The following is a 72089-nucleotide window of genomic DNA, read 5'->3' as shown; positions in this document are numbered from 1 at the left end:
TGAGTTGAATTTTTTTTCTACAAATTATTTCGGTTTGTCCGATATGACATTAATTCTAAACTGTTTGATTGGCGTTTGTTGGACTAGCATCGCGAACGTTGTCAAATGTTGAAACAGAAAACGGTTTGGTGATCCGTTCTGATGGCAGAACCACCAGCAAGTTGAGGTCCTCGATCAGACAGCACGCTCACCAACCTTTGCCTTTGGAAAAAAATAATTTGAACGCTGCCATAAGTGTTACGAAAATTTTATAAAATAAACAACTAAATGGTTGGAAAATCAAAATTATTGAGTTTGATTTTCAAAATTAATTTTCGCTGGTGGCTGTTGAAAGAGGCATGTTTGAAAAATGATACGTGTTACTTAGTTTTTCTCCAGTTAACAGTAGCGGTTCTTCCCGGGCTCGTATATTGAACGACAGGCAAGGGTAGCCCGGGTTTATTTGTATTCAGGTTCAGTGTTTATTTTTATTCTTTCCAACTCTGGATTATATCTCCGATTGAAATCAAAATCAAAAAACTTATAAATCTTATTTGTAGAAAAAATAAATTTGTGTTTATTATATTTGCATATTATCATATTTCCAATGCATTGTCGCAAGATTATTATATTTGCATTCACTAACTTTCTATATCACTGTGATAGAAACAAATTCAATTGATTCTATTTTATTTATTATGCGCCTTTTTGAAAAAGTTTCAATCAAGTTAATAGAACGCTCTCCTGCATAGATAATGTTATCTAAAAATGTTTGAATGATGTGTTACAGTGAGCTTGATAGCCCAAAATGATTATTATTCTCAAAAATGTTTCGCTTTTCGTTACCACGTTTCATAGCTGTTATGAAAAATTTTTTCCAATTAATTCTAGGTAATAATGATCATTTATTTTCAATGTACCTCAATAGATATTAATTTTTAACACATTTAGTCTTTGTAGAACTTGTTTGATCATCAACATGTAGATGTTTGTTCATCAAAGGATCTATGCTTTTTTTTATTATAAAACCTCAACCTGAGCATGTATTTTATTTGAATCAATTAAAAAGTTATGGATGCATTTACTATAAAAGATGTTTTAAAATTTTTCAATTTTTGGAAACAAATCGAATCAGTTTTGTTTTTCATCAGAGACTGGTTCTTGGGACTGTCGAGAGGGATTCAACGATTCAATTAATGATCACCAGACAACTTGAAACGCAACAGAGCGAAGTGGGACTGTGGAGATCGGGTTAACATTGAACCACTTGGCACATTCTTTACAACATTCTCGTTCAAGCATAAAACACTGCATCGCGTTCTCCTGAATAAAATAGCTTCCGATGTTTTTATAAACAAAACTTTAGACAAATTAATATTTTAATACTGAGACCATTTTAGAAATGTTGAAGAATAATTTTTTGGTAAAAAAAATGTACTTCAGAAGAGCACTGTTGGTAACAAAATGATTGCGGAGGTTGTTTGCGAAATGAACTTTATGCAAGCTAATTAATAAAACTAATCGTACAATGATTTGTAGATTTGTATAAAATCAAACAAGTTAGTCAAAGAAATTTGAAATTTTTCACTTGACTTGCAAATATGGTAACATACAAAATTGTCAATTTAATGCTTTGAAAAAGATTTCGTATTGTTGTGTAAATGTGCCAAGCCAATAATATACCGAATGAAATATATTTCTATACCCCAAGTATAAGATAGGTATCTTATCAAGTTGACAAGTAATTATAAAAAGTTACCTCTCCGTCACTTTGTCAGTCGGCACGGTGACGTTGTGTATGAAGCTGTTCCTAATCGCACTGATCGCCCAGATAATAACGACGTTTGTTATTAAAAACTTTCATGGAAATTACGAATATATTGCATATGTAACACTTGAAACATAATCGCGATAAATATAAAATAATCTATATACTCAAAATAATTTTATAAAACATTTTTATCTGAAAGGTTCTATTAAGTTGTGTTTTTAAACTTTGTTGTCCGCTGAAACACACAATTCATTTCTAGTCATTTATGTTCGTGTTATTTAGGATATTTTTATGGTCATTTAATTAAAAAATTATTTGAAATAAATAAGTTGATAATTTTTTTGTTCTTCTGTGGTCATTCGTTTTGTAGTTCGTTTCAATCAGTTAATAAAAATATTGATTTTTATTTCCTGATTTGAGGCAGATCAACTTTAAAATGGCTGAAATGTTTTTTTTAATTTTTCGTAACCAATGTAAATAAGTTTTTTTCTGTTGTTGGGGTTCAATGGTTTAAATGAATAATTTAATTTCATTCATTCATTCGTTTTCTCTCATTTCTTTCCAGAATTTATTGGAAATTTTTAAAAGTACCCATCTATAGATCTGCTAGTTTGGAGCAAATAAATCTACGTGAATGAATTAAAAAACAAACTCCCGAATTGCACATCCAATTAAAAATGTATATTTATTAAACATATATTTTTGTAAAGAACTGTTGTTCATCGCTTAGTCTGTCTTCATATTTGTTCTCCCAGATGTATTTTTCTTTGCACCGTCCGCTTCAACATTCACATATTCATTTCGTTTATTGCTGCGTTTGAATCTATCCATAACAAAATATTTAACCGTATTACTTTTTAGACTTCATGTCAAATTTCTCTATTTTTGTAAGTAATTAGTTCAAATGAAATGTTGGCAATAACTTACAAACATTTGTAAAAAAAGTGATTGCACATTATTAGAAAAATAAAATAACTGCAAAAAATACTTCCTGGCATGCCAAGCCGAACATAAAATACATTGCAGGCAGGCACGATGCATAGGAATTATTTCGAAAATCATAAAAAATAAAGGACGCGCATGTAGAGGGGCAGAAAAATAGTACATAAAGATGGGAATGACGAAGAGATAACACGAGGAATACCGATAAACAGACGTACAAAATTTTTTTTGAAGATGAACGTTCAAGTTATTGTATTTAAGATATTTTTACAGAAATTACAACTTGAAAGTTTAAAATGAAAAATGTAAGCAAATCTTTGCATTAGAGTAACCTAAGGACATTGAGTAGTGTCTTGTTTTTATGTTCACGTGTTGATAATATCGAAGGAATTAAAACAATATATCGCTGACATAATTGAACGGAGCTGATAACATTAATAATGAATGTTATCTGATCAGGCTAAACAAAAATCAGAAATTATTTTTAATATACAATATAATATAATTACAAATATACTTTATTGTAACACTATCAATTATTTTATAAATTGAAATAACATTTTAAAGTTATAAATAAAAGTCATGAAATGAAGGAATGTAAAAATGGATCTGACGATCAAAACCTTCATTAATACGAAGTTAATCCCAGGCAGCAACTAACATATATTTGTTTCGCTTCTCTGCATTTTATATGAATACAAAACAATTGTTGACTGCGTTTTTATTCACGCACAGTCTTCTCTACGCGTGCCAACGCATACACGAGCCTGTTTTGCTTTGAAGTTTTTTCCGTAAGCAACCCATGAAAATTTAGCTACAAATAGTTAGCACATATATTCTTCTACTCTTATATTTAATCTTTTATAAACTTATAAAAATCTTATGCATTCAAGTATCGAGTTTCTACATATCTTGATGAAAATAACTACACACACTGACACACACATCAGACAACCGGCAGATCTAGGGGGTCGGGAGCAGCGTTGCGAGCGGTATTTTTAATAAAAGTCAGTAAAACTTATTGTTTTATTAGAAAAGCACCATTCTATGTCAAAAATTCAAAAATGAAAGAAATATGGACGTGATAAGAAAAAACACACACTACCACAAATGATGCCCCTCGTGAGAATTTAAACATTTTTACCATAACGGCTTTGGCACCCTCGTCTAAGTGTCGTCTAGATCCGCCACTGCATCACACACACACACACACACACACACACACACACACACACACACACACACACACACACAGATATACATATATAAAAACATGTGCATATAAAAATATACATATATAGCACATGATGTACACCATCTCTCACTAGGAACAATGGTGGATTATTGTGAACACCCCACTCTTTCTAGACTAGACGCGTTTTGATCCTTCATGGGACTCATTATTAGCCTGGGTCAAAGCACCAACTTAAAGCATTTACAACCTCAGTGAATATATTGCAAACTGAGGTGTTCAAGTTAATGTGATTAATAAAAACCTGTCTCGATAGAAACGTACTTTGCCAAATAGATGAATTAGTGTGTTGAACCAACATTAAATTGAACCTCACTTGTCGTAAAATTGTTTCTGCATATGGTCTCCTTGATTCTTTAGCAAATTTAAATCGATTTTCTTGAACATGCCAGCACTTTTTTGTTTCTCTTCTACAAGTACGTGAGTGTGGTTATGGTAGCGAAAATTTGCTGCTGCAGCTACGGTCGTCAAAGATGTATTATTTCATTGTAAACATCTAACAGGTTCTAGGCTAAACGCGTTTTGTCTCATATGTGTTTTATCAATAGCCTAATTTAAAACAAACTTATTTATATTCACGGAAATGTTCTCAATGATTTGCAGGAATTTATGTATCTTGATAATGCGCCCAGTACTGACTGCTGTCTAGATCGTGAAAGTGAGCATCGCATTAAGGTGGCGTCGGCTGCATTTGGCAGACTGAGGAGTCGCGTCTTTTTAAATCCCAATGTTACCGTTATGATAAGATTGCTGTGCACAAAACTGTTTGCTTTCTGCACTGCTTTACGTTAATAAATCCTGGACTCCTTATCGTCGACACATCAAAGCCCTCGAGGCATTCCATGTTTGCTGTGTCTTCACAGCATTCTTGGAATAAGATGGTAGCACAAAATACCCCTTACAGATATGTTTAGGATGGAATATAGTACCCAGGCTGAATATCTCTTGTTACAACAACAGCTGCGCTAGATAGGTCATGTTATTCGTATGGCATCTGCCTCGTTGATTGTTATACAGCCAACCATCAAACGGCAGTCATTCAATCGGTCGGCCAAAGAAGCGATTCTTGGATCAAACGAAAAGCAGCGTACTTCAGAAATGTAACATCAACTCGGCTGGACTTGAAATGATAGCAAAAGATTGGTCAGCATGAAAGAGGATTTGTAAAGCTGCTTTATGTTGAAATGGACAAATGCCTCTTACAGCCGTCGACTTATACATCATGCAGCAACATCAAGAAAATTGAAACCAGCTGGTCCTCGATGCCCCCATTGTGCTAAACTAAGCACACCAGATTTTGGATTAAGAAGTCATCTACGATCTCTTTGAAGGCCGAATGTCACTTAATAGCAATGCAACGTCCTCGCTGTTTCGATGGACAACACAACAACATCATTGATTTTGAGTCTCTCAATTAAAAATCAACACAGCAATTACTTGGCGTTTATTGTTCTTTCTATAACATTTAAACTTTCATTCTTAGTTGCGCATTAAAATGTGTCTGGCGACAAAGTTGCCAGTCAGCGTGAAGTAATTTGAATTTAAGCAAAAAGCAGCTGTTGGTCAGTATTTTAAAATTTAAAAAATTGAACTCAAACAATAAAAAACAATGAAAAAAATTTTTTTGAAAATAAATTGAAGGTTTTGTTAGGCAATAATTATTTCTGAATACGTGTTTTTAAAATTTGTATGAAGTTGCTTTTAAAACGGTTTTCGATTATTGTACAGTTGAAAGGCGTTGTAATAAAATATGAAGTCGTTCGATAACAAATTTGAAAAAGTTTCCAAAGTGCAAACATGATTGTTGGTTGCTGGATGAACATTGTGACAGGTCTGTTCAATAGATTACAAATAAGTAACATTTTATTGAATTCAAAACGTATTAATTTGAATGTTTTCAAACATGTTATGTTTTCATTTTAATTTTACAGACACCAACATTTAACTGCACTGCACAATTTGAACTGCACAAACAATGAAAAACTTCAGGAAGTTATTCTAATACTTTTAAAAAAATAATTTTGTTTTTAATTTTGTATTTAAAACATAGGTTCATTTAAAATATTTTCTGTTAATTTATTACTTTAAATATTTAATAGAATAAAGTTTTAAACCTTGAAACGATGTAAGTGAAATTTTTTATAATGTATTTTGAGATTGTGATAAAGGATTTTTATATCTTGAAGGTCTTTGCTGGGTAGTCAGTTAATTTAAATCTTTTTTAAATAAACTGATACATAAAGGACCTTATTAGACGGGTTGCATTTCTATGTTTTTCAATAAATTATTCACTCTAACAAGATTTTCAAAAAAGATTTGACATTTCGCCTGGCGCGAGTATTTATATGCCCACGCATGCGAATGTGCAACATGCAATAAATAGGAACATTTTCGCGCACATACAAATAAAATTGTAAGGCGTCATGTAGTCCTTATATATTTTTTCTGGTGATAAATAATGTAGCGAGGTGACGATTCAATTATAAGGGTTCTTGAGCTACCTTCCCACAAATTTATACCTTCCTAACATCTAACCATAAATTTGATGATATGTTAACGAGATGCATGTTCAGTTATCATCGGCACTCTTCATCACCGAGAATATTTTATAAGCATAAAACATCTGTTGGTCGGAACATTTGATAAGAATGTGTTGAAAGTTCAAATTAATTCAAAGAGAAAAAGTCGTTTGTCAGTCACACAATGACATAAATAAATTAAATCAATTTTTCAAACTTTAATATATTTTCTCATTGAGCAATGTTTAATAATGAAAACATGTCATACGTCATACACATTAAAATTGTTGATGAAAATATTTTTTAGCAGTTCCGCTTAATTGTCACGTTGCCGTGTTTTTGTGTTCCTCAGTTGCAATGTTTATAGGGGGACGCCAACGAGCGGTTGCTGTCGAGGTGTTCCGTATGGCACGGCTGGCAGTTGTTTTATTTCTCCACCTTCTGTAGGCAGGCAGACAAATGCAGACAGCGTGCAGAGTTAAGGTAGGTGCGCAAAAACATTTTCATCGCTTGCAATGATCAACTTTCAAATTTACTTTCCAGTTAACAGTTGATGCTTTCAACTGCAAATAGCAGTCATATTCACCATTTAAGCTCATTGTTTTTTACTACGGTTGGTTTTTTTCTGTTGTTCCTACTGATGTCTGTTGTATACATTTTTTATTCAAAAAGTTTCATCACTTTTCATTTTTTTAAATGTTTCATAATTTTTTTCAACCCAGTGACGCTATTGTAATTTATAGAAAGTTGGTTGAGTGTTTTTATCAAGCAATTAATATTGAGAGCATCATGTTTGTCACAATATCTGTAAGGTTTTTGAGGAACAAATTTCGTAATAAGTAATTTAAAAAATTTGAGAAATTGCGAATAAAAACTTTTAATCATAAAATTCAATTAAATTTTATTTTTGTAGATATTTCAGGTCGTATCACATTTTATCAAGTTTTATATCAGTGCGAATAAAATGAATTTAGGCAAAGAAAGGTAGACTAGAAAAATATCATAGCAACCACACCAAAACAACGTGCAGGCAACAACGCAGAGACATAACTCTATATTGTTTGTTAGACGATGAGCTGATACACACCGAATGAAGTATAAAACAACAGCGTATTGTGCAAGTGCATGCACCATGAATAAGTTGGTGCAAAATATACGAAGGTTTAGCGCACGGATTAAAGTGACCAAAGCGCATTTGTTTTTATTTCTTACAAGATTTTATGCAACCCCGATGCGTAAATCAAGGAGGCTACGTGTGGTGATTAGTGCTTACCAGCGGAGCGTTAGACTGTTAGGTCCAATGATTTTGGCGCAAAATTATAAATTTTTGATGTAGATATCATCGTGATATCATCAGTTTGCCACAAAATGTGTTTTTTGTTGTTGTTGCTGTTGTTGTTGTTGGCGATGTTGTTGTTGTTGATATTGTTGTTGTTGATATTGTTGTTGATATTACTGTTGTTGTTGATGTAGTTGTTGTTGATGTAGTAGTTGTTGAGGTAGTTGATGTTGTTGTTGATGATGTGGTTGTTGTTGATGTGGTTGTTACTGTTGTTATTATTGTTGTTGTTGATATTAACATATTATCTATCTACAGAGACAACTGTTTCGCATTTTAACACTAATATAGAAGATTTGAATATGATGTGTAAAATAATATATTCATTCCGTTCAAACATTAATTTGATTTGAACGCTATAATTGTTGCTTAAAGCTGACAACAAATATTTATATTTTGCTGATCTTGATGTAAAACTTACATAGTTATATAATCCACGTGTTGAAATGTTAGTTACTCTGTGGTTGTTGTTTAATTTCATTCATGGGAAAGCATTTTAATCTGATAAAAAACAAAAAATGCTGGGTGTTGTAAGATACGGTTAAATATTTCAAAAGTTTTGATTGACATAAAAACTCATCCTAACATTCAAACTCATTTGACAGGAGTGCATCCACCCTGCTAACAACATTCGATGCCAACAGCCAAGAGGCGTGAGATGAATGGTGCTTAGAACAAATAAAGAACAAAATTAAATAATGAAATAAAGCGTGAACTGATAGTTTCTATTTTTTTTAACAAACGAGCATTAAATGCAACAAAGGGGTTCTTCCTGTTACCTAAAAATTTAATTCACGCGAAAATTTGTACATAAAATTTGAGCAAATTTTGTTATTATTAAAACAAAAATTTATTTTTATAACAACTTATCTACTGGAATAGGCAGTTTTGAATACTCCCTCACAACAAGCCTGTACACTACAGTGCACTACAGAACAACACAGCGTACACGCTGTAGGAAGACATACATGCATGCATGGCCAGCAAACAACTCCACTCCACATGTTCAGCGCGTCACGCACGCACTCACATTCGCCAATCCTGTTTTGCACAAAATGTATTTGCCAGCCAGCCCAGCGCCGTGGAATTGAGATGTATGATGATTCGTAAGTTTTGACAGCATGTGTTTGAATAGGTTCGCCACAGGATAAAAAAGAAATAATCGCCTCAAACATGATTTTCAATTTATTCCCTAAATAATTTTTTTTTAATATTTTGTTTTCATCAAGAAATTATAATAGCAAAAGCACGAAAAATACAGGTTCACCATTTTATTTAAAATGAAACATTGTTATTATCAATAATGTAACAATTTAATTTATTATGCTATTTGGCTGTGTGTATAAGATCGAGATGACTTGAAGCTTAATAAATCTTAATTGTTAACTGTCGTCTCGTTGGTTAGCCTGCCTGGCATGGTCATCAACGCTCGCTGGCCGGCCGTTGTCATCATCAGCAGCGTCATGAAATGTATCAATCACATCCATGCGTCATCCATCAACATTAGTGACCTAATCAGTTTCATTTATAAGACGTATCATCATCAGGATCTTCCTAATTATCATTACTATCTTTGCCATCGCTATTTCTAAAAATTCTGATGAGTTTGTTATCTTTGTAATTTTTGTTTATTATTAATCAACATCATTGCAATTATCGGTTTCCGTTCTTTTGTAACATAAGCTTCTGAAAATAATTCGATTGACCAATGTAACTAAATATCAAATTGTTAATTTCAAATTAATTCAAATTGTGATTCATAGTAGGGGGTGGCGGGGGCGAGCCTCCAGACACCCACAAACTATTGAAGTTAAGGGCATAAAAATGAAGGGTCTTGCAGCGCTGACGCTTCAAAAAATCGTGGAAACACGACGTTCGTGTTTCCACGATTTTTTGAATCGTGGAAACACGATTAGGTGAAAAACCCCAAACCTAAAAACCGAATTTTCCGATTACCAGTAGTTTTATTTTTCAATTTACAATAAAATATGTAGGCTGTAACGGTATTGCGAATTGTGATTAATTATTTTATGGCGAGTTTAGTGAAATTAAATTTAGAATGATTTGAAGGTCACCATTAAAAACGTTTTCAAGCCAGAAACTTCAACTGATTGTCTACCAAAAAACTTGTACTGTGGGAATAAAAAACAATTAAAAAACTATATATTTATAACCATGAAACAACTAATTGAAGGTGATTACATTGTAAACAGTCGATGATGAAACAACATTTTAGAAAGTAAAGAAAGCCCGTTGATGAAATGCTCTATGATCTGACAAAAAAAACATCGAGACAGCTGATGAAAAATTAAATAGTTCAAAAGATGTTTTCTTTTATTTTGTAGATTTGTTACGGCGTGAAAAGGCGTCAAAAATAAAAATAATCATGATCTATTGTAAAAAATTAGAATAAAAGAAAAAAAACATTTTTTCTTTCAAATTTATTGATGTCGTTATTAATTGCTTGATCAAATCTTTAGAAAAATAAGTATACACAAAAAACAACGCATTCCATAAACATGCAGGATTCATGGAGTGCATCGACATTCCTATCTACATTATGACATTCGTCCTAAATAAATACATGTTGATATATGTACATTGTACATATATCCTATATATACATCCTATATATACCATAAATATACTTCACGTATAAAGATATGTTCCTATGTTCATATTTTGAATGCGGTGGGTGATATTTTGAGTTAAAATAAATTTCTAAGAACATTTTTCACAGTAATACAGAGTGAGAGAGAGAGAGAGAGAGAGAGAGAGAGTATTAGTATGAATTCCTATCAAATTGTTAACGTTGACCAATTTGTAGCTTTTAACGAGAGAGAAGAAAGAAAGTGACGCCAACAAAAAAAATGAAGAAAATGACACTAATTAACCCAACTAACTTTTCCTTTGTTAACAAAGCTACATAAGCCAGAGTTGCACTGAAGATAGTTTGCAAACAATCGAAGTAGGCCTATGTAGACCAGAGACCATGAAAGAAGAAAATATTGATGATTTTGTGGTATAATAAAAAAATAATGTGAACGTAAATTAACTTAAGAATTTGTTAATTTCTTCATTGACCAAAGTTAAAAGAACTAGCAAAATATTATATCCATCGGCTTTACAATTTTGAAATCACTCCACCGCAAAATTTAGGATCCGCCACTAATGCACGATGAATTTGGATAATAATTCTAATTTTAATAGATTGAACAGTTTTCAGAGAATTCTAGTAAGAAAGATCGGTAAGATTGGTAAATGCTGACATTTAGTAGAATAGATAGAATTAATGGATTACTGTATAAAGGTCTCATTCCTATATATGCATATGTTTTTGTCTTATTGGCTTGCCATCGACTCCGATGTGGTCTAATTTTTTTTAATTTTAAACGTTGTTGCGGATTTCAGTTTGAGGCGTGTTTTCAAATTTTAATAAAATACCATTTTTTGCTTTTCCGTGAAAGAAGTGCAAATTTTATTATCGTCAAAAAATAAAAATGATTTTTTATTGATTAAAAATATCCAAAAAGCAATTTTTGAATAGATTTTTAATTGGGAGAATTAAAAAAACGCGGAATGCCTCCTAAAAAAGCAACTACACAGTTGCACAGCGTCATACAACACGTTTTTTCCCAATTGTTATTACAACATAACATTACAGAAAAAAATTTAATGAGCGCAGGTATACAACCCATAAGCCCAAATCCCCAAAAATTAGTTAATTAAATGAAAGCATAGGTTGTTCAAGTAATAATAAAAGTAATACACAGACACCCCATCACACGTCTCAAGCATATTCACATTCATACTCACATGCCAACCCAAATATCAATCAAACTGGATAATTTGCACGCCATTCGTACATCACCTCAAACTCAATAGTGAACTTGTCAAACAGAACTTTTAAATTGATTTACGGATTTTGCAACCACAATTTCCTGTGGTAAAGAATTCCATTTTTTTCCATTCCATACATATATCTGTTAACAAATGCATATTTACTCATGTTTGTTCTAACCATACTTCGTTCTAACTTTTCATCACGTCCTCTAGTTATCGAATCTGTACATGCTGTAGATTTGGATATGAATTAGTCTTTAAGTTATCATTCAAAATATTAAACAAAGTAATCAAATCTACTCTGATTCTACGAAACTTTAGTGTTTGATAAATTTAAAAATCTCAGCCTTTCCTTGTATTTCATACCACAACATTCATACAACAATTTAGTAACATTTTCTGAATTCCCTCAATTTTCCCAATCAAACCAATTTGCTACGGTGACCATACAGCAGAAGCATAATCTAATTTAGATCTGACCATAGATTTATATAAAGTCAAAAATAAAAATTTATTCAAACCAAAAAATTAGATTGAATTAAGCCTATGATTTGATAACATTTATTCACAATATTGTCTACGTGCTCATCAAATCTCATTTTATCATTATATGTAACCCCGAAATCCTTAATAGTTTCAACTTTATTTAACAAACATTTTCATATTTTATAACCAAGAAAAGAATCATTATTTTTACCTAAAGACATCCATACACATTTATCCGCATTTAAAACCACATCGTTCTCCCCACACCAACCAACCAAATTGACCAAAACTAACTGCTAAAATTCCCTATCAAACTCTGATTTCACACAGCTAAATATTTTTGCATCATCTGCAAAAAGAAATAACTTAACATCATTATTCTGGTTACATATATTAAATAAATCATATATATATATATATATATATATATATATATATATAAAATAAATGAAAACATAATAAAATTTACATAAACAATAATGTCAATTTTAATTCTTATTTTACTCCATCAAAAAGTGGAAAAACTATTAGCAAACGCCAAACAATTTTTTAATGAAAGCATGGAAATGAACGCTTACGTACAATTAAACGCAGATATACTACTAAACACAACAGACTCATTTGAGAACGATTATTGCAACACCTCCCACTTTATAAACAACTTTATGCAGAAGTGTGTGCCTCTTCATCTCTTCGCGGCATGACATGTTTCAACCTTTTGATGTTTCATTAATTTACTAGTCCGTGTTTACGCGTTCATTAAAACATCACAACAGTCTATACTGCGTTTTAATTTGTTAATGTGAACAACAGTAAGGAGGAAGAAACACCGCGTTCTAAGTTCGAAAAAAAGAAACCATTTTAAAATTTAAAATAAATCATTGTTTATATCTTTATGTAAGCCATTATTATTGCTTAAAATTTTATTGATGAAAATGTTTACATTCCGATGTCTTTTTTTGAATTCTGTTTCTAGCAAAATTTTCAATATCCCTAGCATTAGTGACATAATTATCGTTGCTGCTGAAGCCGTCATCATTATTAAGCTCAGAAATCGCGTGTTTTGCATTTTAGTGGAAGAGCACATTAGCATCAGTAATGAATGCATTTTTAGATGCCCAGGCATTAATCTTTCTACATATGAAGGGATTGTTCTTTTATATGCACTTAAATATATTTGTACTAAACACTATTTGGATATCACATTTATTAAAAATTTGGAGTCGTGCAACGAAGAAGAAGTTAGCTACACATTGACAGTAATTGGGCTGCTTCTTTGAAAATTTGCATTAAACTGCTTCGAACGTCAACAGCAATCTCTACGACACATCTTCAGATGTTAATTGCTTTGTTTATACGTCTGGGCAGATGCAAGTTGAGTTTTCGTCTTTTTTTTGCAAAAAATCAATCGGCTCGAGTGATTGTTGGAAAGTTGATGGAATAACAGATTAATAGATAGATGGATGGATGGATGATGGATGGATGGATGGATTGATGGATGGATGGATGGATGGATGGATGGATGGATGGATGGATGGATGGATGGATGGATGGATGGATGGATGGATGGATGGATGGATGGATGGATGGATGGATGGATGGATGGATGGATGGATGGATGGATGGATGGATGGATGGATGGATGGATGGATGGATGGATGGATGGATGGATGGATGGATGGATGGATGGATGGATGGATGGATGGATGGATGGATGGATGGATGGATGGATGGATGGATGGATGGATGGATGGATGGATGGATGGATGGATGGATGGATGGATGGATGGATGGATGGATGGATGGATGGATGGAAAGACTGATTAACTTTCTCACTTATCAGATTATTGCTAACATTACTGTTAGATTACTAATCATTTTACAACTGTGAAACGAATAACTCTACAAAAAATGCTGAAAAATCAAAAACACTCAAAAACGTTAAAAGCCATTTTTAAAAAATTCTGCTAATTAAACATTAGAATAAAAAAGATGGATGGGTCGGAAATAAAAAAATGGATGTTCACAAATTGTACATTATTGTTATTATCGTAGATACGTACACAACTTGTACACCATTATTATAGGAATGTTCACAATGTTGCGTGCATCACAGTATACGGTTGTAAAATGCGAGCAATGGTAACCGTACAAAGGAATTTATGTCCGCATCATTAGTCATCTCATTGCCTGAGCTTGACAAATCAGTTGTTTGCTTTTTTGGTGGCAGTATATTTATTTTTTTAACTCTTTCCTTATTGCGGCTCTGATCTTCTGAAACCAGGTCAAAAGAATGTGAAAATTAACTTGAAATTTTAAAAAATAATTAAAACGTTGTGATTTTAAAAATAGCTCTGACAAAATTAATACAACAAAGTTTATTTAAATATTTAAATTTACATAAATATTCGGTATTATAAAAAATGTATTATTTGGTTGTCAGAGGTTTTCTTTCACCTAATTTAAATGGACAGGACACGAATCAGTTTTGCTAGTGAAAAATGTTTTTCGACAGCTAAATTATTTTTCAGTGATATTAAATTTTAAATTTAAAAAAATTGTCGATTCTTGTCGGCAAATATTCATGAAATAATCAAACTCAGCTAACATCAGAGCCTGCAAGTCTAACAAATTAACTCCGTAATAAAAGGTGGATGTACAGACTATAATTGCTTGTTTTTGAAACGGAAGGGATAATCACTGACGTAAGAAAAATATTTCATGTAATGTTCTCAGTAGTTTGAACCAAAATTAAAATTTTCTTGGAAATCAAAAGAAGTCTTTTCAAAAAACAAAAATTATTAATGATATTAATATAATTATAATGTTAGTGTTATTATTATTGTTGTTTTTTTGTTATTGTTAATGTTATTAACATCATCATCACCAAAGTTGTTTCAAATATAATGACATTTCATCATTATTTTTAATATAGCCAGATGACTTAAATTATTTTATTCATCATCTTGTCATCATCATCTTATATTTTATAGCATAGTCACCATGCGCTCACTTCTTTAAATAATTTATTTACTACACCAATCTTAATTTTCCGCTACCAAAAAATTTTTTAAACCGTTTCCGGTCACGTGAATGATGACGTCAACATCCGGAGTTGTGGCTGTTTGCATTTTATAGGAACCGAAAACTAAATCTTCTTAAAGGAAACTAAAAAACCTCATGCTGGTGGCTCTGATGATGATGATGACGATGGTGATGATTGTGATGATAATGATGATGATGATGATGGTGATGATGAAGATGATATGTGAAGAATGATTTTTAATATGATGATATAATAATGAAAATGATGTTTGAAATGATGATAACGATAATTAAGACGACATAGCGTAGTAAAAAGAGATTCTGATCTTGTTGAAGGATATTACGACATTTCATGAAATTTTTTTTCTGATTCAATAGAAAGAAATTCGCTGATGATGTGGTAATAGTATCAAATTTACATAAATAGAAATTCTGTTCTACATAACATTTTTAGAATTGTATGAAAATGTTGTATATCATTTTATACTTGAATTAGCTGAAAAATACAAAAGTCGTAGTTTTTTTATGGTGATTTCGGCAATGAGGATTTGATGATGTTTTCTAGCTGTTAAAATGAGCAGATTTTGATGAAATTTAAATTATTTCTTACATTTTAATTATATAATAAATAAATAAAGGTTGTGAAGTCATAAATATTTAAGTTGTTTCATTGCAAACTGTTTTTTTTTCGATTGTGACCAACGCACAGATTCTGTAACTTTTCCTAAAGGTTTATCATTAAGTGATGAAGAGTTTGAAAAATGTTTGAAGGGTGGATGCATCACTGTTTGCGCTTCAACTTATAATTACCTCTTAAATTATTTTTTCAATGGCTAAAATTGATCAAATTTTTAATACTCGGCAGTATTAAAGTAGTTCCAAAACATATGAACGTAACAATTGCCTAATTATGTTAATAATTTGGTTTTTGATATTTGTCAGCATTATTGTTAACATTTAACATTCAGTTTTTCTGTTTAGATAAAAGTTATATTATTTCACGTGATAGTAATTTTGAAATTCAAACATGGAAGCTAGTTTATAAGTGTCATAGAAACCAATGCAATTATTTTGCAACACACAAAGACCAAATTAGAAGTGATTGAAAAACCCCTCAACTTAATTGTCTTTAAAAAGCTTCAAATTGTCAAAAAGTTTGCTTGTCTATTGTTTATATTTTATTTATCCTAAAAATCGATAAATTTAATATTTTTGTTTAATGTCATTACTGCCTAACTTATTCATTAATATTAAGTGTGATGTGATATTACATAGTAAATATAGTGCAAATTTTATGATGAATGTTAACGTTGTCGTTATTGTGCTTGTGCAAGGAGCTCTTTCAAATTTGCCTTCATTACAGACTTGTTTCTGTTCAGCCTGTTGTTTGCTGGCATTAGAGATTTGCCTATCACGCTCGTTGCTTTCTTCTTACTTACAATTATTGTTTCTACATTCAATATCCTCCTTTGCAAATCATGATCTCCTTCCTTCTATCTCTATTTATATTTGCTCTGATTGCAACTTGAGCGCTTGCTAGTGCGGTGCTGCTTTTTGTTCTGCTGTTTATGCCTATATCAAAATATTTCTCCCATTTGATATTTATTTAGCTGTCAGATTGTAGCATGTAAAATTTAATTAGTCTCAATAATCATTAATAGAGATTTGACATGTTTTAATGAAAAATATTTCAACGTTTGGTTTTCATTTTTTTATATCTATGTCAAATTGAACTTCATTCATTTAGTCAATAATTGATATATTGTAATCAGACCTGCACAACAAGTGTTGTTAAAATATTATTTCCAGCTTGAAAGCGTTAAAACCATAGTATACATCGAAAAGAGGCTTGTTTTCGATTAGTGAAGCAAATCAACAAAGTTTGTATACCAAACATTTTATTCACACTTTCTAAGCTAGCTAGCAAAATCTCGAAACGAAACCGAAACCGTAAACAGAAAAACCGAAATTTTGATTGGAATGAAATCCGGAAAAGAACTGAAAAAAAATTTGTTTAATTTAAAATAATTTCGGTTCAGTGCAATATTAAAATTTTTAAATTCTTTGTTGAATTTTCAATGTTTTACAGCATGTTCAATAGTTCTATTCTTTGTTTGCCACGTGCAAAATATTCTTGCTGCCTTCATTCCTATCGATTTTTATTGCACTTCAGTTGAAGAAAAGCCGTTTATAAAAAAATAACAAATAATAAACTTGAAATTATTTTTTTTGCCACATAATAAATTGCCTATCATATATTATTATTATTATTAATATTATTACTATTATTATTTTTATTATTACTACTACAATTATTAATTTATATCGCGTCCTATGCATAGCTTCAGGGACGCTTGGATAAAAAATGACTTTTGACGTTTCCGTAGACCTGGATAAACAAAAAGTTCTTTAATCGTTTCCTAAAAAGTTTGATGGTCGGTTATTAACAAATAATGGCAGGCAAACCATTCCATATGGAAGGAGAGCTGTACGCAAAACATTTGTTGACAACTGATGAATTGCTGACAGGTTGATGCAACTGAGTATATGAAGACGAACGAAATTGACGAGTTGAAGACCATAAAGAAAATAATTACAATAATTTAAACGTGATAGTACGAGACATCGAGCCAGAGAAGAGGTAAAATCTTCAGTGAGAAATTTACGAATATGTCAAAGCTAAGACATGACAATTAAAAGATAGAGAAGAGACAAAAGTTAAGCCTAAAAATTTTAAGTTTAGAGGTTGAGGAGAGAGAAGAATCAGCCAATAAAACGTCTGATGGGGGAACATTTGATAAGCTGTTGCGGAGTGCCAAGAAACATTACAGATTTGTGGTAATTTAGCCGAAGAAAGTTTGATAACTGCCAATCGTTTATGGCCATAGTACATGCATTAAAGTTGTCAAGCTGAGATATATGATTAGAGGTGGGAATTTTAGCTATTTTACATGTGTCGTCAGCGTATCGATGAAAAAAAAATCCAAAAATTTTAATGATATTAAAAATAGGAGAGGTATTAGTAGTGTAAAGAATGGGACAGACCCTTGGGAAGTTTCAGTTGATAAGGTGAAGCTAGAAAAAGAGTGGTAGCCAATTTTAATATATTGAGAACGATTAGAAAGATAAGAGTGAAACCAAGATAAAGCAGATTTCGTGATGCCATATTCTGCCTTAAATCTGTCAATAAGCATCTGATGATAAATGGTGTCAAAAGCTGCTGAAAAATCCAGGCTGACCACGACAGCACAATTTTGGCTTCCACATATGTTAGCAAGTTGGTCGTGAACATGAAGGAGAGCTGTTTCTGTAGAATAACATTTTCTGTAAGCGGATTGAAAAGAAGAGAAATTTGGAGAAACGAAAAAAATATATATTTGTTTAAAATTTGTCTTATTGATTAGAAGCACTTTTCCTCTTTTACTGCCATTATTATTCATATTATATGATTGTCATATATTTTCCTTGTGTTTTACACATGTACTGTCCGTGTTAATTTAAATAAATTGGACATCCTATATAAAAACTCATCGTCAGCCAGGATGATTCAATTGGCTCACATTTTACCATATTTTAAATTAAAATATGATAAAAACAATTTGCTTATTAATCATTCTTTTAAATGTTATCATCGTTTAATCAAATAAGAAGTGAACAAATTTTTTTGACACAAAAATGGCAGTTTTTGGATGTTACACATTGATAGTGTTGGTAGCATACGAGTGACGTTTGCTGTTGGCACCTGCATGTCTTCTCTTCGGTACATGAATGTATTGAATATTTCCTTGTGGGATTTATATCGTTGTATTTAAAATTGATTTGTAAAAGTTTTTTTTTAATTCAAAAATATTTTTAAAACATTTTTTTATATTATTCATAAAAACAACTGATAGTTTTTTTTATTAATTGCTATTTATTTGATATTTACCTACGTACAAAACTGTTACGCGCGGAAACCGAATTTTTTCGTTAGTCGAACCGGAACCGAAAACCGGAATAAAAAAAATAACCGTTCGAGACCCTGCTGGCTAGCATACTAATTTGAATAAATAAATAGATTTAGATCCTGATATATTTTTTATAAACCTATTATTGACATGTTTGTTCTAGTGGTTCAGAATGTTTGTGTTTAAAAAACTGCTACATTAAAGATGTTGCATGCATGGATATATATAATATGGATATGGCAAATGCGTTATATATAAATATAGGTTTTAACCGGTTGTTTAACGTTTGATTGTAAAAAATCAATAAAATGTCAATTACTACGAAGAAATGTTTAATGTTTACGCGTTTAATTCCATAGAACTAAGAAAAATTATTAGACAGGTAATAATTTTTATGCCATAAATTGTAAGTTACAACCATCTGAATTTGAATTTGAGCCAATCGAACACTCACTGGCGTCATCTGAATGTATGAATTTGAGTAAAGGCGTTGTGTACTCGTGCAGGCTGCTGTTTAACAAACAGTAACCGAGCTTGATGTTGTTGTAAAACTGCAGTGGCGTGAGTTACCGAATCCCGTTATATTAATTTAATTTTAGATGAAGATTAGCTGTACAGAACATTGAAATAAGTCAAATTTTTACGATTGAAATTTATGTCCCACAAGCAATAATCAAACTCACTAAGAATTGTTTTTATATCTTCCCAAACTATAACTTGTGATGAAAAACAATAAACACTTTTTGGTTTCAATGTCGATAATGTTGTACGAAAATCAGTTTGTACGATTGCTTTTGTTCAGTAAAAGAAAATAGATACAACCTAAGTTATTCATGGGAACATTTTTTTCTATAAAATGTAGAAATTGTTTCAGAGCGAGTAGTGCAATTAAGAAGTTTCCGAGCTAGTAAATTACATATATTATATTCATGAAAGAAGTTATAAGAAAAAGATATAATATTATCAAGAAAAAATTGTATAAAGACAATTTGTCGTAACGAATAAAAATAGACTGGGAATACAAATTGACAGATGAAAGCATTACCGATTAGATTTAAAACTGTTAGAAACGAAGTTGTATAAATTACATTTCATGCATTGTAGTTATGAAGAACTTTCGTTATAAAATATGTGATCTAAATTATTGGGATAAAAATTGATTAAAATACTTTGTAATTATAACAACCATTTGAAAACTGTTGAATTATGTGTAGACATTAAATGAAAAGAACATCAAACAGAAAGAACACAATAGGAAGAATGAAGAAAGTTAGGAAGGTGCTGTATCACGCGAGATACTCTTAAATATGTGGGCATAAAATAAGGTGAGGATCTTTATTATTGGGCACTGGTTGGTCTTTGATTCAATGAAAGCCGGCATGCAACGCTGTTGTTGATGTTCATTTTTGTATGCAGTTCTTGATGTTCCGCTTTGATGTGATGTTGCTGATGCTTCTCTTGATGTGATGTTGTTGATGTTTTTTTAATGAGGTGTTATTGATGTCTTAATGTTTTTCTTTGATTGTTGATAATGTTTTAACATTATTATTCCGTTATGTTTTTACTGATGTCTTATAGTTTTTTATTTGTTCTTGGTGTTTTGATGTTTCTTATGATATGTTGTTGATGTCTTCATATTATTTGATGTTGACGTCACGATCTTTATTTGTTGTGGGCATAGACATGTATGGCACATATTCTGTTAATAGAGATGCTATGCGTCATATAATAAGTTGCCTGGAAAAACCTTTGAAATGTTATCTAAGCGAATGGATTTTGGATGTGTAAAAATTCAGTTTTACGGAAATGAAATGCTTAGGTTTGGTTTTAATATAACGGTATTAACCAGTCTTCGTCACTCAAGTGACGAAGACTGGTTAATACCGTTATATCATTATTCATTAACAGTCAACTCAAATTTAAATTTACACTTGTTGTTTTTAATGTCTTGATGCTATGAAGTTGTTGATGTTTTGGTGTTATGTTGTTGTTAATAACTTGATGTTGTGTTGTACGTTATCGTATCAGTCAAATTTCATTTTCTGCTAGTCATTATATATATAAAATACTGTTATGTTGAATGCAAATTTTAAAATATATAAACTGACTCAAAATTCAACAACATAATTTCAAAAGAGATCATGAAAAGAAAAAGTATTCAGTCTAATGAAATATTTTAAAATTTAATAAATATGTGTGTTGGTAAGTTGTCAAATCGTCAACTAATTCAGCTAAAAATGTGTCACATAACATAATTACTTCAAAAGCTATATTACCCAATTTCCAAACTACTGAATTTTCAATATTTGACATTTTATCAAAATGATTGCAGATTTAATAATTTTTAAAATAATTATGTAGCAAAAGATATATTAATTAATGTGGGTTTTTGCAAGCAGTAAATGTAAATGAAATAGAAGTGAAAACAATGGTTTTGTTAAGGAGAATTTGGTACGGTTAATTACTAAGAAATATATAATGATTGAAAACGAAAAAGATGAATGAATTAATTGAGATGGATGGCTCCTTAAATTCCCTTTCTTTCCTAATTGTCTGAGAATATAATAATATTTCAAAGTGATGTTGTTGAGTTTCTATCATTTTTGTTCAGTTTTTTCTTGAAGTTTGTTGCTTTTAAGCTGCGTTTCATTCAAATTTTGCGTAAAATTATTTGTAATATATTCACAATAAATTAATAAATTAACAAAGACAACAATGATGTTTTGGGCAAAGAACTACCTTATTCTTGCTTTGATTCAATTTTTGAATTTTCTACAATTTTTTTACAGTCATTTTTAAATTTTTAAATTTTTTTAATATTTATTTAAAACTTCATCTAGTTTTTCTAATAAATCTAATTAAAAAAAAATCATAATCTCTCATCTCATGTAATTAATTTTATCAAACTTTTATATATTTTTTATTGGTAGAGCTAAGCATTTATTTTTCATCATTTATAACGTATCTCAGTTTTAATATATTAAATAAATAAATTATAAACCTTGTTCGATTGTATTGTTTCACAAGATAACTGACTAAAGGTAAAAAAGCAGGCGTCTGAAGCAAATATTAATCCAAATATGAAATCATGATGTCATGGAAACAAAACATAATTAACGATGCAGTATGCTTATTCTACAACCCATTTAGGTACCTATTTACGGTTTTTGGACTTCATTACTCGCAACCAACTGCCTTTTGGTTTATAGTCTTTTTCAACATTTCAGGACTGAACGTTCTGCTAATGCTCCTTGCATGATGGTGTGTGAACACTTGAACATTTTTTGCCCACTCAGCTCGCTCTTCATTTTGAACATTGGTGATCATTTGGAAAATTAAATCTTTTTCATTGTTTTTTTTAATAAAAAAAATCATACGACCTAGTTGGTATCATAATAAAACTTATCATAATTTTATTTATAAATTCATGTTCATTTTATTATTTTTGTTATTACTGTTTGGCTGGTTGGTAGGAGTGCCCTGCAAAGTTGATTGAACGCTCGAGGTCATGCAGGCCATCAATATGGAGTTTGCTTTCTCTTATTATATTCCTCCCACAATCTTGTACATTTCTAACTATATATATATATCTATATGCATATGGATATAAACATGAACAAATTATTATTTACGAATAAACATTTATATAGCGTATCCGAACTTTGAACACGACTTATAAAAACATCGTATGATTAATGATGCGCAAATAAAAAATATTGATGGAGGTCTTCATGAGATGTAGAGGACGTGGTGGGACCTGCCATCATCATTCAAATGGGCCTCCTACACTTGTTGCCCTTCAAATGCTAACGACCAAGTCCCTTCATAACTCAAGTTACCAATTTATATGATTAATTTCGGAAAACCATTTCCTGAAATCTATGAAAAGTTGTCCGGCGTCTCATAAAAACTTATCGATTTGGGAGAAGTTTAAATGTTTATATAGAAAGAAATGATTAAACTGTAGCCAGAACTAAAAGTTTGTAGATGTGCTTAAGAAATATGAGTGTTTTTTCTAATAAAAAAATAAAGATTACGTAAACAATTTTGAAATTTATTGGCGATTAACATAATAAATTTATTTACAGCAAGTATTTTAGTTGCCAGAATTTTTGTGTGTTGAGCATAAATTTTTTAATAAAAGTTTTTGTTTATTTTATTACGTGCACTATTTCGTTATCTCAATTTTATATTGAAAATAGTTTTTTCTCACAATTGGTTGTGATGAGGCTAAAAATGTTCGAATAAAATTTTTATGAACATTTTTTGAAATTGAACTGTATCCCCTACAAAATTTTTTGACGTGGCCCTCTCCCCACCTTGACTCCGCCCTAATAAGTTAGCTCTGATCAAAATGCATAACATGTACGTAAATTAATTGAACGTAAAATATAAAAACGTTGAGTTGCCTTTTATTTTTACTAAAATTTAGTTTTCAAATATTTTGATTAACTCGACATATGAAAAGTTTATTGAATGACTCTTTACATTTTAAAATTAACTTAAAAAACTGTAAATTTAAAATAAATGTGCATTTGAAAACTTTTAAAAAGTGTTTTGACTTGAATACATATCCAATTCATTTATGCAATTTTTTCTTTTTCTGTTATGAACTTGTTCAGTGCAAACGAAATGATTAACGATTATTGGGGCTGCTTGTCAATCTGCTTGATGGCGTGTCGCACCGAGCCAGCAACACATGCCTCAAGCTCCCATCCTTCATTCTTACGTGCTAATTTCAAGAGCTCCTACATTTCCTCGTGTTTATTAAACAAGTTTGAAGCATTTGTTACACCGTGTATATCACTTTACATCTAAGTCTGACGTTGTACCTAATTTGAATGTTTTTTTGTTTTATAGGCACCTTTTTCTTATTATTTTAATAGTTTTCCGAATGTCAATCAGTCTTGCTAATTACTGTTATAGACTTTTATATTATTGAGTTTGTTATTTGAAGTATAAACAATTGATGTCGTCATCGCCTAAATAATACGACAAATCAACAAATCATACTGCAATATAAAATTAAACAATTTTACTTTCGTAATACTTCCATCAGTTGTTTTTCTATTGTACAGTACACTGAGCCATTCGTATTTAAAACTTGTTAACGCGCGTAGTCAGATGTTGACGTAAGTGGACGGCCTAAATATTTGAAAGAACTTTAAAGTCTTCGAGGAAAAGTTGCAAATTTTTACGCATTTTTCACGTTTTGTAAAAAATTTAAATTTAAAAAATTTATATTAAAATTTTTTTATGTTTACGTAAAAAAAAATCACATCTCAAAATACGCCTCTAGAAGGAAAAAAAGTTCATCAGCGGATATGTACAAACGCAATTCTGAAGAGGAATTTGAATGTTTCTGTTTGAAAAGCATTAAGTTGAAGATATAAAATCAGAAACATTGGGTAACAAATGTTACTGTAGTAATGATTTTATTAATGACAAAAAAATCGTGAAATTTTTCTTAATTCTGCTAATTATTATTATTTAGAGATTCATTCAAATAAATTGTAACTAACAAACTGCGCGAATGCTGCCAGTCACACGTGCAAGCACACAGGGGCACGTACATTTCTAAATGAAAATTCTATATAATTATAATTATGCTGGTAAAAGACCATAATTAATGCAGTAATTTATGAAATCTACCTACCGAATGAAAACCATCCAACGCTCGAGTTTCGGTACATTTCATAAATTACTGCATCATAATTATAAGTAGGTATTCATTTTTTTAATAAAAACCTGCATATAAACAAGCAAACACAATAGAAATAATACATTTATGGAAAATATCAAAACATGTGATATATTGCAGATGAAGATGTATGCTCGTATGTTCTGCACACACGTCCCATACTGCCCAATGTGTTCATCATTCAAACGTAGATACATATATACATGCCGAATTTATACAGTTAAACATAGGTACATAAATGCTTACATACAATCATACATATTCACTCATACACCTATTTATACATACTAATGTTATGATACATGCATAGTTATATATATATAATACAATAATACATGTTATATGCATATATATATATATATATATATATATATATATATATATATATATACATACATACATATATACATACATACATACATACATACATACATACATACATACATACAACATACAGGCACTATTGTTGATGTTCTTCACTGGGCATATTTACTATTTCATTAGACAGATGTACGTACGTTGCTTCTAATTTTTCATACAAGTCGTTTGACCGTTTGATGCATCGTTATGAAGTTTTTCTGCATTTTTGTATGCAATCATTGCGTTACTATTTTTATATGAATATTAAGAAATAGGTTGATTGCTATGATAAGAAATAATTAATCAGTTTATCAATCAATTAATTAATCAATTAATTAAGTAAACTTATTATGTTTTAATTTATTAATTAATACTAATGATATTATCTTCTTATCGTTTCAACCATGCAAATATTTAATAATGTCTTATATTTATCACATTCTATTTAAACATAGTACCTAACTTTTAATGAATTTACTTGCGAAACTTTTTATTTGCGTTACTTCGGTTATAAGCTGTAACTGTATAAAGTTGTAACGGTTGTTCAGATGTTCGATGCTCGAATGTTCAAATATATTTTTAAAGTAAGTAACAATTCTGCCGTGAGAACGTGATTGAAAAAAAATTAATTTTTTGTGGAACGTGGGATGAACGCCCGGTTAGTAAGATTTAAATAATGTTTTGCATTAATATTATTAATGGTTGAATTCATTTGTTGGCTCATCTTTGATTCATTGCATTTTCTAAGAATTCAAATAAATAATTGTAAATAACAACATTCAGCTGCAATCATTCATTTAATTCATTAAATAAAATTTATTGCCAAGAATTTTTTTTTTCATAAATTTTTTTAAATTTAATTTTTCAAACTAAAAAACTAAAGTAGTTCTTAATATTCAATTTGTTTATTTTTTGCTTTCTAGCTTTTGATTATTATAAGATCACAAAGTCATATTATAAAAATTATTAACAGTCTTTCAAAGTTATTATAGAAAGTTTCCGTAGAAATGTCACATTCTATCAGGCGTGAAATTTCTTCCATGTTTCTTATTCTTCTGAACACCACAGATCTTCCTTCAAAATACACCTTCACGCACAACATCATAATCATTCCAATGAGAACTTGTAATTGCAGAAAAGACGCAATGGTAAACACTCATTCTATGAATTTTTGACCAATGTGACATCTCCTATTAAATGATCAATCGATGAATGTTAACACTCACAATGAATTCTAAATGTTAACAATAACGGTGATTTCTACAAAATGAAAAACGTCACGATTAAAAATTTCTACTCACAGGGAACTGCGTGAAGTTATTTAATTTTATTGCATTTGCAGGCAACTTTGCAGAGTAACTTCTGGTTGCGATCGTTAAAATATTCTGCGCGAGTCAGTTGAATCGTCCCTCGGGAATTAGGTGGCTGGTGGGTTCGTGGGCTGAGTAACCTACTTAAATCATGACATGCATCATCATTTTGTGTTATTTAAATTTCGATTCTAACAAAATTTTCACCGCTTATCATGACAGCACATACATTTTTTCTCATTATAAACTTCATCATTTAGAAAATTCTATTTCAAATAAATTTTGGCTGGCGATAACTATTGTTACTATCGTTCTATGAAGATCTGATTTTTTCTTACTTGATCGAGTTAGTAAGAGTTCATTTGATCTGAGCTTCATACGAAATGAACGTTTGAGACTGCCAACGAGAACACATTCTCGTCTAAAATCATTATTTACCTTTTCTTGTGATCAAATGCGCAAAATAGTAAATAAGAAATTTAATGATTATTTATAAAATACAAGCCGCAAAACATTTAATAGTATTTTAAATCGTTATTTTTTTTTCAAATTAAATTTTCGTAAATATATTGTATATTAGCTTAAATTTGAATTTTTTCCAAAAAGTCTTTTAATAATATTTTTACTACTAAATAGCAAGTAAGCAATCAACTTCGTCGCTGTTCGTTTTATACGAAAATTTTGCAGTTAGAAATTTACTCGTTTTGTTTTTGTATGCCCTAAATTGTTAACTTCATTAATCACATTCGCTCTGATGATTGAAATACTTGAATATATTTATTAATGTTAAATCTAAACAACAGTCAAAAAAATATACGATTGCTCTTGTTATAACTATAAATTCAGCATTTGAAATCCCTTTCATTTCAAATATAAAACAGTATTATGAACTATTTTTCCAAGTTATCATTAGTTTTATATTCAACGCTTGGTTTTTTATAACTTTTCCCAATATTCTTAATTTTTGTTTTGATTTTAAATATTTTTTATAAATTTTTTATTTTTATGACTAGATGAAATGGTAAAAAAAATGATTGTCATTAAAATATATCTGTGGCCGGCGATAATGACATCGATATATAAAAGCAAAAATTTCTCGGTGTGCAATGTTTTGTTGAAGAGTTGATTATTGTATCGCGTGATGAACAATCATTCTTGTGTATGCATTGTTATATTTCTGCCCGTCAGCAACTTTGTCGCAGTTCTTTTTTTATTTTGTGCGTTCCATCGTCTCATGCAGAATTACTTACAATTTTATCATTCTTTTGTATAATGTCAGCCAGTGAAGACCACCTAAAACTGGACTGAATTGTTCATGTTCATCATCCTTACTGTTGATAACAACCAGACTTTCCATTTTGAATGAAATGTGTTGAAGCGACCAGCTCATTTGACATTCCATAGAATGATCAAATCAAAAATTATTTTTTAATGTTCTTACTATTATTATTATTATTACTGTTGTTATTATTATTACTATTATTGTTGTTGTTATTATTCCAATGTCACAGTTGTTCGACTAGTTACGGCCGGACATTGCCATTCTCCAAAAAAACAAAATCGAAATTTTAGAGCTCACAATTTGCCACGAAGCCAACCTAGCTTCCTCACCTGAATACAAACGTCAGAAATATATAAACTTGAAATTGAACTTAAATTCAGTCTACAATAACTGTTCGCACTCATTTTAAATATCACCTGTGGGTTTTTATAACAATTTTAATCTAACTTTGTTTAAAATTTTATGGCCGAAATCTTTTAATGAAAAATTGATTAACGCGGTAATTAGCTCGTCATATAGCATATATTGTGACAGAAACACTACTTAACCGATTTTAAATATATTTTTTACTCTCAAGCACTTGTTGATCAAAGAGCATGAGAGGATCGTACATTATATTTTATATTTTATTTATTTACACTTCAATAAATATACAATTAATAATTTTCGATGGATTCCATTTAGATTTTGTTTTTCGGTAAATAAAAGAATGTTCCCATAGAAATAAATATATTTAAGTAATATTAAACAATGCAAGTTAAAATAATATATCTAAATACATAATATTTTATCATATTTTAATTTAAAGTTATTAAAATAATAATAGTGATAATAAAATGAACATTAAAAAATTTGTTTTTTTTAATAAATTAATTAAATAAGAAATTCTGCAATATTAGAAAAAAGTAAAATTAAATAAAAATTTATTAATAATTTTGTTGCGGCCAAATTCAAATTGAAGAAGGAAAAAATATTGAAGTTTTCTGTGTGAAGTATAGTGGGGTGAAGAAAAGTAAACGAAAATTAGCAAAAATAGTTCCTCAATTTTAAAATTTTGAAAATCACCACCCACCTCAAATTTTTTCGCACCCGTTACATTGCTGATTTATCCAACGCTTTAAAACCTAAAATAAATGACCTAGCCAGAACCGAAGGTTGTCGTATTAATAACTATTGTAATAGAGTGTAATGTTAATACCGACTTACTCGCTTTATAACAATTGGCAATAAAAGCATCCCTTGAAACTGGTCAGTCTCTCATTCATGAACTCTTAATGCAGCTGTGAGTGAGGTGTGTTAAGCAACGACTTAACCTTTGTGCCGACCTGTGTGACGACCTCTGCTTGCCATCATGTGCTAGATCGTGATTTATGTAACCTTCACACGTCTGTAAAATTCAAAGTTTTTGATAATCTGAATTAATATATTAATTTGTTGTTAGAAATGTGTTGCTCCGACGCTTTCTTGCTATGCAGTTGTGATTCTTCAGCGCTCTTTGGCGTAATGTGGAAGTTATCATAAGTTACCATATTTGCTGAAGAATTGATTGAAATATTTGTTGTACAACATTCTCAATTATGTTATTCACGTTATTTATTTGATCTAAACATCATATTCATAATCATTCTGCTCGCTGGTTCTAACGCAAAATTATTTACTTGAAATCTTCAACTTAATCAAATTATTTTCTTGGAATATACACCGTAATGGCGTTATTTACTTGAAATAAACATCTCAATCACATTATTTACTTGAAATATAAACTTTAATCACGCTAGTTACTTGAAATAAACATCGAAACGAAGTCTCCAGAAGAATGGATTTCATTGAATAATGCGCTAACGTGCAGCCCACTGCAGTTATACTGTGGCGTCATGGGAAATAAAAACCAGTCTTCGGAAATTTATTTGAAAGACTGCAACTTTATAAGGCTCACGCCAATGTGCTGCATCCGTTGTTGATGTGCTGCCACCAAGTCATAATCATCTTAATTGAGGATTTTATCATCTAGCTGTGTTCTTGTTGTTTCTTTTAGGTTCACCATCTATCTGCCGAATAGTTTAAACTTAAAGAGATTATATTATTGCAATAACTTCAGTTATTTTTCTGTTGTTTCCAGATCATTTAGAAATAAACCTTCGCATAATTGTCATTTATGGTGGGTTTTCGAAACCATTAATTTTTTATTTATTTTTCAAAATGTTTGTGATTTTTCAATTTGTTGTGGCCTTTGTTTATTTATTCATCATACTGAACATAATCAATCAGAACATTTCAAACAATGAAAAGTTTGATGAGAAGTTTATTTTCTTCATCAAATATTAACTAAACAAAAATATGCTGAGATGTACGCACGATTTGAAAATATTAAGTCGAGAACAAACAACTGGTAGCATTAAAAAGTTGTCAATCTTCACTACAGCAGGCCTGGAGGGATTAAAAAATGTGTAAGCATGAAACAAATGAGACATCCCGTGCAATTTCCTCTATTATCGTTGTTTTGTGTTTTCGCATTAAGATTATTTTCCTGCTGTTTTCTATCATTACACCTCTTTTATTTTGGTTTAGAATCGCCAGGGTTTACATTATGTTTTCAATTTTTTCTTCTATAGATAGACTGATTTGTAAAGTGATTTTTTAGCATATCCATGCTTTTTAAGTTATTTAGCTAAAATGATAATATAAATAATTTTTCATTTTAAAAATAAAAACTTATTAAAAACTTGTGTTTCTTATTTCTAATTTAAATGACATCCGTTCATCAATCACGAAGCTTCACTTCTTTAGAAACTTTTTTAACACTGCAAAATTGACAAATAAACATTTAGTTGCATCAAGAAACATGCACGCAGAAAATTACTCACGTGATCATCGGTATTTCCTTTCCATTCCAGTCTGTTAACATTAAAAAACAGCCAGTTTATCGCTGCCTATCCTCTTTTTTTGTGACGTTCCGACTTTCGAGAACCACTCATGACTTTTATATGAAACCCCAAAAATAATAATTTAACATAAAGTTGTACCGGTGCTGCACATTAACTTTAAGAAATTAAAAAATTCATTCAACATTATCGAACTTTATAAACTCTCATTTTCGCAACTCATTGGCTTGTTGCATGCCAGACGCAATATATCATGAAAATATTTGTGCTGGTCATGAAAAGTACGTTTGCAAACAAATTTTCAAATAAAACCTCTAATTGTTGTTGCCTATGGATAAAATTGGAAAATATTACGACGGAAATATCGTTTCCGTGATGCAAAATGTCGAGCATCAACCATTCAAGCAGAGCAATACTACAATTAATTACGAAGACATGCTTATGAACAATCAAGCAAAATGATATAGGTCCGATTAAATGTAATGAAATTTCATACTTACATTTTTATTGAAAAAAATGAAAATTTTCACCAAAATATTAGTAATCCAAAGTTGAGGTCTACGCGGGAACACATTGCTGTTCCCTCACCTGCCCCTCCTTAAAATGAATTTTACCTCAGCCGCACCCATCCCCTCACAAGTCTTCCCTCAGCCGCACCCATTTCCTCACAAATCTTCCCTCACCCGCACCCATCCCCTCACAAGTTTTCCCTCACCCGCACTCATTCTCTCACATGTCTTCCCTCACCCGCACCCAGTCTCTTCATAAATCCTCATTTTCCCGCACTCATTCTCTCAATAATTATATCATTATTAACAAAAACAATAAAGTATTATTAGTCAGAGTATTATGTAGTACATTCCATGTACTATTTTTATTATAAAAACAAACAAACATACTGGTTAATAACAGTTAGGGTTTCAGTAAATTGTTTGTAAATTTTATACCACTCCTTGACTGTTGAGAAAAAGCTGCTGATCAACAGATTCTGGTGAAAGTCTTGAGCGCCTATCTTTCAGTGTTCTTCCAGCGATGGAGAAACATCTTTCTGAGGATGTACTTGTTGCTGGAATACTCAGAAGCTGAGCAGCTACTGATGACAACTTTGGCCAACGTTGAAGATTTAGATATTATTTTGCGTAATGCATATGCATCTGTGAGCTTGCTTAGCTTTAATTTAGTAATAATAATCTAACTTTTTCAATTGCGTTGCTGTTCAAGCTATGAAGTTTTTCATTAATTTTCAACATTTTTGGAACTTCGCCATCAAAGTCAAGTCAACTGCGGTTTTCCCTCTAAAATTTTTCCCGTCCCCCGGTACTTCCCGCACGAAAAATATCCGCCCCGCGTTTTCACTCGCTTTTCATTCCCGCCCCGCGAGTTTCCCTCCAACTTCTGTTCCCAACCCGCAGTTTTCCCGAGGGTATTTGCGGGAAAATTTGCGGGAAATTTTCCATGTAGACCTCTAGTCCAAAGATAATGTTTCTGATTAATTTTATTAAGTTTGTAATCATACGCCCTTGAAAAAAATTTGGCAGGGAGTTGTTAAATACTCACGTTTGACGTCTTCAACGAACAGCATTTTGTGTTTATTTCAATGTTTCCAAAATGATTTCAACGTAAAATGTGTAATAAAAGAAACCATTCATTGGACGCGATTTCTTTGGACGCAATATAGTTTGCATAATGTTTTTAAATTATAAAATAATTGTTGCATTGTAGTTGACCGATATATCCAAAATACATTTTAAGCATTTAATCTGCTCTTATTTTGTTGATAGATTATGCAAATATTTAAAAATGTGATATGATCTAAAATTTACTCTGAATCTATTTTTACCAGATATACCAGATAGCTAAATACTTTTAGGGACTTACATTGTAAATAAATTCAATAAAATCATTATTTTAAACATAGTGCATCATATATGCTACAGTAGTTGACGTATAACTTTAAAAGGCATGATCTTGTTTTTTTTATCTCCATTTGAAAATAAACTTATCATTCTTGGATAATTAGAAAAATCTCTGTTTAAAATTTGACTGATAGCCGTTTCAGTCGCCACAGATATGTAATTACTACAAAATTTTCCAAAGACACTGCTTTTAATGGGAAGTGACTGAAAAATATGGGATATGAAAAAAATTCAATATTTATTTTAGTAAACCTAAGCTCCTCTCACAAACATTTTTTTGTTCCGCCACTGCTGTTTCCTATTAGTTGTATAATTTGTTTTTATACAAAATCAGGAGACGTGTTTGCACCAGACATTCAGCTAAGTGGACGACATTATTTCGGTTTTAGTAAACCTGAGGTTAACAGCAAAACATTTGTTCATAAAATTTTAACGTTTAATTATTTTTTGTTAAACTTTAACAAATTTCGACTAAAGTTAAATTATACAAGTGTGAATGCGTCTTGAAGTGCAGATGTACAATTTTTGTTACTCAGAGATTCAATTAGCAGCAAAGGAGAGAAAATTTGTGAAAACCTGTTTATCAAAATTATAATCATCAAATGTAGCCAGCTTAATAATTTTTAAAACATTAAACTTTATTTTTATGTTTTAACAGTTCATTTTTTATGTCCTATTTTAATTTATTTCATTTGTACGATGTAATAATTACAGACATTTCAGTCTATAATTATTTTTTCATCTTATATATTTCAGCAGTTTAACAACGGCCATCCTTGCACCCTCTCTTCCTTTCGCATGCCAGCCTTTAAATAATTAAACTAAATAACCAAATAATACTACAAAATAAAATTGGAAAATGAAGATACAAAAATTAGTATAAATGTTTTCGAAAAATTCAGCGAACATTAAAACCAGCAAGCAAGTTCAAAATTATTTTTAATTTCAACATTTACAATCCTTCATCCAATAATTAATTAACATAGAAAAAAGTAGAAACGTTGAAAATTATGTGATGACAGTAATTCACATGTTTATTTTTTTTTATTAAAATACCTTTCTCAAAGATAGAAATTTTTGCACATGTGGAAAAATGACTGACGTGTTCATTGCTCGCAAAAATTATAACATACTCCTGCATGTTATAATTTTAGCGAGCAAATCTTGCCAATCAATCAAAGAAGTTGTTGGCAGACTACAACCGACGATATGAATAAATCACTATCCTAAATAACCAATAATTTCATCAATCTATCAAACATTTGGTCAGCTGGCAATTTATTCAAGTCTTTCACTCATTATTCTTTTTCAAGCAATCAGTCGATCTATCAATTGGTCAGTCAATCAATTTATCAACCAACCAAGTCTAAAAGATTGAGCGTTATTTTTTGTTATTCAATCATGCTTTTAATATGCATAAAGTAAAAATTTTGAAAGTCAGAGTGCTGCTTAACTTCACTTCACATTAGGTTACATCTCAGTTGGTCAGTTCTATAACCATGAGGACATAACGTCGGCAATAAAGTTGTTAAAGAATGAAATAAATATGCATAAAATTGAAAAAATGGAACAATTTCAACCTCGTGAAAACTTGAAGCCGGATAAAATGCTGGAATGCATCTCGAATATAAAATTTCAGAAGGATAACAAACTCTGGGATAGCTGTCCAATTTTCGTCAGTGTTAATATAAAAAAATCCAGAGATTTGAAAATTTTATAACTTTAAATTTTGAAAAAATTAAAGCAAAATTGTAGATTCGTTTAATAAACAACATGTGCAAATTATTAGAGTAGTTGAAACAATTGAAACGAACAAGGTTAATATAGAATTATTAAAGCAAAAAGTTGAATTGAATGACGATAATAATATTATTGAACGTAAACAAATGAATGAAAAAACAAAAGTTGTTCAGCCGAGTAAGGTCTTGTGGAGTGACGTCTGTGAAGCATCCACTGACAACTTGGGAGAACCGTTTCCTATGGAAAAAAACACCGTTCGAGCAGTAGCTACATGGGAGATGGGAGTCAGGAGCCACTCAACAGCTTCAAACTACGATCAACAAAATAAACCAGAATCAAAAATTATCGATAAAAAAATTATTGAAAATGCAAGCTTAAAACAGACAAACATTTATTAAAAATCTATATTCTGTCTTAGCAACGTCAGCAGCTGCCATAGAAATGACTTAGTTGATTATTTGAAATCTAACGGCATTAACGTCATCTCTTGTTTCCCCGTCTTTAAGGTAGCAATAAAAAAAACGAAAGGTTCAACAACAAAGAACAGCAGTGACGACATCAAACAAAATGAAGAGGAACACAGAGATGAGAGAGCATCAATTATATTTAGGGTCTGTATTGATAATTTGGACGTGGAGAAGATGAGAGACCCTGATATCCTGCCTCAACATATAACCAAGCGTGAGTGGAAATTCAAAAAACCAGAAAATACCAAGACAAAAACGAACAATGATGGATAATTTATTGCAAATTAGTTTTACTGACCAAGTAGAGGATAAATTTGTGGATGTTGTCAATATGGATTTGCCCGGTAACGTTTACTTACAGTTTCAGTCGATCATGGAGGTTTTGTGGACATTGTAAATAGTGTTGATAAGAATAATGTTGCCAGGAATGATGGTGTGGATAGATTCGTTGTAGATGTGGTTGACTTAATGGAAGAAGTTGATAATGTTGTGAATGATGCTGATGAATATCTTGACGTGAATGCAGTTGATGTTGATTGTTCTGTAAGTAATGTGAACTTGGAATATAACATATTTTTGAAAATTGTCAATAATAAACATTCTGTATTTGATGGTGGTGTAATTGAAGGACCAAGCGTGAATGAACATAATATTTTGGAAACTTCATCTCTTGATGATAAGGTTATAAATAACTTTATTGACATAGATATTGATTTAAATGTTAATTTTTCTAATCAAAATCAGTTTCTGAATATTATATTACTTATGAATTTAATAATTTAACCAATCGCACAGCCAATGTACAATTATTCAATGTTATACACATAAACTGCCGTAGCTTTAACGCACACTTAGACACCAGATCTCAACTAATATATAGTTTACTTGTACAACCAAACCTCATAGCTCTGACCGAGGCATAGTTGCAAGATAATGAATTGAACAACTCCATGCACGCTAGGTTTCCAAATCTCAATTTTTTATGTAACAATAGAGTTGGTAAAAAAGGAGGTTGAACAGGTTTTTTAATAGATAGCAATATCACGTACTCAAACATTAATAATAACTTATATACACCTGAATCTTTCGAGAGGTCAGGCATTATAACCAAGTTAAATAACAAAATCTACTATTTTATAAATATTTACAAACCACCTAATACAAATTTGAATAATTTTTTTCAATCATTAGTTGAATTTTTCCATAACATCATACAACCGAATAAATAGAAAATATATATAATAGGCAATTTTAATATTAACATAGCAGTAAACAATTCAGCCACACGTACATTTTTAAATATGGCGAGTTATATAGTTGTTAATTCTTCATTTCCACTTTTTCTGCAGTTAAGAAGTACTTGAGTTACATCCTTTACCACCTGCATTGCAGTTACGATATCCAGATTTACAGTCTGCAATAACTTTGACAAATTGTAGGTAAGTCCAAGAAATTTACTTAAAACAAACTGCTATAATAAAATTACATTTACCTATTGTATTTAGCAAAAAATTAATCTTTTGAGATTGATCATTAAATGTTTCATTAATTTTTTCTGAAGAGGCCACCATAAGTACAAAAATTTCTTTACAAAGAATCACACCATCAAGTTTTACATATTTGTTTGATTCGTTTGTTTTTTATTGAAGGATCTAATTCTTTTATTTTATCTTCCAATATTTTTGAGCTCTTTGGGTTTAACACAGTTTTGCAATAATTCCCATAGTGTTCCGAATTTCTTGAATTTTAGAAGTATCAGTTAAGCAAAGGTGAGATCCTCCATCATATCCCTGTCCTCTTAAATGTTCCATTTGAAGACTAAATTCTCTAAGCTTATCAACAATTACCGTTGCAAAACCTTGGCCAGAAACATCATAAACTGGAACAAATGATAAAAAATCTTCTCTTAAAATTGGTATACCATTGTCATCATTACTCACATATCTTATATACAGGGAAAATTGTTCAATTTGTGAAATATCAGTTGTTTTATCAGCCAAAACTGAAAAAATAGTTTTTGCTGAATTCTTTTGATAATTTTTTTCTGTATGAGATAATCTATAACCAAATGAATTTATTATTTCATTTTGTATTTCAGAACTGGTATATAAAGCGTTTTTTGCAGATTGTTGTAAATGACTTTGTTAAACTACATCTCCTCCATTGGCTTTAAATCTTAACAAGCTTCGAAAGTTACCATCATTTTCCATTAGAGTTATTAAATTTATCCGTCCTCTATCATTATTGCCTCTTAATGCAGGGCCTTGCTGACCACAAAAACTTATAGATTTTATTATAGGTTTAAGTCTCTCTCTATTATCTTTTGCTTTTTTCTTTTTTTGTGTATCTATTTGTTTATCAATACTATTTATTATATTAGAAGCAATGGTTTCAATATTACTTTCTGCTAAAACAGCATTTTGATGATACACTGTTCATTCATAATGTCTTAAACTCTCCAAAGCCTTTTTCAAATTTGTGTATGGTTCATTAATAAAAGTTCCAATTGTTTCATGTTTACCTTTACCAACAACCATTTTTTCTGTTAAAAATATTACACACGTTGAACAGTAAACGCCTTTACGTTTTCTCAATAAGCAAGCCATTTAAACTTTTGTAACCAATCATACTGGAAGCGTCTTGTAAATTTTTCTGTATCATCGTAAATAAACTTTTTGTAACTATTTGTTGGTTTCCAAAGAAAGTCGAAAGTCTCTTGCTTCAATTTTTTCATGGTTGTTAATTTAATGCCGACGTAATCAGATATGTTTTTTTTTTGTTATTGAACATCGGCCCCAAAGGGTCACCCTGTTGTACCCCTTCGGACGATTCCATCACCCAGGTGTTATAACCAATAGAAGAGATTCGACCATATGCGGAATGGCAGTAGTTGTAAATTTGGGGACGGAGCCGTTTGACTGCCTCCAGCATCGAATGTACGTATGTATGTATGTATGTATTATTATTATTATTATATTATTATTATTATTACGGAAATTTATATACAGCGCTTTTTTATTGTTGAATCTCAAAAGCGCTACTAAATCATAGACAAATAAGACGGACATTCATTGTGCAAATAAATAAGTTTTAAGTTGACTTCGAAATTGTAAATATGATAGGTTAGGGTCACGTAAGTATGGAGGTAAACCATTCCAAACAATCGGACCAGGAACCGCAAAGTTGCGGGAACCCGTCACCAACTTTGTGGTCGGGATAAAAAATAAATTGCGCTCGGTTGATCGGAAGGAATATTTTGAAAAATGAGATTTGTATGATTCCAATCTATCGATGAGGTAGGGAGGTGCTGTATTATTGACACATTTAAACATCAAAACTGCCAACTTGAAGGAAACACGTTTTTCAACCCTCAACCAGTGCAACCTGTTCAAAATAGGCGTAACATGATCGAACCACGAACCACCCAAAACTAGCTTGGCCGCACGATTCTGTATTGACTGAAGCTTTGAAAAAGACCTTTTGGTGACACCATAAAAAAGGCCATTGCAGTAGTCTAGTCTGGAAAAGACGAAAGAGGAAACCAAGCTTTGAAGAAAAGACGTGTTTAGTGATTTTTTGACATTGCGTAATAAACGGAGTTGGTTGGAGCAGACCCTCACTAAATTATTAATATGTAAATCCATCTTTAAGTTTGAGTCAATAATAACTCCAAGACTACGGACAGATGTGGAAAATTCAATGATGTCATTGCCGACACTGATCGATGAAATGTTGACCTTCGACAGCTGCTGCCAAGAACCAACCGGTAATATTTGTGGAATGTATGTATGTATGTATGTATGTATGTATGTATGTATGTATGTATGTATGTATGTATGTATGTATGTATGTATGTATGTATGTATGTATGTATGTATGTATGTATGTATGTATGTATGTATGTATGTATGTATGTATGTATGTATGTATGTATGTATGTATGTATGTATGTATGTATGTATGTATGTATGTATGTATGTATGTATGTATGTATGTATGTATGTATGTATGTATGTATGTATGTATGTATGTATGTATGTATGTATGTATGTATGTATGTATGTATGTATGTATGTATGTATGTATGTATGTATGTATGTATGTATGTATGTATGTATGTATGTATGTATGTATGTATGTATGTATGTATGTATGTATGTATCTATGTATCTATGTATCTATGTAATGTATGTATGTAACGCATGCATGCATGTATGTATGGGAGTGTACGCCACATTTTATTTATTTATTCATTTATATATAGCCCGCGTAAAATCGAATGTCAATCAATAATTCATTACTTTGTTTTTACTTTATGCCTTCTCCAATGAAATCGGAATGAGGCAAATGTTGTTATTTAATTGTTGGAAAAGTTTTAACTTTCCATATTTTGTTTTTAGCGATTATGTAAACAAAGTTTTAAAAAGGTTTTTAATGAATTTCAACATAATAAAAACTAAAGTTTCTTATCCATAAAAGTTGAAAAATGAATTTTTGGCGTTTATTTATATGTTTTATTTGATTAAAGAATTTTCGAAAATCAGCTAAAATTATTAGTTTAAAAAAAATAAATTATCTAATAGTTGCATTCTAAAGATATACACTTATTGTAAACCTCAAAACAAAATTTGTCGGTAACCACGTTCCAAACCGTTTTCTATCTGATTATATTTAAACATGTCTCTTTTCATCTCTATTTTATGTCAGTTTTTGTCTTTAATTATAATTCCCTGTTTCGAGTTTTGTATAGGAATCTCAGACTTGACAATGGTATTGATGTACTGTTAGCATTGAGTGCAGATGGCATGCAGAAGTTGATTGAGATAACACATGAAGGCGGCAAGGATTATGGATTGCATTTTAATGAAAAAAGTCATGATTTGAATGGAAAATGAAAACAGAATTTTGAATAAAATTAGAAAAAATAATAATGTTTTACCAGTTCGAAGGAAAGAAATTGTTTCAAAATAAAAACATCACAAATGTTAAGTAACATCGTAATAACCAATTTAACTGTATTTCCATTAAATCGATTGGACTGCATGAATTCGAAAGACAATGACCGAGGCATGACGTGTGCATGTGCAATACAGCTGATGGTCCTAGAGTCAGCACTTTTTTCATACAAAAACAAAATGTCACTTTAGAAACACCTGGCCCGATTTATGCCGCTTAAATTTTTATTTTTAAGGTTAAATTTCTTTCTCTTTTGATAGTTCGTTAAATAAGCAATTATACCACTTATCACATAAATTATAACTAAATGATGTAAGCAAATCAAGCGAGCAAAATTTTCCTTATGTTTTCAATATTTTTGTGTGGCACCAGGTAAGTAGTTTGTTTCGTCAATAAATAACGATAGATTGGTTTCCAAATATTGTATTGTATGACTTTATAACATATATTCATGATATACACACACATACAAACACACAAATATATATATATATATAAATGTTGGAAAAAATGCCGTTGTTTTTTAGGACCAATTTTGATGTCCTACAATTACTGTCGTATATCTTGAATTCTATTTTATTAGTGTGATTGGTGTAACGTTTCTTTTTATGATTTGTTTGAAAACAACTTTGTATATTTTATGTGCCGTTGAAATATGATTTTTGGAATATAGGATTGCGTCGTTGTCATTGTTGTTTTTGAATATATTGTAGTCTTTGTTGAATGGTTCTTTCAATGGTTGATGTCTTGTAACCATTGTTTACTAGTAGATTAGTAATTCTCATCAGTTCCGTATTGTGATCGTCCGCCGAGATTCAACAGTTTTATTAAATTTTTATGATGAACTTGGATAATTTTTTTTTTAATAAATTGAACAATTTTTAGAAGATTTTAGTTTAGAAAATCGAAAAAACAATTTTTAAATTACAGTATGAAAATATAATAAATATATAAATTGATTAATACGAACAATTGGGTTGAATTCTTACAATACATATAAACATATTTTCATATTCGATAATCGTTTTTAGATGCGAAAGATCAAAGATAACAAAATCGTTTCGATCCCAATAACTAATATATTATAATCGTTGTTTTTTTTATAAAATTGTTTTTATATATTTCTATTATATTAGTAAATTTTAATTAATAAACATGTTGAAAAATTTACATTCAGTTACGTGATTGAATATGTTGTTACGATCGTTTTAAAAATGGTTGTTTAAAATAAAATAAAACGCGTGTTGATTACGCGGCAAAGGAAAAAAAATAAGTTTCTTGGGATTGTCTCCAACCACTTAGTATATTAGCTCAACAATTTTCATAAGTTTGACAAGAGACAAAAATATTGTGTTTAAAATTCTCAGGAGTTTTTTTTTGTATAATTTTACTAAGAACTGCGTTAGCTTGAATTGAATGACAAATTAATTAATAAGCAGATTTAATCCATTGAGTTATTAAAAACTGTAATGAAACATTATATAATATATGATTGTGGCTGGTTGGACGCAAACATTTTTAAAACTAAAATATGCAAAAAAAACATTTCTTTATTTAATGCTCTTTTATTGACTGTTTTGTTTCCAAATTCTTTTATCTTCCGTCATTTCAAATAACGAATAACACGTTTCACAGTGGATCGTAAATTGCATTTATTCAAGAGGTTCTTTGAAAAGCGCTGTTTGAAAGTTGAGGTTTCACTCAGCTGCACAGAAGTGTGGCACAATTTCACAAGTTCATATTGAGACTGTCCCGTCAAATCAAGGACAACTGGGAAGTACAATTTTAGTTAGTCAGATGTATTGAAATTCAGTTAATATAATTATTTGTAGTCATAGTTTATGGGATGAATAACTTAAATTTGACTACGGCCGAAATATTTAGATAAGCAAATATTTGGTGACGATGGGAGTCAACCCTAGATAAGCATTTATTGCTAGGCTGACTCTCACTTTTTTTTGAATAAAATGGAGTAATTAAAAATAGCTTGTTTCACAAGTTGCTCGAAAATATAATTATAACGATTTTTTTCTAATTAAGGTAAATTTTGAAGAACTGACGCAGTATGTTTTTTAGAAATCACATCTTGTTCAATCAATCAATCAATCAGCTTATAAAGCGCTATTTCCGCGATGTTCAACAGCGCTCCTCAATGAATTTTGAAAACAGATGGGTCTTGAGATCCGCTCTGAACTTCGCAAGTGATGGAGAAGTAGTTAGAGAAGTAGGTAGAGAGTTCCAGAGAAAAGGACCAGAAAAAGCAAAAGCAGATTTGGCAAAAGAGTGTTTAACACGAGTTAAGAAAAAGCGAGAAGAAGAAGACGATCGTAAACCGGGGCGTTTGTTCTAAAAATATAACTAACCATGGCCATATAATTAAGAGAGGGAAGTAGATAACTAACATATCAATGAAAATTGTGCCAATAAAAATTCAGCATATAAAATATTCTTAGAACCTGAAAAAATGTTTATTTCGTTTTTATTTGAAATAAATTAATTTCATTTTAGCAGAAAATCATGAAAATAAAACGAACTTGATACATCTTCTATTTTTGCTAAGTGTTAACAAAAATATAAACATAACATTTTAAAGATATAACGGTCCCTCCATAACCATGAAGATGGAGTAAGATAGTTTATTATTACAAAGATATAGTGGACCCTAATCATAAAATACAATAGGATAGTTCGTTATCAAGCAGGTGAAATACATTGGTCCATTATTGTACAGAAGGCGACTTTACTTGGCTCTTTAACAACAGTAACACCATTTGTATAATATCAAAGTTCTAATCTGCATCAAGTATTTTTATTTTATGCACTTGTATAATTTTTTCCCTAGAATGCCAATGAAATGTCGATGAAGATTTTGATGTTCAGTAATAAAATGGAATAGATCGCATTGGAAAAAAATAAAGTTGTGGAAGTTTATGTTATTATGCATAAGTAAAAGTTTTGAAATATTGGTAAAAAATAAAATAAATCTATAGAAAATTTATATGAAATAAGTTAAAATGTGTATTCAACCAGCAAGATATGCGATAGATACCCAACACTTTAGCAGACAATTCATTAAAAATTCACTCATGCACGCGTATCTATGAATGCAAATAAATAATGTTGAACCAGCCTGAACAAAACTGATGTTTTATACAATAAAAGTAAAACTAGATTTTATTTCTGTTTTCAATAATTTGACCAATGTTTAGTTGTTAAAGATAATTTAATAAATATAAATTTATTTGATTTAGCAGATTAACTCAAATTCTTCAGTATCGAACATTTTTTGGAACAAAAAAGTTCAAAAATTTAAATTCATTGACGGTCAATTTTAGTGGATTTTGTTTTGTAATTAAGAGTAATTTATTTAATGCACTGTAATGTTTTTATTCAAAGCGTAGCTGTTAATAAAGACAATATTTGATTTTAAACAACTAAATATGTAAATAAATACAAAGTTAAAATACATTTTTTCTAGCTTTATCAGCAAATAAAAACAATCTTTAGAATTTATTTTAAAATTTATTTCATTTGGTTTGGCTTCCAATATTTTTACTCCCCGACGCAAATCTACTTCCTGGACGGGCAAATAAATAAAGAACGCTTGTTAGTTAAAAAAATGCACGACTCTATGAACGCTCACGCAAATCGCCACCCAAGATGCTAAATTATTATCATTAGTTGCGACTAACCTTTTTCTATTTAGGCGTATATTTTTTATTTACCTGCTCTGTTGAATTTATTAGAGAAATAAATTAGATTATGTAGTTGTTGTAAAAAAATTTTTGATGCTCTAATTTGTTTAAATAAAACATTTTTCGTATTTCACTTTTTTATATTTTATTAATTTTTATTGGATAATTTCTTAATTATACCACATTATAATTTTTAAATAACTTTCAAAATGTTGTTTTGTGATTGTGCAAGATTATTTTTAACCTTTTTTTTATTGATAAATTATGTGTTTACGTACCTGAATTTGAGAATATTTGAAATCATATATTCATTTAATTACCAAAAACTTAAGTTTCAAAATTATTATTTATGTTATTGCTAAAAAAATAATCAGAAATGTGGTTCCGAACAGAAATGTTGTTCAAAATCCATTTGCTCAACGTTTTGGTTGAAAATTTCTGACGCTGTTTAATTATGAATTTATATTGATGACCTTTTTCTTTCGTGAATGCATTTGCGTAAGGTATCAATTTTGGTTTTGTTTTGCGCGATTTTATTGCAACCGTTGAAGAGTTGTTTTGTTGCTGTAGCGATGCAATCGAGTATGGAAGCATTCGTCGTAGTCCTGTGCGTGTACGGTGTGCTGCACCTGCCTGCCTTGTTTCTCTTTCGAATCAAATAATATTTTCAACAACCCGAGTTCTCTAGTGATTTCCATTGCTTCACTATTCAAAATTTATTACAGATTAAGATTAAAAAAGATGTTATAATGATGTATATATATATATATACACATAAAGATGTTATATGTACAAAGATGTACTGTGTTGACACATTCTTCCCAGCTTACAACAAAGCCTTTTCATATTCCTGCATTTGTCGTTAAACCAGAAGCAACATATGTACTGTAAAAATCAACAAAGTGCAACGGTGTTACGACATCGATTTTTAATTGCAAATTCTTGATGAACAAATCAAAAACAGCATCAGGCTCACTCTCAGTAAACAGATCACCGGTACATGATTGGGAGACAAGATGAGCAGCAGTTTACCATCCATTCGGTTTCATGACCAAACCTAATGTTTTTTAATTTGTGGAACAGAATATGTAAACGAGAAAATAATTTTAATGAAACTATGATCGGCGTTCAAACCACTAGGAAAAACCTTGCATTCACTAGGCTGGAGATTAGTGGACGAAACATTAAGATCAAGTGTACTACCAGAAATGTGATTTATGAAATCTACCGGATTTCTAGCGTTGGATAGTTTTTTTATTACATTTCTCAGTATTTCTAACCAAATTCTTGTCGTCATTATTTATTTTATTTAAGTTAGAAATAATATACAGTTTTCCAATTCATTCTCGAGTGTATAGGACCTATTTCGATTTTTCAATCATCTTCAGCCCTTGTTGCAGTTTATATAAAAAAAATTGAATAACCAAGTACTAGTTGTAGTTTATTTACAGAATTTGTATAACCCAGGCCTTTATTCCTGTAATTTTACATTTATTGTTATTAGTGACTTTGTTAATTTTACTGTCTTCTCTACTAATTGATATGGTTAAAAATATCCTACGCTAGAAATTCGTATAATGTACATGCATGAATTTATATATTATATTTTCACCATGTATGCATTTTTCTATAGTTACATTAATATACAATTTCCAGTGAAGCAGTTGTCATTGCATGGTACCTATATTTTGGCTGCGGTTTTGGAGCAATAGAAAGATTATAGATATTCTTCAGAAGTCATTTCATCAAACACACTGTGTATGTAAATACACGTGAACCAACGCGGATCTCTCGACATTCGAACCCGCTCACTGCATCAACAATGCCAGGCACCTTAACCATTACACCATTGCGCCGCCATGCTGATGTTGGTTTAGTGCGTTTTAATAAAATGTTTCTGCGTATGAGGATGGTTGAACTTGTTTTTGATATTATATCAGTTAATCAGCTCATCAGTTAATCAGCTAATCTTACTTAATCATTTCACACTAACTTGATTTAAATTGTGTATTTATGCATAGTTGTTTATCCTTTGTTATTATGCATACTGTTTTATTTATTTATTTTTTTTTTATCTTTTCAGTTTTATATTCCATTCCAGAGTTGATTGTTGATTTAAGTTAACTTGTTTATTCCTGTTTGTTTTTATTTCTGTTAATTGTGAGTTAATTCCTGTTTATTTTAACTTGTTTAATTTTGTTTATTTTTAGGGTGACCTCACAAGCATTTGCTTCGGGTCTCCTAGAGTGTGTGTTACACTTTGCTGAATAAAAGCAGATTTGATTTGATTTGATTTGATATGGAGTGGCGTGGTATTTTAATGGTTAACCCTCAATGGGTCCTTGCTAAAAGGTTACGTTCCCGGACCTTGGGATGCAATTTGAACCCCAGTCAATATTCGTATGTAAAACAATTATAACAACCTCAAATTTTTTTTAATGAAGATAAAATACGTTTTAAAACTAAAATATGCATATTATATTCTCTCAAACGATCAACTAAAAAAGATGTTAGTAAGGAGAAACTCCCACAAACTTCATATAAGGAAAACTGTAACTATATTGTCATTTTAAATTGTTAAAAATCAAATGCAAATGATGTTCTTTTTTCAAATTTAAGTTTTAAATAATTTACAAGATTGTTATGAACAACTTTCACAAAGTATTTTTGAAATGTTTTGTAGAATGTGCCGGACAAGCGGGCCTGGAACACACATCGCAGAACATACGAGTTTTCCTGTCACACTCGCGCGGGCACAGAGGACAACGTCTTGTGTCCTCTTTTTTTTAGTTGGTCTCTTGATTCTTCTTTTTTCAAGGTCCAACTCTAGATGTTGGATTGCACCCATGATTGACTTTCTGAGCCGAACGAAATTGTCCAAATGTTTCCTAATTAGTGGCTCAACAAGAGACTCCCCGAGACTTATGATAAATTGGCGACGACATATAGCTTTAGAAGATTTATTCCAATCAGTGTTGTTGCACATCTAGATTACAAAACTAACAATGGCAGCTAAGTCAAGCATGTTAAAAAACAAAACGGTCCAGTCAAACTCTTTCCAGCGCTTCTGTTTATCTGGATAAGTAGAGTTCCATTTGGTTTGTTTTTCTAATGACAACAGACAGACTGAATCTCTTGAGATGAATACAATTGAAACACTTTTTTTATTGAAAAAGTGACGCTGGGTTGTTGCCGAATTATGTCCTGAACTTGCCGTCGGTGGATTGCAGGTGGTTTGGTCTGCCCGTTCGATCCACAATTGTATTAATACTAACAACAGACTGACCTACAGCTGTTGGTTTTGCTGAATCGGATGTACCGTGCGTGTTCCGTCCACGAAATGATCTGCTTCTACCTCCTCTTTTTTCACTTGCTGTACCTTTACCTCTTTTAGTCACTGTTGTAGAAGGTTGATTTACCGGCTCTTCATCAGATGTAATGACATCTTCCGATTCATCAGATTCCTCAGACACATGATCTTCAGTATCAGAATCAGCACCTAATCTTAGCAAATAATCTCCATCTTCACTACTGGCATCATTTTCTGTAACATTGCCTTCATCACTTTCTGTATCTTCCTGCGTAATCAGTCTAAGAGCTTCAGCTGTTGAATAACTAGCCATGTCACGTCGTGTTAGATGAAATGCAAGTAAAACAAAATGACTGACATTCAAAAAACGTGCAACTAATAGCCAAATGTTACTAAAATATTATTTTATTAAAATTAACAAAATTTCTTAGCAATAATAATTTTTTTTGTTATTATATTGAAATGTTAAGTAAGGTTTATTAGGGGTGCAAAATGCACCCCCAATAAAAATATTTCGCTAAAAATCAGCGCAAATTTTTTTTTCAAAATTTAAAGCATGAAATGATAGAAAAATTAGCAATTTCCTAGAGCCTGATTGCTGTAGTTTAATTAATAAAAATGTAGTAACCATGGAAATTGCCTTGGGGTGCAGATTGCACCCCAAAGACCCATTGAGGGTTAAGATGTTGGTGCTGATGTTGCGGTGGCTGTTTTTGAATGTAAAGAGATCAACGCTTGTTACATGAATACGTGTGCGTGATACATGGATTCGGACAAATCTATATCCGCTGTTCGTTTGTTGTTCATACCTCAATACTTCGTGAAAAAAATTTATTTAAACTTAATTAACTAATTAACTTTTCATTATGAAAAGCTTTTGCCTCAATGTCTCCCCTTTTCACACCTTTGCTAAGATATTATTGGTGGTATCATGATTATTATCACTTTCCTTCTGGCAACATTCATGTTCTCATTCAAAGGCTGATTTGGGAGCCGGCAGTATTTTTATTAAAACTTAAAACTTAACTCAGTTTTCATAAACACCGTTTTAAGCATAAAAAAGACAAAAAATTGTCTTGATAACCAAGAAAGGTCACCAGGCTAATGGCTTATTTGGGTCACACTAGCACAAATTTGAACCCCCCATCGACCTTCAACATTTAAAAAATTTTGACTGGCAGCCTTTTTTGGTATTCACGCCAACATTGTCTCTACATCCGCCACGTTCTCTTTTGTACTTTTTATTATTGTAATTTAAAAGACGGTTGATACTCTTTTTCAGTGTGTTTTTTGTTAGAAAAAACTTTTATAATTATAATTTCTGCGTCCACTTTTCAACTTTTTGAAGCCCTTGTTATTCACTATTATAAAAATTATGTGTACGGCATTCCTTTTGAAATTATTTTTGAACCATTTGGATTAATTTGTCTTTACTACAATTTATATATATTTGTTAGGCGATATATGTCATACCGATTTCAAATAAATACCTGGCATTAACTAACAAAATAATTGACAAAATAAAAATTTATGTTAACCTTTAAAAAATGCAAATAATCTTATCGCTTTTTAGTTTTTCTGAGGACAAATTTTATCCTTTCATTAACGTTTATAGTCTTACTTTAAATATTACTTTGTCTTTTTGTATCAATTTTTGGGCTGATTTATTTTACTACACTTCACATATTTTATTTTTGTTCATTTTATTTTATGGCTGTTGTCCGCCGTTCGATAGAAGAACATTTATTATCGCTCTTCCCTTTCTACATAATATCTATGCAATAAAATTTTAACCGAAGTAATGACGACAGAGGCAATCAAGTTATTTCTGCCCTCGAGATTGGCTTATAATGAGTTAGAAGTTAATTTCAAAACTAGATTATCATTGTTATTGTTGTTACTTTTATTATTATTTCAATACACGATTTTTGATATCATTAAAACTATTTTTATTATTGTTGTTGTTGTTTTTTTGTTGTTGTTTTTTGTCATTGTTGCTGCTGTTGTTGTCTGAACCTCTGTACAATCTTATCTTAAATTAAAAAATGAGATAATTTAGACAACAGATGATAAAACCAAAAAATAAATTTTCAGCCCTTCTAACTCAACACAGATCTTAACATTTCCAACCGTACGCACATAACTTTAAACATAGACTCCAAAAGGCCTAATCACAGGCTGATACTAATTTCACTATGCATTCAAACATTACGAAGTGACTACGCTAAATCATCATCATCAAGCGGGCTTGTTCAGCGCGAAAATGTGATTTTTTCAATCATCTTTATCTATTTCTAGCTCAATTATATCTTTAGTATCCAACTTGACTTCTTTAACTAAAGTTGAAGCCTTTGAAATTTGGTCCAGGTGTGATTAACGCGGTTTGATGTTTAGATTTTAGATTTGTAAAGAGCATACATGTTCGCGGGCTCATTAGTCGGCATCTGTAGGATGTGACCAATGAATTCGAGTTGTCGATTTCTTATCATCTTTGATATTTCTTGTTGCCCTGTGTTCATCATGTGTACCTCCGATTGTTGGACATCAAAAATGATTCTATAAATTTTTTGACCGAAAACGTCAACTTTAGTCTGAACTCTTCGTCATATTTTGTTGCAATCAGGTTAGGTCTTAGTTTGTCGAAGGCTACCCATTCTAGTGCGATTCTTGCAACCAGGTCTTTTTTTGTTGTTCCTGAATAAGAACCAAAATATTTGAAATTCATTACTTTTTCTATATTTTCACCATTATGCTTGAGTGAAGTCTTATTATCAAAATTATCTAGTGGGTTTGTTTTGAAGCCGACAATTATATTACTGGAGCTGAATGAATTGAGTTGTTGCTGAGCCTACAAAACAATTGCATTATTATTATTATCATTATTAATTATAATTATAGTCATAATATTATTATTATTATCAAAAAATTTATTCAAAAAATAGACTACGTTATGTTTAATTTTTATAAATTTTTTAAAAATAAAGTGTGCTAACATAAGTTAATTTTTGTTTCATTTCCTCTAATTATATACTTTTTCAGATTTCTTTTGAAATAAATATAGATGTAATCGTAGAAGAATATTCTAACTGATGGTAGTTTTGTCAAAATGCTTGTTTGGCTTAAACTTCTAATTATTAGAACAGTTGATGTCAAAAACACTAAAATGAAGGTTAATCCAAAGTGACAAAGTTCAGCCGCAAGAGCAAATATTTTTTTGTTTCTGGATCAATCGTTGATCAGCCAATCTGTAACAACAAAGTCTTTTTTGCATTTTCAATCATGAAACAAATTTTTATAAAATTTTCCACTAAAGTTTTAAAAAATGTTTTGATTGCCAACAATGAAGTTTACAATAAATAAATGAATTGAAAACTTTATAAATTAAATTCTTCAAATTTTTTATTCAGGAACATTCTTCTTTGACATGGTATACAAAATCATTGACAATTTTCGTTTGTTATATGTTTTGACATGTTACGTCACGACAAAATTATATCAATTTTTGTAATATTTTCAATTTTGAAATAGATCGTTGCTATTAATGATGGTAAATAATGTGAACATTTGTAAAGCGCCATACGTACCGCTGGTTCTGAGGCGCCCAAAGCCTAAGTGCACGATTTGAGAAGGCTGGTTTGCTTTCTAAACAATAAAATTTACACAATTTATTTTCAGTTTGAAAGTAGCATAAATTTTCAATATGGTCACAAACTCAATGGAATAACTCAATCAGCCGTTTAAATTTCGATTAGTATCGTATTGCAAAATTTAAACAGCGTTTCGTTGATTCTCGGAGCGTAAACTTTCTTGCTAGAAAAGATGCGAAATTCACGCCACACGACGTACACACATTTTGTTTGCACTTGCGACAGTGTTTTTCAAACGGTATTCGAACCCGGTCATACCACAATAACAACGCGAGATGTGGCTTTTTTAACGACTGAGCTAAAAAACCACAAACGACCATTGTTAATTTTATTGTAGGTATTATTTTGGGTGCTATTGTTGACATCATTTGGTAGAAAAAATTTAGAAATTGGTTATCCAGTGTTTAAACCTCAAAATTTGACAAACATGAAAAATATCAACTTAATTTTAGCAATGGCTAACAATAACATTCAAAGTGGAGATGCAGAATTATAAAATTCTTGAACAAATTTTTGAATAGTTGAAAATAGTTTTTTTTGGCATTACAATTGATAAACTAAAATTTAACTTTATCGTAGTTTTTTTTAATTTTGTTTTAAAATGAGAAACTTGCTTTATAAGTTGAAGTAACAGGAAAAGAATTCAAAAATAAACACAGGTTTTTTAAGATGTTTTTTCTTTCAAATAAATCTTTTTTTTCTTTTTATATATTCTTGTAGAGCCAAGAAGTTAATTGTTTTTAGCGCATTGGCGAGCAATACGAGTTGGCAACGTTTAAAGCAGAGTTAGCCTATAACCTCTGACGTTTATGTTTCTGTCGGTGTGTTAGTTTTATTATTATTACCAGCTGCTATATTTTGTTAGTTTTTTCTGTTTTTTGGACCATTTGCAATATTTTTAGGGTTAACGAACGCTCAAACAATCATTTGCTTTTCTAAATGTTGGTGGTTAAATATACGGACGGTGAAATGTATTATGTGAGAATAGATACTGTTTTCAGTCTCAAAAATAAATTTCAATTTTTGCGAAGGTAATGGATACTTTTAATGCAAACCATTTTAGATGAAAAGTTTTCGATGGAAAAGTATATACACTTTATCATTAAACGTTCAGGTTAACCAAAAATCTTTTTATGTTTTTCAGTCTGAATGTGTTTGTACGATGTGGATTAAATCCGTAAATAAACTATTTTTAATATTTTTAGAGTAAGTTTTTACATCTTCATATGTTTATCAGTCATTAAATTAACCATTTATCAAATTTTTTTAATGATTATGTGACGAAACTTCCTACAAAAACAATTTCTTTGTTCAGACAATATGTGCGGAGCTTGAATAAAAACATGTCAACAAATAATGACATCATTAGCATAAATAAATCTCTTGTTTATGGGAAATGCCCTGGTCCGTGACAGAAAAATGATGATAATAAAGAGGGGAATGAATGAATCTGAAAATAATGATTGCGGTTGGCACGACAATTATGCCGCTATTTTCATGATTAAAAGATGTGAACGTTCACTGTATTTTATTGTCAAGAAAGTTCAAACCGAATATGATACGATCGAAGATTTTTTGATATCGAAGACAATGACATTGGTGACAATAATGTTTATGTTTGGTTAATACAGTTGGTGATGCTGATGTTGATAACAATAATGAATGTCGTTAATGTCGTTCGTTGCTGACACATTATTGTTTATATTTAACTTTAACTTTCTCTCTCTCTCTCTCTCTCTCTCTCTCTCTCTCTCTCTCTCTCTCTCTCTCTCTCTCTCTCTCTCTCTGCTCTCTGACGTTCAACGGCTTGAATGATGAGTAGATTAATAATACTAATAATAATAATACTACTAATAATAATAACAATAATAATAATATAGATGATGACAAAAAAAGACCTCCAGAGCGATTACGAAATGAATAATGTAGAAAACGCCGATGTCATTTTTTAACGATTAAGAATTTTTAAAGTGATGATGACAGTATCATTGAACTATATGACAATGAAAAAACGTGAGCGTTTTGATAAATTACAGAATCATTTTCACCGCTGCGCCGCATAATTTATTCTCATTCGTTTCCTCAACATTTTACAAAGCTGTGAGATTGGTCGAACGAATTGCTTAGTATGGAACAATTGCAGTAATAACATTAAGAAGTTTAAAGTTACGAATGCGATTTTGATCATTATTAACAGTAACCGTAATTTATGCTTTATTCACAGTAAAGTTTTATGACATTTTTTCGTATTTGGAATGAGGAATATTATCGTTAGTAGATGTTCATATGAAGAAAACAAATTAAAGTTGTCATTCAAAACAATTATAAAACGCCCACTATAGTAAGCACTATTTCGGAGCTGCAGAGCCGTAAATTGATAAAACTTTAAAAATTGCTTTCGAATTGACTGGAAAATTTTTATTAATTCTTTATTAGTTAAATATTGAAAAATAATGAACTTTATTTTGATCGCTGTGATTATTTCAGTAAAATATCAAACGGAATTTTTGCGTAAATGAAACATTCAAAAATTGCCTTAATTCAAGAAGTTTACAATTAAGCTTATTAAATTAAATGTTTTATTTTGCTGCATGCTTATCTTAATGCAAAGATTTTGCAAAATTTCAAGTGAAGTAATAATGTACCGTTGTGTAGCTGTAAAACTGAACATTGTTTCTTCTTGGACGGTTTTAATTGAACTTAGAAGTAATATATTGTCGTCATTTCCGAGCAATTAGAACAAAACAGCAAGCATTCTCGGAGAATAGGAATTAAATGGCAACTTTCTACATCTTTTAACAATTTATATACTAATCATCATTACTTAACAAATATGCATTCCCGCATCTTGCCTGTGGTTCAGTATGTGCTAGTGTTTATCTTTTGAACAGTTAAGATCTTTTAAATTTTTAACCTAAAAAATTTTCAACTAAAATTGAAATTCGTAGAATAGCCAGTCATAAAGAATTAAGCAAATAAAATTTTATTGTTGAAATTGATTTTCATAATTTTGACTGGGACAGAATGTAAACATTTTTACTACTTTTATTCTATATTTATATTTTTACTATTTCATTCTTTAAAAGAATTTTGATTTGATTGAAGTTAACTTTTTCTAAATTCTGAATGGTAGACTTTCATATGTTTATACTTTTTGGCTTCCATGTCATTTCATTTCATTTTATTGCTCCAAATAACTATTTAATTAGATTTGAAGATAATAATAAGGCTACAAAAATCATCAACTTGATAAATTTTTTCAAAAAAATCTAATACTAATTTTGACACGAATGGTAAGAAAAAACTTTACTAATTTTTAAAGATATATTTTCTATTTTATATGAAAAAACTTGTATGCTGACAAATTAATGTGCTTTATTTTTAATTTTCTAATGAATTGGATTATTTGCATGTTTTTGAAAATCTTTTTTCAACTAAAGATTTAGTTAATTTTTAAAAACGTTATTTAGTCGTATCGTATATGGGAAAGTCAACAACAAACCTTAAACTAGTCCAACATGGAAACAAGTAAGAAAACTAATTCTATGAAATTTTACAGGCCGTTAAATTCGTTTGCTTAAATGAAGTTGAAAACAAATTACTCATTACGTGGTTGCTACTTTGAAAAGTTCTTGGATTTATAAAATTTTCTAAGCCCAAACTTGGAAAAAATAGTAAACCAGAAAAAATCCAGCAATAAGTTAAAAAATCTAACAACATTTGTTGGCAGTCACCGAAACTTTTCACCCATTTGATTACATTAACCCTTTGCTTTTGTACAACATCGGCAGGTAGCATTTGAGACGTTGAGTTAGAACATCGGCATTAGGTCCGGCTGTGTAGATGGGAAATCCATCAGTCTAGGACACTATTTTGATGTTGGGCGGCGGTTAAGTGCTTTAGAGACGTAATAGTTGAAAGGGGATGGTGACAACACCGAGCCTTGAGGTTCATCCGTTTGGATGATGCACTTTATGAAGGCCTAGTGTCAAAATTTGGTTATGACAGAGCGTCCATGCAGGTATTCAGAGATTCAGCGAAGGGCTGAACTAGGAAGTGTAGATAAGAGGAGATCGGAGATTAACATTCGACGGTTGAGTGTATTAAATGTTTTGGTGAGATCCAATGCAGTGAGGATGGTGCGTTGGGTTGGTCTTTTCTGGTTGTAGTTATAAAAATAAGAACAGATGTGTTGAATGTCCTGGACGGAAACCATGTTGATAATTTGCCACGATTGGAAGAAGACTTTTTTAGGGCTTTTTTTGTTGGAAATATTGGTGATATAGGTCTGTGGGACTTTGAATCGTTGTCAGATTTACCAAGCTTAAGTAGAGAAATTTTTTTTTATTTTTGCATATATTTGGAATTTTCCAGGAATGAAAGGATTTATTAGAGGCTTTGGTTATGTAGACAAAGTTCTATGGGCCCAGATGTTTAAGGTTGAAGATTGTCAAATTATCTGGTCCTATTGCTTTAGATGGCCTTAAAAGTTTAATAGCTATTGAAATCTGATCCAGAAGTACAAATTTTAGAAATCAATTATTAGCTTGTGAATATTTCTTTTAATTCTCTTCTTTTAATTTCCCAAATGAAATAGTGGAATAAGATTTTTTTGCCGTAATAAAGAACCATTATCTAAAATCTGACCTAATTTGATTTACCATTTTTGCATTATTCCAGACTTTTGTAGCTTCTCTTACGAAACATATTTTGCTGGAGTCATGTGTTTCTTACGTCTAGCTATATAGGGTTAGCCGACCCCAAATCTAAATAAAAAAGAAAGTTGAGCGATGAGGTGCAAATTGAAATTTAGCTCATGGCAAAATAGCTTAGACCTGCAATATCTATCAAATTTATAAATGTCCAAAAAAATTATGAAGAATAACTCACAAATCAGACAACAATAAACCTGGCAGGAAAAAGGAATATCATTGGGACGTGAAAAGCCAAAATACTGTGAAGTGTGAAAAACTGAAAGTGTTGGAAAATGTAATGAGTAAATGCAGTTACGATGCGAGCAGTTATAACATTTTTGAATTGATAAAACTCACTGGACTGTCTCATGTGAACTCGACAAATAGAAAATTTTTATGGTCTGAAGGGAATATATTAAGGGAATCAGTTGCTTTTCAGTAAAAAAGTCAAAAAACCACTTATAAAATCCTGAGACTTCACAAATCATTACAAAATCTCTTAATGTCAGAGCGAGTTAACTCTATGTTTCAGAAGTGACAGCAAAGATTATTATTAAAATGAATAAGAAGATTTAACAGACAACATGATAAAAGGAAGAAACATTTTAGATTTTTTTCTGCATATATAAAAATTATTTTTTTACTTTAGTTTTGGATTATTTAATAAAATCTATTGGAATTTAAAATTTTAATATTTTTAGAATTAAGTCATTATATTGTTGTATCGTCAACTTATTCAATCTACCGTAGGCCCACTGATTTCGAATAGATATCTCAATAATCATAGACTGCATCAAGCACAGACTTGTTAAAACATTTATTTGAATGCCAACAGTAATAAAATCACTGAATTATTTGCGAATCACAGAAATGTCGCACAATCGCCAATAATTCACAACTCAACTCGACCGTCTATCTACCGACTTCACTCCATAATTATTATGAATCTATTTGCCCATTGTATCTAGGTACAATGCAGTGGATATAATAATATATTCTCATACGTTCTCAGCTCGGTGTCGTGCATTTGTTTGGAAATGCCCAAAAAATCACAACCAGCCGCTAACACTTGAAATTCTCACTTTGATGAATGTTGGCACTGAATTTTAACACAGGCGTTGTACATCAGGTGCCACGCAGGTTCTACATAAATGATAAGACGAGTAAGTATAGATTTTCACAATAAAATAAATGTTAGCGTGTTAAATGTCAATAAGAAAAATGCAGTCAGTATGATTTAATGTGGCTTAATGTGTGAGGAAGACCAAGAAAATACAAGTAGATGTGGATGTTGCGTGTATCTTGCTACAGATGTTTCAAAATTCTTATTATACTGTTGTTCACCCAAATTTTGCATATGTGTTACAATATATTCAATGCTTCGAAATAAATCCATATTTGTATGGTTTTTTGATGCAGTAATCGTTTTTAAGCTAAATATTGTAATTTTTGTGGCAAAATCACGTTTAAAGAAATTGTTTTGTTTCAAAGTAAAGTAAAATCTACACAAATAATTTTTCCAAAAAAATTGTTAAATATTTTGTTAGGCACATTGTCAGTTTATGTCCACTGTCGATTTTTAGGGTTTACATCAAAATACTTTATTTTCTTTTTTCAGCAACATTCATTTAATTGCATGTTTTAAATTCATAAATTTTTCATGAGCAAATATCTGTAAACCATAATTTTTTATTTTCTGTTATTTTTATGTAATTTTCTTTAATATTTTGATGGTGAAAAATAAATTTTCCAAGCCTTGCATCTCCTGCCAACTTAATTAGTTTTCATTAGTTTTTCATTAAAACAGAAATTAGTCTTGTTGTTTTATCTATTATTGTTTTATTAATTTTGGTAATTTTTTAAATTATTTATTATGATTGCATTATTATTTATTATATATGTTTTATTAATTATGATTGCTTTATTAATTATTAAGGTTGTTTTATCATTTTGGAAAAAAAATCTCAGCTGAATTTTAAATCAATCCACGTAATATAGAGTTTTGGATTAAGTGGTCGGGTAACATTTCAATTTAACGTGAATGATATTATTGCAAAAATTTAAACTTGTTCTATTCAATTGCTAATCGTCAATAAAGAATATAATCAAAACTGTTTTTCCACTTTTTCTAATCCAGTCAATATATACTTCGCCAGCGACAACTCATTCATTTATTTCTATTACGACCCAGACCTGTCAGCAGCCGAATTTTTTGTTGTTGATTTTTCTGAATAATTTTTCGGCTAGCTAATCTAGCCGCAGAAAACTAATTTGAGACTTATAAAACGCTCCTTTGTTATACAAAATAAATTTTTAATAAATTTTTGTTATTTTTTTAGCAAATGAAAAAGATTTTGTTAAATAGAATACAAAATATTAGACACTTTTCTATTTTAGCTCTTATCTACATGACAAAAGGCTTTCATGGACATCAAACAATGTAAAGAAAATTTTGTTTATACATGACAATTTTAATCATGTCAGGAATTACTGCATTTTAATAAGGGATTATTTGTATATAACTGTTGAGGCAAATTCGAATTAACTATTTAATGTTTGTTATTAATTTAATATTGATTATGATGTTTAATGAAGAAGATGAGAGTGATGATGACTTTGAAATATGTAACAATTTTTGAAATTAGCTTTATTGATTTTGAAAAAAATTGAAAATTATTTTCTGTGTTTAAAATTCATTTAAAAGTTATTCCAAACGCTAATTAACAGTGCGGTAGTGAATGTTTTGTTTGTAAGTCGAAATTGTTTGTTAGTCGGTCGAAACTTCTGATGATATTTGGCTGACGGGTCTAAAACCTCATGTACTGCATTTGCTGTTACTTTAATTCTCGTCGCTTGCTCGAGCCAGAGATTCTTAAACTCCATCTGCATAAAAATCCTAGGTCGTCCTCTACCTTTTCAGCATTGTTGTTGAAGCTTTCGACAGCTATCTATATATAAGCTGTCATCTTTCTCAACTAACCATGCCATTTTTAAGCACTGGTTTTTATATTCCCAATGCGTACATAATAGAAATTCTATTTATGACAATCTTAAAACTGGTGTCATTTCTAGGCAACATACTCATAGTTTTATTTTACTTTAATAAAGAGCTGGGTTAGCCATCAGTCCAAGTCATTTTTTATTTGTCGCATGATTTTAAAAATCTTTTTCGGTCACATCATATCTAAATATTTAAATGCAATATTTCAAAAAGATTGCCTAACCAGAAAGAACAATTTGTGAAAAATATTTGAGAAAAATTTATTTATGAAAAAATTTAAACTCGTACACAACATGTTGAAGCAAAAAAAAATGCTTCTCAACACATTGTATAAAGTTAATTAAGAGCGCTGGCAATATTTTTTCCACAAAAAGAGAATTCTTAATGATGGGAAGTTTTCAATCAACAATATACGATACGCCTCACGCCTCATGCACACATGCGTTGCCATTAGCAACTACATGTAAACAAAGTGCACGTTGACTTTTTTCTGAAAATAGAATTATAAAGCATATGAGGCGAAAACAGTTTCAATTTTTATATCGTTGTATATGAGCGCTATGTTGCACGTGTAAAACAATCTATGCTTATTATGATATACTGGTTTGCCTCCCAATTCACTGTATTGAAATAATTATTAATTGCAAAATGAAATCATTCATAATACAATAGTTTATTTTGGTTTTAAGTATTGTCAAAAACACGTCGCTAATTAAAATATGTTCAAGTACAAACCAAATCAATCAACCAATCAAGGCGATTTAAATCTACATTAGAATTCACAATAGAATCATTTTTTTTAAATGGTTAGATAAAATAGAAAAATTTTTGAATGTTAGTTTTCCTTATTACAAAAGAATTTACTTTTCAGTTACATTTTTTTGCACAAGTTAATTAAGATGAGGAAGACTAATTATATCAATGTTATATTAAGTAGCAGCTACCTGGCATGCAACCATGTTGTGAGTAGAGTAGAGATTGTTCCTACTACAAATGCATTCATTCATTTTTTAAGTTTTTAGAATATATTCATTCAATATCTTATGAATAATACAATTTTTGTAGTAAAATATTGAAATAATTTGAAATACGTGTCATTATTTGTATTCATGATTATTTTTTAGCGTGTTTTTATATTTCTATAGTACATATATGGAATGGTTGTACAGTGTGTTAAATATATTATTGCCTGCAGATGATTTATTTGGCCTTCTTTGCAGGATCGTGAGCATGTAATCAATATTCGTCTATCGCCTTTACTTACCACTACCTAGCTTCTTATTTATACTCGTTCGGACCAATCCTTCCGATGTTTCTTTCGTGCCATTATCATTTTCATTACTTCAGCCAAACGAACTTTTACAATTTAATCTCTGCTTGTATGAAAAATAAAATATGATTGTGTGCCTCTATAAAACATTTATTTCAAAACGACTGATGTTTAAAGATCTGACTGCTGTGGCTTGCATTATTTGACGCTGCATCCAGCAAATGAATTTGTTAGAGATCAACGCTGCATCCAGCAAATGAGTCATCAAATATTTGACTGCGGGTTGTCACGACACGCTTACAAATTTGATCAGCAGTAGGGTTCAGTTCTTAGAAACAAGTTGCAAACCATCCACCCAACAAAGCTTATATGTGTGTGCGTACTTTGTAATTTACTGATAAACATTAAATTCCTACCATATAGAATGTTCTTACATTATTTCTTATAATTTGATTTACATCAACAAGTATTTTTCTTTTTAATGTCATTTAATTAAAATTATTAATTTTTTTGAATTTTAACTTTTTCAAATGTGATAAATATTTCTTAAACAAAATTTATTTTATGATATATCAGATAAAATGATAGTCAAAGAAATGTTTGTGTCACAAAAAATGGTAATCACTGAGTGCCTTCAGGACTTTCACTGAGCTCCAAATGCAGTTTAGCAGGTTCACACGTGAAAAACACGAAAAATTCATGAATGAAATGCTCATTAAAAATAATATTTACCCTAATTTGAAAAACTAAAACTTTTAATTAAAACGTTTTTTGCAGATTCAAGCTGATATATCAGATGTTCATTCTTTATATTCTCAGCAAAGTGTTAACTTAAAGAAACATCATGACGTACCGTAGATGAAAACTAATTCAGTTAACCATTTAATGTTTTTAAATTTCAAACAAAACCTTTTAAAAAACAGGTAAATATCATCTCATGAAATACATTCGTTCACATTTTGGTTTACCGCAAACTTTAAAAGGAACACGTTGAGAACTTTCTTTGCACTTATGGGATTAAAAGAAAATAGTTACGCCCTGAAAAATGCATTCTCTATTGCGTGAATTAAGTGCCGCCATGAATCATGACAAGAAAAATGTTTGTTGCAATATTTCAGCTGAAGTAAATGGAGCGTTAATTGTGGCCGCTGATGATTATTGCACACGTTCCCAGCAACTCTCCTTTTATGTTCTCCTCAATAATGCATTCTAATTTATTCGCTCAAATTCATACTTTTAATTATTAATTATTATATTATAGAAATATTTTGGAAATTATGTTGTTATGTTATTCACCTGACAATTTTCATATTGATAAACAGTTTTTAAAACACTTGTGAAATTATACTGACCATTTTAAAATTTAAACTTCAAATACACACACATGCACATATATATATATATATATATATATATATATATATATATATATATATATATATATATATATATATATACATATATATATATATATAGATGGAAATTAAAAAACCTAATTTCCATCTAAGTTCATTTTGACAAAGTCAATATTTCCCTATTATAAACATCAAAAAGCACTGATGATGATGATTCATTCGGAATCGAAATATGGTCTTAGTTGCAGCATGAATTCGGAAAATAATTTTATTTTGAATTTTAATAAACTAATCGTTCACCAAAAAACTTTAGTGAAAAAAATTGAAAAAACGAACTACAAACATATTAACGCCAAACATTCGGAAGAATTTATAGAATATTTAAAAAAATATATATATATATATATATATATATGTGTGTGTGTGTGTGTGTGTATTATATATATTATATATATATATATATATATATAAATATATAGGCAAACCAAAAATTCCTTCGACCAAAAGCCAAGTTTGTGCCAGGTACAAACAGTAAACTTGAATTGTCAAAGAGCAACGTTTGACTAAGTAGTGGCATTGTTCTGTGATTGTCTCAGTTAAATATTTAGGAGCAACTCCCTTAATTAAAAATATCTTGAATATAACTCTTTGGTAAACTGGAAGCCAGTGAAGAGCAAAAAGAATCTGGCTTAAGGTGATATATTTTGTTATAACTGCCCCGGTCGACGACGAGTTCTTTTAATCTTAGTGCAAAATAAAGACAATATGACTTCCAAATTATCGATTTATTTACAAATCAATAATCAATGTTAATCAGCTACTCAATAATCAACATTTATTAATTTTACTAATAAAAGTTAATGTTCAAAAACTCTATCGCTTTCCGAATAACAATTCACTAAAATTTATCGCAAATACAATAAAAATACCACGCAGAGTCAAATATAAAAATCGCTTTTGACGCTAATAATCAATCGCTTTCCAATATCAAATATTCAAGAACCCTCATTCAATATCCGTTTTCATATACCCGTCCGACCGTCATATCTCGCCGTCAGAAGGTTCTAGTTCCTCCTCGAACTGCATGCCTTCGTAGCGACAGTAACCCTTCTAGAGAATGTATCTGTGACGGTTATAACAATATAAATTAAATATATATATATATATTATAATATATATATTATAATATATATTATATATATATATACACTCATGTATACTTTTTATATTCATATTAGCTGACAATTTTAAGGTGCTTCTAAATTTTGAATTGGTGCTAGAGCAATTAGTCTTTACTGACGGATGGTGATTTGAACATTAGTAGTTTCTGCAGTGAATTAATGCTAGCACATTTTATCACATCAAATTTTCAGTGTACTATCAACAAAATGACATTTGTTCAAATTTCAAAAACATTTATTGCTTTATAAATGTTTCCATGAGTTGAGAAAAAAATTTATAAATGTTATCTTTGATTATTTGCAAGCATGAAAAATGAACAGTTGGATGAAGAAGCAGTTAATGGACTTAAAAGCAGGCAATCGCAGTTGGAAATGGCTGTATGTGTAAATACGCACGCTGGCATCCTTTCTTACATCTTAAATTTCCGCTCAAAACTAATGCATTCAAGTCACACTTCTTCTTTTAAACTTTTAAAAAGTGTTGTACATGTACGTACACGTTATTGTAGTTTTTGTACACAAAGAGTGGAGAGGTTAGGGGGGGTGATGAACATTTTTACAGTACTAGAATCAGAGATTTTAAAATATGATTATGCAGTGCAGGATCTAGACAACTTTTGAGGGGAAGGCCAACATTTTTTAAAGGTTGACCGGGGGTAGAACTTTTGAAATTGTTTTAATATGGTTCAATCTTAGCCGGAGAGCCAATATTTGAGGATGACGATTTTCATTTTTATTATCGCGTCATTTTTTCATCAAAATGGACACTTTTCGGTCAATACAATGAGTTTTGTTGACTTTTAACAGAAAAACTGGTCACAACGGGAGGGGGCGCTGGCTCGTGATCCGCTACTGTGATTATGTAAATGCAATAACACTTTTCTCGCTGAATCTATTTGTAGAATCAAAGCCTCAAGTACAAAATTAAATTTTAAATAAAAGTTGATAAAATAAATATTAAGATTTTAATATATACAATCACTCACTCACTCACTCACTCATTCCCTCACTCACTCAATCAATCAATCAAAAATATTTATATCGCATGCACTTCCAATATTCATTTTGACTCTCCAGCTAAATTAGCAAAATAAAAAGTGGATTTAACTAGTTAAATAATAATAATAAATAAATTATAAACAAAAAAGTGCAAACATGTAAGAAAATAAATAAATAATGAAAAGAAAATAAATAAAAATCTACACGTGCAAATATACCTATCAATACATGCATGCATAATTGCATAGGTTCATAGAAACACAAAAGACATACATATAGGTGTACAAAGACGCGCGAGATATCGATTGATTGGTTGTTAGTGTCAAAAGCAAAATTTGATACTTGACTCTGCGTTCTATTTTTATTGTATTTGACATATATATATATATATATATATATATATATATATATATATATATATATATATATATATAATTATTAATTAATTAATTATTCATTAACGACCTGGCTTATGTTAATCCTATATGCTGATGATGCTAGTTTCTTTTATGCATCAAAGTTCCTAACTCAAGATACTAATCTCATAAACTCTAATTTAAGACTTATTACCAACTGGTTTTCTCAAAATAGTTTAAAGGTAAACTATCAAAAATGTTTTTACATGTGTTTTGGTCCGAAGATCCTCACAAATACATTTGGACCCCTGAATTTACACCTTAATAATCATTTGATTGAAAGGAAAACCAGTGCCAAATTATTGGGTCTCGTTGTTTCTGATAATTTGTCGTGGGCTGAACATATTGATTCGCTGGCGTCTCGAATTAGCAAAACACTGGGATTGTATTACAAAATTAGGCATAAGCTTAATATTCCTACGTTTTTACAATTGTACTACGCTTTTATTTTCCCTCATCTTTCGTATTGTAATATTATTTGGGATCACTCTCCAAAAACTCATATTTTAAAATTATTTAAGTTGCAAAAAAGATTTAACAAACTTATATATTATCTTAAACAAACTGACCATGTTGATGATTACTTTTTCTCTTTAAACGTGCTAACCATATTTCAATTATTTATTCTTAATGCATCCTTTTTCATGTATAAATTTATGAATAAACGATTACCTTCTAACTTTTCTAATTTTTTAATACAAAAACCTTCGGATTGTTTTAACTTCACCCGGCATTTTATTCCTTACATTATTCCCTTTAGCAGATTAAAAATTCTAAATGATAGCATTTTCATTATGGCGCCTAAAATTTGGTTTAAACTTTTGCCACAATCTATCACTTCTCTCTCCAAACCGGGTTGTTTCAAACATCATTGTAAAATTTTTCTTTTATCCTGTACACATGATATCACTATTTAGGTATGCTATGTTATTATACATATATGTGGGTTATATATATGTTGTTATAGGATTAGGAATGTATAAATGTGTGTGTATGTGCGCATATGTGTGCATGTGTATTAATGTGTTTATATGTAAACATGTATAAGCTCGTGTTTGTATGTGGACACGATCATCATAATATCATTGAACTGTATTCTTTGTCTACTGTATTTATACTTTGTTAATAACGAATTTTTATTGATTTATTCGCTGGACTACGTGTCAATGTTTTTATGCTGTTTCAATCCATTATATCGTCAATATTTTTTGTAGCCTGTACGCAAGTTTAATTTAAAATTTTTGTTTGTATTAATGTCTATTTCTTTATTTTAAATGAAATTTTTCTGTTTAACGGTGGTCTATCATAAGATCTTTTCTTTTCTGATCTCCGTATCATTTTCATTTCTTACAATTGTTTGATTTGAATTGATGAATAAATAAAATATTAAATAAAATTAAATAAATATATATATATATATATTGTGTAATTTGGAAAGCTATAGTTTTTGAACGTTAATTTGATAGTCTGTTAACATTAACCTTTATTAATTATTTTAAATTAATTAATGTTGGTTATTGATTAACTAATTAACATCGATAATCGATATGCAAATAAAACGACTGTTTAAAAGTTATATCTTGTCGCTATCTTCCATTGGGGATAATCGAATGGCCAGCTATAACAATACATACATATATACATAAATACTTACTTGTATACATATATATATATACATGTAGATATATACATGTAGATATATATATATATATATATATATATATATATATATATATATATATATATATATATTGTGTGTAACCTTATATGAGTGAATGTAAAAATTGTTACGTCAGAGAACCACACTATACAATAATATCAAAATGAAGAATGAGTTACTTTTTAGAAATTAATAATTATATTTACGTGTAGAACTGAAATGTGTGGGTTAATGAAAGACTTTTCCCATTAATATGGTTGAAACACTCGCTCTTATCAGACCTGCACGCATGCATACTCCATCAAACATGCAAGCTAATCCTATTCACCCACCCTCCTCTTGCCGTCATTCTCATTCAAACTTTTCTTTCACAAACTTTTTCAATTGCCTTATTTTCCTCTTATGCCTTTTCTCAATTTTTGCTGCTTTTAAACAGTTAATTTTTCAACTATGTAGTGTTTTCTAATATTGAAATCATCTCGTGGGGAATGTTTTTAAATTAATTCATGTGTGCTGTTGAGTTGAGTTATTTGTGGGAACGTATATTCAAATATTTTTATATTAAAAACAATTAAACAAGGCAACACATCTAATAAATAAATTAATAAAAAAAAGTTAATTTCATAATTCTTATTAAAATTTAAAAAAAATTAAAAGTTATTTCATCAAATTGATATGAAAGGGTAGTTGAATAAGTTAATGGTGGGACAAAACAAACAAAGATTTTTAGTGAAAAAATTGGATACGATTTCACACAAAGCTGAAAATTTTATTTTAAAATATGATAAACAATAAGAAATTTTAGTGTAAGTTTTTAATATAAAAATACATTTTTTATTTCGGAAGCTTTGATTCATTATATATTAATATTGCATCACATTATCAGTAAGCTTTTATTCATTTTATTGCATTAAATAAAAGTTTTGTTTAATTTTGCCAGCTGTCAACACATTTAATTAAAAAAATCTCCAATTAATGATAAATGTATGGAGGCTCAACAACAAGTGCCAAGTTCCCTGCTTCTCATCCTCCATTCATAGCTCTTCCAATGCTAAAAAAAAACAAAGTAATTACAAAAAAGAGCTTCTTATTTCGCTTTTACTTATTTTTCAAAAAAAAAAGTCAAACATATTTATTTACTGCTTTTGTAAAATTTGATAAAATCTTTGAAAACTAAAACATCAATTATAATAATACATTATGAAAAATAATTGTCTTTGTATGCGATTTTTAAAATTTTATGCCCACTTTAAAACAGTTGTTCTACCCAGAAAGCTAAAATACCCTATTAAAAATGTGATAGTGGACTTAATTTCAACTTGATAAAAATAGATAAATGCATCAAACTTAAATTTTTTTACGCATCCAATTTGTTTTGTTTTTCAAATTAAACTTTCTTGAAGTTTTCCTACACCAACGCAGCATTTTTTGAGTCTATTTTATGCAGAAATCGAACGCACCGAAGGAAGAAACTGCTGTTGTAATAAAAAAGTCAGTTTAGATTCATTTGCGTTCAATTCTACCAAACGTGTATCCTTAAAAAAATTGTTTTACTGTGCTTCATAATATTTATATTTAGATTATTTTAGTTTGCGATATTGTTTTGCAGTGATGTGTGTGTGTTTATGAACTGTAGTAAAATTGTCTTTGTGGGTGGGTGTATATTTTTATGGGCGTGTGATTATTACTAAACGATTTTCAAATTATATAAACACATGTATAAAACGATTATATCAGTATATATGTATATTTATATATTATATTATATGGATATAATATATGGTTTTGCGTATATGTGTGTGTGTGTCTATATATATATATACAATAACATATATATACCTATATAATAACACATATTACACACATACACATATATACATATATGTGTGTGTGCGTGTGTGTTTGTGTGTGTGTATTATAAACATATATATGTATATATATTTATATAATTAGCTGGTATATATAATACTTTTGTGTATTGTAATTTATATTATACACTTATGAAGTGGGGCGGAAATAATGGTACCTCGTCAATTTTTCTTCTGTGATTTCTGTAAATTCGGCAGCTGTGACGTCATAAATCATGGTGGGTGAGTTCTCTGACGTGATTGGTGCGTCGTCATTCTTATAGATTTATTACGTGCGTATTGTTTTTATCGATTTCTGGAGTGGATTCTGATTTGTTGTATGTTGCTTTTTTTCGTTTTGGAAATACATGTTCTTCAGTCTGTCTATCACACATCTATTTTAAATATAATATTTTTTTACATTTTTATTTAAAATCAATCAATTATTCTATAAAAATTTAGTGCTGTTAAAAACTTCATTCCAACTGCCAACAACAACAACGTTGTTTTTATTTTTCAGTTATGTATAATTTTTAATAGCCATTATAGCTATTAAATCGCAATGACGTCATCATTATCATTCTTTCTCCAATAAAATAAAACTTCCGGTCTGCTGGCTGCCTCAAGCAAGTTTGTATGAACGTATTGAAATATCAGCACTAAAACACGCTCTCCTGATGATGATCATTATGCTTATGAGAGTGCTGATAGTGATGGCGTGTTAATGAATCTAAAAAATCTATCATTAATCCCTTCTGTTGACACGTTAACTGAATCACTAACTGGAGGTACAAAGTTGAGTTGAAGCAATCGAATGGATATTTCAGATTTTTAATATACGGTAAATTAGCATTTTAAAAATAGGGTTGACAAAATAATTTGGCTGGCTGTTAAATGTGTTAAATTAACTAAATTGATTTATTTATTATGTAATTGAACATTAAAAATAAAAAACAGCATATATTTGGTTTCGAAAGATGAAAACATCACATTTCCATTATTGACTAAAATTGTTGAAAGAATCAACAAAACATTGTGCGTCATATTAGAGGTAGCAACACAGGGATGGCCAACGTGCGGCTCAGCAGTGGAGTATGGCACGATCAGAAGTGGCGCACTGAGCTCGAGGAGAAATGCAAAAAAAGCAAGCTTGTCGTTAATTAAAATAATTATTTGAAAACATTAAAAAACTTCCAAAAATCATAAATGACTCAATTTTTAACTTATATCTCTTAACTGTGCAGTCTTATGAACTTACTCAGCCAACAATTCAGTAGAATTCATACACTATTGTATAAAAAAATCCTCTTTAAACTTCTCGCGTTATTTTGTTCTTTTTTTGGTATAATTTTTTACTCGTTTTTAAAACCGAGCTCAAATTAAAATTCGTATGACATCTTTTGTATCTCGGCAAGTTAACACAGTCTGTAGACGCGCCATGTCTCTCTCGCGCTGTTATTACGCAATGGCCTAGAATGAGATCTACAACTAAGCAAATCGTGTTTCATGTATTTTAAATGCTTCCAGCTGTTCAAAAATATATTTCTATATAAATCTTATTCTGAAATGTTGTAGATTGATCATAATCTGATTTGGAAAGTTTTAATAAACAACAAAAAAATTGTTCAGATTGAAATAAAACGTCATGGACTTTATAACCTTGGCAACTGCAACAACAAGAACAGGAAATAACTGCAAGCACAAAAAAATGACAGCTTGAAAACATCAATTTAACAATCATTAATTTTTTAACTGAAGTTTAGTATTTTCTTTTTGTAATCAAATAGAATTGCTATAGAATTGTAATAATAACGTCATCTGATAAAATATCTAGACGACTGAATATCTAGACGACTGAAAAATGATGTCAGGTGTTATTGTAAAAATATACCAACAAATATTGAAACAGATATTATCTGGAGGAGAAGCTGCATATTTCAGCTTGCCTCTTTTCCTCACACGCGCCTACACAGACACGCATACATACACATAAATGTATAGTATATATATATATATATATATATATATATATATATGTACAAATTTACTTGCATACAAACAAATGCAAGCATTCCTCTAGATCCACCAGTACATAAAAAACGTATGTCATTCAGCAAATGTGCATTCAAGTGCGTCAAGTGCATGTTAATGACTCTATGCATGTGTGTATGTGCGCGCGCGTGTGTGTGTGTGTTTAATCTCTTTCTTGAGTTTTTATTTGTTAAATAATAAATTCAATCAGATAATGCTTTTTTGTTGTTTATCGTTATTTTTATAAATTTGAATATTTAAAAATTTGTATGCCGTGTTTTTTACATCATCATTTTGGCAAATTATTTTCGGTTTTAAACATGATAAGGATCTTTAAAAATGAGCAACCTCAAATGATAACCATCTTCAAATTCTAGTTTTAATTGTTTGTCATTTCAGTTATTTGCTACACATTTTTACCATGAAATGTAGTATGGTTTGAAACTTAATGCATTCCTTTATGAACTATTATTGAACTATTATTGAACTATTATTGAACTATTATGCTACTTTATAATAGGCAGAAAAAAAAGAAAAAGTTTGTCAAATAATCGTAAAAACATTTTGGACCTGCCACAGCGCATGAAATACTTTTCTGAAATTTTTTTGTAAAAAAATTTGTTAGTTGGCAAATTTAAAAAGTGTGTCGTCCTTTTTATCAAAAGTTTCGTACAACACTCCAGATAAATTTATGTTCCACGCATTAAAATACGAACTTGTTTAAGCTAATGGTTAGTTTTTATTTATTTTTTTTATTACTGATAATATAATATTTTTGTTTTCGGAACAAATGAAAATTAAGCTGCATGTTTCTATATTTATCAGCATTTTCAACAGCTGATTATATTCGCAAGATGATAACATTTATTTGCAATAATTACATAATAACTTGCTATACACTGCTTCAAATATTTATGATCATTTTTTTCAGCAACAAAACTATTTGCTCACATTGAAAAATCCAATATCAAATGTTTACAATATATACACAAACATTCAAACATTTTAGAAGCGACTTCCGTTCTTTTCTTTAGTAGTAGCAATATAGTTGTTTTGAACTGCTGATATTCTTCCATCTCTTCAGGAACGTTCATGATTTTTTGTTGTAGCGTTTTCCAATCAGTCACGAATGTGTGAAACTTTTATATTCATATCACTCCATCCATCTTCCAGCAAATAACGCCACAACAATTTTTTAATTTTGGGCAAGAAACGAAATTCTGTAGAAATTATCAAGCATATTCATTAACACACGCATACAACACAAACACTATATATATATATATATTATATATATATATATATATATATATATATATATATATATATATATATATATATTATGTTTAATATATTATATTATGTTTAATTTTGTGTTATTTTATATTTTGATGGCGCTTTTGAATTTTTACTAACTAGCGCTAGATAAATCTTTTGATAATAATAATAATAATTATATATAAACTTGTAGATATATATATATATATATATAACGCTTGAAATGGTCATTATAGAAAATAAAATATTAAATAAAATAACGTTAAGCGTCGCACCATTTTAGAAAATTATATAATTGAATGATCTTCACGATGTTAATGCTGTTTTTGAATTAGTTGAACTGAAATTTCCCTTAGATGAGCAACATCTAACTTCTCTGACACCAACAAATTGGTGATGCCATCGTCCTCACAACCAACTTTTAGATCACAGTAGTACCTCTGTGCTGGTTCCAAATGATCAACATGTCGACAAGTTTATTAAAAAACGTTTTAGAGAAAGTAACATATAATCCATTTTTAATTCTGTTGTTGATGACATTCATAAAGAAGAAAAGTAAAAACCAGGAGTTTATTATAAGAAAAAATTATAAAGTTTATTAAAAATAACCTAAATGGTTTTCATTAAAGTAAACTTTAAAAAATTGTTTACAACATTTAAAACAGAAATAGCAAACAAATTAACAACAATAACAATATGCGTCTTAGTACCATTTATAATAAAAATAAAAGAAGAAAAAAGAAATTTTCTGTTTGGCGTCTGTGCTTTGTGATCTCATTTGTATGCTTCGCTGGTACCGCGTCAACATCAACAACATCAGCACTAACCACCCACAACAGAAACTACAACAACAGCAACATAAGCAACAACACAAACAACAACACAAACAACAACAACACAAACATCCATATCCACTTTGCCCAAAGAGACAACTGGACGAGGACTAACAGCAGCAAAGATACCTTCATTAACAACGCCAGCAATGAAACAACATTTGTTAGCTTAAAAGAAAAATCTTCCATAAATAAAAATATGTATTTTATAAAAAATAATTTGTCTAGTAAAAACACTTTCGACAAAAATATTTTTGTTGGCAGCAAAACAGAAAGCACGCAGAGAATGGTTAGCGCATATTACGATCGATTATTTAATTCCTACTCTGAGAACATCTTGAAAATTTTTAAACATTACGACGAGCACCAATTTCTCGAAGTGCCAGAAATTCCACATCAACATTGGCGACGGTATTTGTCGACGACAAGCAAGAAAAAAAATCATCCATCTTATTTAGGGAAGCGACAGATGATTCAATCGAAACACTCAGAGTTCTTAACAGAAAAAACACAAACTAATCTGAACTATGGAAACTGTGGAAATTTTCATCGGCAATCTGCTAGGGTACACAAATTTTCTAACAATATTAAAAACGACAAATTTAATTATACCGACATGTTGCTACAAAATACGTTCGCGTCAAAAACTCCTTTCGAATTAGTTTCCATAAATTTATTGCGGTTGCTTTTATACAAATATAAATCACGTTATATACCTCTGTGCTGTAACCTGCAACATGAACTTCATTACAATTTGAGACAATTGAGTTCGCGCACACAAACTCACCATTTATCATCACCTTCGCAACAACTCTTCGTGTTTTATGAACAAAAATCGCCTTCCAGACGTTTCAAACGTTCGAGTAGTCAGATGATGTCATCGAAGTTGTTGAAAGAACAACGCCAACACACGAAGGTTTATCAGCAGATGGAGCCACAACGCAAGCGACACGCACTTCGCAACATGCAGCAGCCTCCGAAAGTGATCGACCTGCACTACAAAACGGATGAGGAGCAGCCTGCAAATACGTACGTCGGCAGCCTCAAGCGTGACGCCAACTTGGATCGATTTTACAGTTCCAACATAACGTCGTTACTGCAGTACAAATTCCTTAAACGGCAATCTAACCTCTTC

The 72089-nt window shown here is 30.3% G+C and overlaps 4 protein-coding genes across 4 annotated transcripts in view; 1 reads left to right on the top strand and 3 right to left on the bottom strand.

Annotated features, from left to right (window-relative positions):
- Positions 1–18195: 18195 nt before the first annotated feature.
- Positions 18196–22450, bottom strand: HELRODRAFT_165093 (hypothetical protein; the record flags this gene model as incomplete). The annotated part of the gene is made up of 3 exons (XM_009030981.1): positions 18196–18500; positions 19578–19674; positions 22316–22450. The coding sequence occupies 3 exons, from the start codon at positions 22448–22450 to the stop codon at positions 18196–18198; spliced, it is 537 nt and encodes a 178-aa protein (XP_009029229.1).
- Positions 22451–41340: 18890 nt separating this feature from the next.
- On the bottom strand, positions 41341–44130 carry HELRODRAFT_165091 (hypothetical protein; the record flags this gene model as incomplete). The annotated part of the gene is made up of 4 exons (XM_009030980.1): positions 41341–41507; positions 42140–42193; positions 43463–43467; positions 43976–44130. 4 exons carry the CDS (start codon positions 44128–44130, stop codon positions 41341–41343), a joined length of 381 nt encoding a protein of 126 aa, XP_009029228.1.
- Positions 44131–46629: 2499 nt separating this feature from the next.
- Positions 46630–47055, bottom strand: HELRODRAFT_165090 (hypothetical protein; the record flags this gene model as incomplete). The annotated part of the gene is made up of 1 exon (XM_009030979.1): positions 46630–47055. One exon carries the CDS (start codon positions 47053–47055, stop codon positions 46630–46632), a length of 426 nt encoding a protein of 141 aa, XP_009029227.1.
- Positions 47056–71918: 24863 nt separating this feature from the next.
- Positions 71919–72089, top strand: part of HELRODRAFT_69777 (hypothetical protein) — a gene marked incomplete at both ends in the record, with an annotated part of 12276 nt that continues 12105 nt past the window's right edge. Inside the window, one exon of the mRNA XM_009030611.1 lies at positions 71919–72089. This exon is cut by the window's right edge and continues 243 nt beyond it. Coding sequence (XP_009028859.1) covers positions 71919–72089 — 171 coding nt within the window.

This window comes from Helobdella robusta (genome assembly GCF_000326865.2).
Source record: "Helobdella robusta unplaced genomic scaffold HELROscaffold_7, whole genome shotgun sequence".
Classification (NCBI taxonomy): Eukaryota; Metazoa; Annelida; class Clitellata; order Rhynchobdellida; family Glossiphoniidae; genus Helobdella; species Helobdella robusta.
This window is presented reverse-complemented; position numbering and strand designations above follow the sequence as displayed.